Here is a 60,948-nt window from a genome sequence, read left to right as displayed (position 1 = left end):
CAAAATGGAGAAAAAATTACTGCCCTGATTTAAATCATACAAAAGTTAAAAGCATATGAATAAGGGGTTTGCAGCCAAAATCACATATTTGACTGCAAAACCCCACATAAACCACGGAGCGAGCATACACACACACACACACACATTGCCAGGATGAATTCATTAGAAAAAGAAAGGGGCTGTTTACTTATTTACCTGGAGCATTTTTTCTGTGAATTTGATGCTGTATTTCCTCAATAAAGACTGAAAAGATGACACTTCTTGTGACCTTTATTAAAGAGTGATTTGCCAGTCTCACAGTTCAATCCTGTGCTTGTTTACTTGGAAGTAAGCCCCATTATAGTCAGTTGGTCTTACTCCCCAAAATATGGAAGCATAGGGTAGCTCAACCTCCCATGATATCTAATGACCTAATGACCACAAAATTATTATTAATTAAATTTACATTCCATCTTTCATCTGAAGATCACAGGGTAGTTTACAGTATAAAAACAAAATACCTAACACAGGCACTACCTCCTAGAGCTATGAAGTTCATAAAAGTGCCGATTATGTTTGCTATGAACCACAACAGGTAAATATTTTTAATGACAGCTAGAGAAAAAATGAACCCCTCTTCATTAAATGCAGCTTCAAAAGTGGACATCTCTAGCCAGTTTTTCTAAATCTGCCCGTAATGAGTGGTCAAATCGGTCCCAGAACCTTCTATTTTACCATAAGATTATTATTAAGATTATTATCAGATTATTATTAAGATTATTATCAGATTATTAAGATTATTATCAGATTATTAAGATTATCAGAGTATTAAGATTATCAGAGTATTAAAATTATCAGATTATTATTATCATCAGATTATTATCTGAAGGCAGCCTTGTTTAGGGATGTTTTTAATGTTTAATGCTATACTGTGTTTTTAATGTTCGGTTGGGAGGCGCCCAGAGTGGCTGGGGAAACCCAGCCAGATGGGTGGGGTTTAAATAACAAATTATTATTATTATATTATCATTTGCATTATTCGCTATTGCTTCACAGCCTTAAAACACGGGAAGAGCAACAGTGGACCACAGTGCAGGGTTGTGGCAAGACACCATTCTTGGTCAGCAACACAGCTCTCTTCCCCCACTCCCACCCCCAAAATTTGCAATTATGATTATTCCCTATTAAATTTGTATACCGTCTTTCCTCCTAAATTCACAACCTAGATATGCGTGGGGTGGAAGAAGCGGGTAATAACTAGCGGGTCACGTTTGGCCTTTTTGAACCAAACTTCAGGCGCAATTCAAATTGCGCGCGAGCGGCGCACGGCGCCCTGCAAAGCACCGCGGGCTGCAAGGGCTGCAAGCGCGCGCACGAGGCGCCCGAGCCCCGGGGTTGCCATGGAGACGACGGAGGGGGGCGGCGCTTGCGGTTTTTAATTACTGGCTTATATATATATATATTTATTTTTGCCCTGCAATCCTCCCCGTGACGTCGGTCCGGGGCCTCCGCCTTCCCCGGAAGAGAAAGCTTTTTGCAAAGACCTGATCCGAAGGGATTCGGGTGGGAAGACGAGCCGCGCCAGAAAAGAAGGAAGGAAAGAAAGAAGGAGGGAAGGAAAGAAAAGAAAGAAGGGACTCCAGGTCCAAGGAAAGCGGGGCTGGTCCAGCAATTCTCGTTGCTCGAGGGAAGTGAGTATCGCTCGCCAACCGGCTGCCCGGGGAAGGGAGCTCCTTGAAAATTAAATGCAAAAAATAAGTAAAAATGCCTTAAAATGAAATACAATTAAATGCGCCTTGGAAATCCTATGAAACACGCTTGAGGGGCACCTGAAATTGGTCCCATAGTTTCACAAGACATAATTCCTTTCGGCACAGTTGCTTTTTTAATGGATCTCATTATATACCTGTGTAAATATAGGAGGCACATTATTATTATTATTGTTGTTGTTGTTGTTATTATTATTATTATGTTGCTTTCCTCACGAAGACGACCCAAAGCAACCTATGAAAACAGTATAAAAGCACTGAAATCAATTATAAGAAACGCAACCACTAGGATTGCCATACATCCAGAATTTCCAGGATCTCATTAGGTACCTGTGTAAATATAGAAGGTATTAGTATTGTTTTGTTGTTGTTGTTGTTGTTATATTTTGTCCCCATTTGGCTCAGCGCCCCATGCAGGTGAATCGCCTGCAGTGCCCTAATTCCAGCACAGGTACAGTATTTAGGAACTGGCTGGGCATTCATTCCTGATCCGCTGGTAGCATTATAAGGGCAGCACCGCTCCATTGAATTCAACAGGGCTTATCTCCCGAGTAACTGCACTGCAGGGGGTTGGGCTAGATGACCCTCGGGGTCCCTTTCAGCTCTACAATTCTACGATTCTGTGAATTGTGGCCACAGCCAATCCACTCCACTATATTTCGCTCTTAAGCAACACCCTGGTCTGTGAGAGAATAGTAAACACAACTTACTGCTGCTCTGTTCCTCTGCATATTTGTTCAGGGAGTAGATTCCCCTGAATTGAGTGGAACTTATAAGTAGTAAATATGTTTAGGATTGTGTAGTAAACCCGTCATTTTTGGCTGTTAATAGTGGCGCTTTACTGGTCTGGCTTAGTTTGTTTTTAACTGCTAAAACGGTGACAACTCCAGTTTCCTTAAGGTCAGTGCCGGATTTACGTATAAGCTAAACAAGTTATGGCTTAGGGCCCCACTCTCTTGGAGGCCCCCCAAAAATTTAAAGGGGAAAAAACTTGGATACTTCTTCTTAATTGTATTTCAGTTCAACAATTACTTTGATAAAATACAGATTTTGTTATGTGCAAATGGCTTTAGATACCTGTTAGGTCCATAAATTACCATATAGCATATATTCAACACAAAAATCAGTGACAGTTTGGTCAAACTCATGCTGGTAGAGTTCGAGAACACTGTCCAACCGTCTTGTCCTCTGTTGTCCCCTTTTCCTTGTGCCCTCCATCTTTCCCAACATCAGGGTCTTTTCCAGGGAGTCTTCTCTTCTCATGAGGTGGCCAAAGTATTGGAACCTCAGCTTCAGGATCTGTCCTTCCAGTGAGCACTCAGGGCTGATTTCCTCCAGAATGGATAGGTTTGATCTTCTTGCAGTCCATGGGAGCAGGAACTGGCAAGCTACTCCAGAATCCCTGCCAAGAAAACTCAATGGACAAAAACAACAATCTGGACATATAAAGGGCCCCATTACCTTCAGTAGACAGGTGGTGCTGTGGTCTAAACCACTGAGCCTAGGACTTGCCGATCAGAAGGTCGGCGGTTCAAATCCCTGCGACGGGGTGAGCTCCCATTGTTCGGTCCCAGCTCCTGCCAACCTGGCAGTTTGAAAGCACGTTGACGTGCAAATAGATGAATAATTACCACTCTGGCGGGAAGGTAAATGGCGTTTCCGTGCGCTGCTCTGGTTCGCCAGAAGCGGTTTAGTCATGCTGGCCACATGGCCCGGAAGCTGTACGCCGGCTCCCTCGGCCAGTAAAGCGAGATGAGCGCCGCAACCCCAGAGTCGCCCACGACTGGACTTAACAGTCAGGGGTCCCTTTACCTTTACCTTCAGTAGCTTAGGGCCTCATCAAACCTAAATCCAGCCCTGCTTAAAGTGATTGATATTGGGCCTCTACCTTATTCAGAGTCCTGAATTGTGCCTCAGCTGGTTACACCTGAAATGTCTCACCTGAACTATAAGGTACAGTGGTGCCTCGCAAGACGAAAAGAATCCGTTCCGCGAGTCTCTTCGTCTTGCGGGTTTTTTCGTCTTGCGAAGCAAGCCCATTAGAGGTTTAGCGGCTTAGGGCTACAGTATTAGCGGCTTAGCCGGCTTAAAGATCAGCTGATAAGCGGCTTAATGATCAGCTGATAAGCGGCTTAAAGATCAGCTGTTAAGCGGCTTAAAGATCAGCTGATAAGCGGCTTAGCATCAGCTGTTAAGCGGCTTAAAGATCAGCCGATAAGCGGCTTAGCATCAGCTGTTAAGCGGCTTAAAGATCAGCTGATAAGCGGCTTAGCCATCAGCTGTTAAGCGGCTTAGCCATCAGCTGTTAAGCGGCTTAAAGATCAGCTGATAAGCGGCTTAGCCATCAGCTGATAAGCGGTTTAGCGGCTTGGGAAAAAGGGGGGGGGGAGGAAAAAAACCCCGCAGGAACTCGCAAGACATTTTCGTCTTGCGAAGCAAGCACATAGGAAATTCGTTTTGCGAAGCACCTCCAAAACGGAAAACCCTTTCGTCTAGCGGGTTTTCCGTCTTGCGAGGCATTCGTCTTGCGGGGCACCACTGTATTCGTTTATAAATGTGTGCCCACCTAGGCAGTGCTGGAAGCACAATCTGAGATCATTGTTCTCCTCGCAGGAATGGATGGGTCAAAGTCACCTGCCTGTACCACACAGGTCAGCTTTGTTTGCCAGCGCTGCAGCCAGCCCCTTAAACTGGACACGTCTTTCAAGGTCCTTGATAAAGTCACCATCCAAGAACTGACAGGTAAGAAAAGGAACCGTGAAGAAAGACAGCGGGGAATACAGGCCACAGATGCCAACCAAGCTGAGCTTTATTTTAAGGCAAGCGTTGCCAAACTAAGGCCCGGGGGCCGGATCTGGCCCAATCACCTTCGCAATCCGGCCCGCGGATGGTCCAGGAATCAGCGTGTTTTTACATGAGTAGAATGTGTGCTTTTATTTAAAATGCATCTCTGGGTTGTGTGTGGGGCTTAGGAATTCGTTCATTTCCCCCCCCCTCCAAAATATAGTCTGGCCCCCCACAAGGTCTGAGGGACAGTGGACCGGCCCCCTGCTGAAAAAAATTGCTGACCCCCGGCTCTAGTTCATGGGTGGGCAAACTAAGGCCCGGGGGCCGGATCTGGCCCAATCGTCTTCTAAATCCGGCCCTGGACGGTCCAGGAATCAGCGTGTTTTAACATGAGTAGAATGTGTGCTTTTATTTAAAATGTATCTCTGGGTTATTTGTGGGGCATAGGAATTTGTTCATTTTTTTTCTTTTCAAAATATAGTCTGGCCCCCCCACCAAGGTCTGAGGGACAGTGGACCAACCCCCCTGCTGAAAAAGTTTGCTGACCCCTGTTTTAAGGCATGCTTTCTGTGCCTGAGCTGCAGGCACTGATGTGGAACGCAACATTTCCCAGTGCTTTATTTCTCTGCATAAATTTTTCTGTTTCGGACACCACAGTATAAGGCGAGCTTAGTGCAGGCTTACTAAACGCAAGTAAAATAAACCTGCTGAACTGAATCACTCTGTAGGGCATCAAAAATTTTTTTTAATGCAAACTGATTTTTCAAATACTATTTTGCATAAGATTTCCCCCTGGAAAATCCCCATCACTGACTGCAGAACCTGTTGTCATTAGTTCGGTCTTGGGAGATTTGGCAGGTGAATGCAGGACTCGGGGCTTGCAACTACTGGATCACCCTTCCAGTTGGCGTCCTTCAGGCTTTCTCTTTGTGAATCTTTTGCCAGAAATGGAAGAAGCTTTGGTTTCATTAGGCATCTACTACATAGTATCTAGGTTTATTCCTCCTCATTTTAATTCAGAACATTTTTTTACTCTTGCTGTTGCTAGCTTTGTGGTTTGTTTCTTCTAAAGGTTGTCTGCATTTTGCTATTGGGAGATATATAAAATACCTGCACTTTTATTTATTATTCCACATGTTATGACTGTTTGTTTGCTTTTCTAGGTATTTTTAGTAGAAGAGTGGAATATAAATATATATTATTGTTTTATTTTTTAAAAAAAATATTTTATTAAGGATTTTCTTGTTTTACAGAAGTGTAGTGCCTCGTATTTTTTTTTTATGTAACATTTTTACAAATCCGTTTCATTTGTTGAGGCATTAGGGGGAGAAGAAAAAAAAAGAAAAAAGAAAGGGGGGGTGGAGAGAGGGAAGATGGATGGGGGTGGGGTCGGGTGGCGGTGTTTAATGTATGTAGAGTTTGGTGTCAGCGTTGCTTGTGTTGTTCACTTGTGTTCCTTAGCCAATCACAAATATATATTATTGTTATCATTGTCAAGAATTTGGAAGTAACTGCATGTGTAATGTAGAGATGGGAAGGCCTGGAAAAAGCCCTGAAAAATTGGGGGGGGGACAGCCCCCCCCCATTTCCCCCCAAAGCTGTTTTCCCCGGAAAAATTGGGAAAAAACAGTTTGATATAGTTTCAATATTCCACACACCTTTCTTTTTCTTCATTTTTTCCAGAAAAAAACGGCTTTGGGGGAAAATGGGGAAAAACTGTTTCCCCCCCATTTCCCACCCCCCATCTCTAGTATAGTGTACTCTTCTCTTGCTTCTAAACCCTCACAGCTTGTTCCCATATACCTGGTGTGGGGAACTTTTGTCCCTCCAGGTGTTAGTGAACTACAACTCCCATCAGCCCAAGGAAGTTTGGTCAATGGCCAGGAATGAGGGGAGTTGTAGTTTAGCAACATCTGGAGGGCCAGAGGTTCATTGCGCCTCACATACACAGGAGCCCCACACATTAGGAAAGGTTTACCCTTGGCAATTATTTCATTTGTTTTCCGTCTAGCTCCTCTACTTACTACTGCGCCGGCAAAACTTGGAGACACCCATGAGGAAGAGACTGGACTTACAGAGGTAAGGAATTTGGGTCTGACTCCCTTATAAAGAAGCTACGCAGTTTGCCACCAGCTCCTAATAAATTATCTGCCAAGAAGGAAACATCCCTTATCAGACCTGCTTCTTCTTTCTTTAAAAAAATAATTTTTATTGATTTTCTTTTCTCATAACAAATATTCAGTATTTAACATCATTTTCTAGTTTTCCCCTCCCTGTTGACTTCCCCCAACTCCCATTTCTGGTTTATTACACCAAATGTTACATTCTGCTGTGGATACATAATGTTCTGTTATTACTAATTATATTTATTGTTCTCTGTAAATAAAGGTTTTTTTTGTTTGTTTGCTTTTACCAGGCATGGCAAACTTTATTTGACATAACCACAAAAGTCACATTACAATGATTAGAGCACAATTTTTATTAATTTAAAAAGACTACCAGCTTTTAGTACAGTTCCATGCAGTAGCTTCAATACACCCGTGCAGCAACAATGTTATAAAGAATGAAGTTTAGTCAGTTAAAGGGAAAGATTGCAGGGGGGGCGTTGTGGGTTTTTTTGCAAGATTAAGAAAACAAGATGAACTAGGGAATGTATCAAGTCATCTAAATCAGTTCTCCAGAGCTTTTGCTTTAGTTTAAACAAAACATATGCAACCCTACATTGTGGCATTATGTTAGGGGAAATAGGGGAAAACACTATGGAAAACACTCGTTGCAAATTCTGACTGGAACTCTGTAAATAAAGTTGCAAATGTTTATTCATCACACCTGCTTCTTCGCTTGCCTTGTGATGCAGCCACATCATGTAAGTGGGTAGGCCAGTAAAACGGTTGATGGGCTGGTGCGATTCATGCAGGCATCTTGCAGCGCTTCTGGCCGTGGCTGGAAGAATGTGCCACGGGCATATTGACTAGCTTTCTAGTGGGCACTAGATGTGGATGATGCTCTCTGTTGGGTGTGGACTGACGCTGACTTTCTTTCTCAGGAATTTGTCGAAAACCGCCAGGATGGCGTGTCCCGAAGATTCATCCCCCCAGCCAGGTATTGACTAGGAGTTCGGTTCGCGCCCTGAAAATGCCCTCTTTCAGAGGTTGCAAATGCCCCAACAGTGCAGCCTTGTTGGGACTACTGCATTTTCAAACCCTCTGGGGTCCTCATGTGTATATGTATACCGTATTTTTTGCTCTATAATACTCACTTTTTCCCTCCTAAAAAGTAAGGGGAAACTAGGTGCGTCTTGTGGTCTGGTGTGTCTTATAGAGCGAAAAATACGGTATGTACACATACAGCTCTGAAGCAGGATAATAAAAATAAAAATTTTATTTATACCCCGCCCTCCCCAGCTAGAGCCGGGCTCAGGGCGGCTAACACCAGTAAAATTACAATAAAAACATAATGGGGTGGGGGGGGACGACCAATTTAAAATACAGGTTAAAATGCAATTTAAAATGCAGCCTCATTTTAAAAGTAGCCTATAGATCAAAACCATAAGGGGAGGGAAACATAAGGGTCAGACTGAGTCCAAACCAAAGGCCAGGCGGAACATCTCTGTCTTGCAGGTCCTGTGGAAAGATGTCAAGTCCCGCAGGGCCCTAGGTTCTGTGCCCTGCTTGTAGGCTTTAAAAGCAGGGTTAGAAGCTCAGATATATAAGCTAGGCGCCAAATGGCTCCTTCAACCAAGGTTGCAGTCGCCAAAACAGAATGTCTAGTTGCCATTTGGGGGTAAGAAGTCTTTATTTTTCAAGTGATGGACCGACTGTGATTGATCCTCAGTTAAACACCTAGCTAGTTCAGATGACAACCATGAGCTAGGTTAAGAGCTTTGAGAACTTAAAGAAGAAAAATCACTTGATCCAGGGACAGTGGATCCTATTCTGACCTCTTTTCCTTAATGGTGACTGCTGCTGCTCAGGCTGCACAGAAAACGCATTTTGGTTCCAGAAATTCGTTCTGATTGTGCAGATAAAATATAACCGATAGAATTATGCAGGGTGGGGTATTAATGATCCCCAGATGGTGGAGATGTCAGGCACTATCCTGGTGCTCACGCATCTTCACTTGGTCATGAGTGGCCGATAGCCAGGTGCAAAATGTGCCTGGTGAATTTTGAACACTTTTTGAAAGGAAAGTGCTTTTCAGTCCCTGTTACCCTCCTGCACTTAAATACAGTGGACCCTTGGGTTACGTTACCTTCGGATAACGTAATCCTTGGGTTGCAAACGTGGCAAACACAGAAGTGAAAAGTTCTGGGTTTCTCCGCATGCGCAGAAGTGCTCAATCGCACCGTGCACGTGCGCAGAAGGGCGCCTCTGGGTACAAATTTTTCAGGGTGTGCACGGACCCCCGGAATAAATTAAATTCATTTCCAGAGGGCCCACTGTACTGGCCGTCATTTTCAGTTGTATCTCTCTGTATGCTCCAATACTTTTATCAGCCTCAAATTGCCCTGTTATAAGCTGAGATGGAACTCTGGAACTTGAGTTGAGCTTATAAGGTTGGAAGGATTCAAAGAGCAAGTTGACCTCTGGTTGCTTCCCCCTCTGCTCATACTGTGAGCCAGTTCCATCCTACTATCAACTGCTTCCAAGGAAAGAAGTTCTGACCATGAATTTCCACAAGATGAGAGCAAGTACACTGTCAAACTTGCTTACAAAGCATTTACTCCAGGCTTGTGTAAAATGGTCAAGCGGCACAAGGAAAACAGTCTCCTTATGAAATAAATAAATTAAAAAATTGTCCAGTAGCACCTTAGAGACCAACTAAGATTGTTTTGGGTATAAGCTTTCGTGTGCATGCAAGAAGTATGCTTTTGAAGACGTGTGCATGCACACGAAAGCTTATACTTAGAACAATCTTGTTGTTTAGTCATTTAGTCGTGTCCGACTCTTCGTGACCCCATGGACCAGAGCACGCCAGGCACTCCTGTCTTCCACTGCCTCCCGCAGTTTGGTCAAACTCATGTTCGTAGCTTCGAGAACACTGTCCAACCATCTCATCCTCTGTCATCCCCTTCTCCTTGTGCCCTCCATCTTTCCCAACATCAGGGTCTTTTCCAGGGAGTCTTCTCTCTCATTAGGTGGCCAAAGTACTGGAGCCTCAGCTTCAGGATCTGTCCTTCCAGTGAGCACTCAGGGCTGATTTCCTTCAGAATGGATCGGTTTGATCTTCTTGCAGTCCATGGGACTCTCAAGAGTCTCCTCCAGCACCATAATTCAAAAGCATCAATTCTTTGGCGATCAGCCTTCTTTATGGTCCAGCTCTCACTTCCATACATCACTACTGGGAAAACCATGGCTTTAACTATACAGAACTTTGTTGGCAAGGTGATGTCTCTGCCTTTTAAGAACAATCTTAGTTGGTCTCTAAGGTGCTACTGGACCATTTTTTAATTTTTTAATTTATTTTGACTGCGTCAGACCAACACAGCTACCTACCTGAATCTAGTCTCCTAATGGACAGATTTGGGGCAGAAATCTGCAGTTCCCTCAAGATGATCCCAAGCAGAGTTAGAAACTGAGATATGAAAGCTAGGAGCAAAATAGCAGCTTAAACCTAGATTATGGGCGCAACAACAGAATGTCTAGGCATGCTTTTTTTATAACAAGAATACAAAGCTGAAAATGAATGAACTGCAGCTAAAATATTATGTTCATTTTCCACATGGTCTAGTCCTTCCCCTGCCCACCCCCCTAATATTCTTAAGAGGGTCCCTTCTCCAGTCTTCAGAGAGTAGCTGGAAGTGGGGAGGCAGAAAAAGGTCCTCCTTTCCTTCCACTCTGCAGTTTTAATCTGAAATCTTAAGCACAGTACTGTGCCCAGAGCTCAGAAAATGCTCGCGCTAATGAAATTTCCTGTCGCAAAATGCGTCCAGAACAATGGGAGTTTCAAACACTGATCCCAAGGGATTTCTGGGGGTTGGGCAGACCCAAAGACTTGCAGGGTTGAGAGGTGGGGATAAAATATATATTGGACAGTCTTCTCTCTAATAGTTTGAGGCCCCAAACTAAAGATTGTTATGTGCTTAAACGTTGAGCAAACAGTTCCTCAGCATTCGCTCACTCATTGAACACAGAAGCAAGACCTGTTTGTTTAAAAATTACAGAGGAACATGGGCTCAAGGGTGAATTACAGTAACTAAGCACCTCTTGAGTTTTGGGTAAACATCTGTGGGAATGCACGTCGTAGCGAAACCACCCTGTTTCTTCCAGGATGATGTCAACAGAAAGTGCCAACAGCTTCACACTCATTGGGGAGGCCTCTGATGGAGGCACGATGGAAAACCTCAGCAGAAGGCTCAAGGCAAGTTGTCCCTTACCCTTGTGTGTGCTATACATCTTTAGGGAAACCCTGGAGATATTTGGGCATATTGAAGTACATAATTCAGCTACCGCTAATTCAGTTCTCTTCACCAAGCCCAAGCTGCGGTGGATCCTCATTTGCGAATCTTCCTCCCAAGAGATACTGTGGTACCTCGGTTTACGAACTTAATCCATTCCGGAAGTCCGTTCTTAAACCAAAACCGTTCTTAAACCGAGGCGCGCTTTCCCTAATGAGGCCTCCCGCCACCGGTGCCCTTCCACCGTTCGGATTCCGTTCTTAAACCGAGGCAAAGTTCTCAAACCAAGACACTATTTCCGGTTTTGCAGAGTTTGTAAACCAAATCGTTCTTAAACCGGACTGTTCTTAAACTGAGGTACCACTGTATATGGCTTCTCTCCATTGGTCCTGGCTTCTAGATGGGCTTCGAAGACTCATCTCTTTCAAATTGCTTTCAACTGAGATGCCATTTTTCAGTACATGACCCAACCGTCTTCTTTTGTCAAAAAGTATAAAGTGGCTTTTGATCAATTTCTAGCTTTAGGTCTCTCCAGGTTATATTACTCCTAGTCTTGTGACCAGCTTCTCTCTCTCTCTCTGTCTGTCTCTGTCTCTGTCTCTCAATAATGCCATAGCCTAAATGTAATCAAATGTAGCCCAAATACTTGTGTGTCTGACCCTCCTCCACAAAAACAGCTGCTTACTTGGCCGTTTTTGTATGTTGTGAAGGCTGAAATTCAATTCAGTGGAGCGGGGTCAAGATATTAACTGATATGCATGAAATTTCAGATATAGCTATATAATCCCTAGTGTATTAAAATAAGACCTTTGGAGCAGGCATGTCTTTAAAAAAAATGTTTTTTATGAACCGCCCTCGTGTGTATATATAACGCAACATACCAGCTTTGCTTGATGGGTTTCCCTCCCACATTTTCTTGTTAAAAGTGATCTCCTCTTTTCTAGGTTACAGGGGACCTGTTTGACATCATGTCTGGCCAGACAGATGTGGATCACCCTCTTTGTGAAGAATGCACTGATACCCTTCTGGACCAGTTGGACACGCAGCTCAACATCACAGAGAATGAATGTCAGAACTACAAGTGAGTGAGAATGAGAGTTCAGGGATGCTGCAAGACAGCCACTCTATACAATGTTCCTTGCAGCAGAGGAACTTTGCTTCTGTTCCCCCAAGTCATTTCCACTGAAGGAGACAGTACAGTGGTACCTTGGTTCCCAAGTGACTTGGCTCCTGAATGCCACAAACCTGGAAGTGACCGTTCTGATTTGCAAACGTTTTTCAGAAGCCGAACGTCCAACGCGGCTTCCGATTGAGTGCAGGAAGCTCCTGCAGCCAGTCAGAAGCCGCGCCTTGGTTTTGGAACCGTTTTGGGAGTCGAACGGACCTGAAGGAGCATCTCCATCCCCATCGTTCAGCCCGGACACTGAGATCCAGCGCCGAGGGCCTTCTGGTGGTTCCCTCATTGCGAGAAGTGAGCTTACAGGGAACCAGGCAAAGGGCCTTCTCGGTAGTGGCGCCCGCCCTGTGGAACGCCCTCCCATCAGATGTCAAGGAAATAAGCAGCTATCCTATTTTTAAAAGACATCTGTTGTTGTTGTTTTTTAAAATAATATTTATTGATTTTCCAACCATTTAAACACAATAAAACAGAAAAACAAAAAAGGAAAAGAAAAAAGAAAAAGAAAAGAAAGAACATAAGATTAACAATACAAGACGCAAACCATTTAAAACACAAAACAGTTTCGATATCTTAACTTTCATTCCCTTATTTCCACGACCTCCTCACACCTCCCTTTTTGTATTCCACTTCTATTAATTGTTTCAGCAATTCCTTTCCATCTTCCTCTGTTTTCTCTTCTATAATTATCTTAACATATTCTAATCTTATATTTCCCTTTAATACTCTATTAATCTATTTATACCTAATTCCTTATAGCATTTCTACTGAAGCCGTATAACTTCATTCCAACATTTTTCTAACATTCATTATTTTAACAATATTTCTATAAATAGTCTTAAACTTTTTCCAGTCTTCTTCCACCGACTCTTCTCCCTGGTCTCGGATTTCTGCCAGTCGTTTCCGCCAATTCCATATAGTCCATCAACTTCATCTATTTTTAAAAGACATCTGAAGGCAGCCCTGTTTAGGGAAGTTTTTAATATTTAATGCTGTATTGTTTTTAACACTCAATTGGGAGCTGCCCAGAGTGGCTGGGGAAACTCAGCCAGATGGGTTGGGTATAAATAATAAATAATAATTATTATTATTATTATTATTATTATTATTATTATTATTATTATTATTATTTTTGAGAACCAAGGTACCACTGTATGTGCATTTCACAGCCCTGTCTTGTGAGTCTCGGCTTCCGTTTTAAAAGGAATCAGATAAACATCCATGATGACCGTGGAGATAACGACACGGAACTGGTTCTGCCTTGGTTTTGTGGGAGTTGGGAGTTGAAGAAGAAAGAGGGAGGATAAGTCTGTGGGTTGGTCAAGTTGTGTTGTGAGGGAGTGAGAGGAATTGTTAGGTGGAGTCAGATAGATAGTTGGAATAAACAGTTTGGAGTTGCTAGGAACGCACAGGACAGTTAAGGAACTAAGATTAAGAAACTGCTAAGAAAAATTAACTGACACCTTAAGCTTGTACATGCCTATAAAATAAACTTGATTATTTGTTACTGTTAACAACTGTCTGGACTCCATGTGGACTCATGAGAAACGGGTTGGTGGCAGCGAAGAAAGCAATCACAGTGGTGGCACAGGGTCAATAGACCATCAAACGTCCACAAAAGTGTGGCGATCACACAGGGTCCCCGGACGTTTGACGGTCTATTGACCCTGTGCCACCACTGTGATTACTTTCTTCGCTGCCACCAACCTGTTTCTCATGGATACACACAGAGTCCAGACAGTTGTTAACATTAACAAATAATCAAGTTTATTTATAGGCATGAACAAGCTTATGGTTTCAGTTAATTTTTCTTGGCAGTTTCTTAATCTTAGTTCCTTAACTGTCATATACGTTCCTAACAACTTTAAACTGATTATTCCAACTATCTATCTGACTCCACCTAACAATTCCTCTCACTCTCTCACCACACAACTCGACCAACCCACAGACTTATCCTCCCACTTCCTTCTTCAACTCCCCACTGCAGTTCTCTGCCTAGTTCCTTGTTGTTGTTGTTTAGTCGTTTAGTCGTGTCCGACTCTTCGTGACCCCATGGACCAGAGCACGCCAGGCACTTCTGTCTTCCACTGCCTCCCGCAGTCTGCTCAAACTCATGCTGGTAGCTTCAAGAACACTATCCAACCATCTCATCCTCTGTCATCCCCTTCTCCTTGTGCCCTCCATCTTTCCCAACATCAGGGTCTTTTCCAGGGAGTCTTCTCTTCTCATGAGGTGGCCAAAGTATTGGAGCCTCAGCTTCACGATCTGTCCTTCTAGTGAGCACTCAGGGCTGATTTCCTTCAGAATGGATAGGTTTGATCTTCTTGCAGTCCATGGGACTCTCCAGAGTCTCCTCCAGCACCATAATTCAAAAGCATCAATTCTTCGGCGATCAGCCTTCTTTGTGGTCCAGCTCTCACTTCCATACATCACTACTGGGAAAACCATAGCTTTTACTATACGGACCTTTGTTGGCAAGGTGATGTCTCTACTTGCCTCCCCCTAAATCGCTTCTGCCTTGGGGTTGTCTGCAGGAGATGCCTGGAAATCCTGGAGCAGATGAACGAAGACGATAAGGAGAAGTTGCAGCTGGAGCTGAAGGAGTTTGCTCTTGAGGAGGAGAGGCTGATAGAGGAGCTGGAAGGGGTGGAGCAAAAGCGGAAAACAATGGCTGAAGACTTTGAGAAGGTCAGGGCTGAGGCGGAGAGGCTGGATCACGAGGAAGCTGAGTGAGTATTCAGCTCTTGCAACCGTTAAGGCTTGCCTCTTCCTGGCTAAACCTGTTGTTGAGCCCCACATCTATGTCCACCTCTTTCCATTGTTTCCCATCCCCACTTCCGTCCAGACCACGTATGCAAGAAGTATCTCCCCTCTTCTTGAATATCTTTTGTGGGAGCCCTTTCTCTGCATCTCTGCTAAACTCCCTCTTTCCCCCCTTCCTTATCTCTTTACTTCAGGCCTTATGCTGGCTCTATTGCATTCCATATGAGTTTTAGCCTCTTACCCATCTGGCGACTCCATTTTGAGGCTTTGCTATAGGTTCGGGTCGCGGGTGGCGCTGTGGTCTAAACCGCTGAGCCTCTTGGGCTTGCCGATCAGAAGGTCGGCGGTTCGAATCCCCGCGACGGGGTGAGCTCCCGTTGCTCTGTCCCTGCTCCTGCCAACCTAGCAGTTCGAAAGCACGTCAAAGTGCAAGTAGATAAATAGGTACCTCTCCAGTGGGAAGGTAAACAGTGTTTCCGTGCGCTGCTCTGGTTTCGCCAGAAGCAGCTTACTTGCACTTTGATGTGCTTTTGAACTGCTAGGTTGGGAGTAGCAGGGACCGAGCAACGGGAGCTCACCCTGCCATCAATATATCATTTTCACATAATTTTCTTTCAACGTGAAGCACAATTCTGCACTACTTCACTTATCCTTCTTTTCATTCTGCTGCTCATAATTCGAACCCTGCCCACCTTTTCATTTAACTGTAACAGCTTGTCAAAAATCTTTGTTTTTTTGGGGGGGTGGGTGGGCAGGAGTTTTGCAATGCACTGGACCAGAAATCCCCTCCCTCCAGCCACATGCAATCCCTGCCTTTTAACCTATGGTTACCAGATGTCCCTGCTTCCCGGGGACAGTCCCCGGTTTTACAACTCTGTCCCCGGACAAAATCCGTCCCCAGAATGTCCCCAGATTTCATTTAATGTCCCCGGATTTATATTTTAAGTGTTGTAGATTTATTAGTAGGGAATGAATGTTGTGTGATTGGTTCAACAGCACAAGACGCATCATATGGGGACTTCTGGCAAGGCAAAATGGCGGGCACCACGGCAGCGAGCAGCTCCTGAAGCCACCCAGAGCCAACTGCGCTACCAGGCTGGCTCCAGGCTGCTGAGGCTGCCACTGCCAAGGGGGAACCGGGGACACCTGGCACGTCAACTGGGGGAACCGCTGACACACACACCCCCCGCGCGCCCGCGCGCAACCCAAATCGAGCTGGGAATAAGAGCGCCCAGCCACCCGGCCAACTGCCCACAGAAGAGAAGATATTACCGTATTTTTCGCTCCATAAGACACACTTTTTCCCTCCTAAAAAGTAAGGAGAAATGTGTGTGTGTTTTATGGAACGGATGTAGGCGGGAGGCTCTGCTTAGCGCTCCCTTTAAAGATCCGTGTGGAGCCTCTTGGGGGCTTTTCCCCAAGGAGAGAGAAGGGCAGCCCATCAGTCCCTTCTCCCTCGGGGAAAAGCCCCCAAGAGGCTTTCCGTGCGGCTCTTTAAAGGGAGCGTGGCTCTTGCTGGCTTTTCCAGGAGGTGGGGGAAGGGACAGAGAGCAGCCCGTCAGTCCCCCCACCTCCCGGAAAAGCCCCGAAGAGCCGCGCTCCCTTTAAAGAGACGTGTGGAGCTCTTGGGGTATTTTCCCCAGAAGGGAGAAGGGCACCTGGTCAGTGACGGGCTGCCCTTCTTCCTCCTCGGGGAAAAGCCTGCAAGCGCCACACACACACGCTCCACGCGGCTCGTGAAAGGGAGCGCTGAGCAGAGCCTGGGATGCATATAGGCTTTGCTCTGCGCTCCCTTTAAAGAATATTTTTTTCCTTGCATTCCCCCTCTAAAAACTAGGTGCGTCTTATGGGGCGAAAAATATGGCACTTCTTTTTAAAAAAAACAAAATAAAAACTTTTTAAAATAATTTTTTCTTCTCATTTCAAAAAAAAAAAAAGAAGTGTCCCCGGATTCTTTGGAAAAAATCTGATACAGTGGTGCCCCGCAAGACGAATGCCTCGCAAGACGGAAAACCCACTAGACGAAAGGGTTTTCCGTTTTGGAGGTGCTTCGCAAAACGAATTTCTTATGTGCTTGCTTCGCAAGACGAAAATGTCTTGCGAGTTCCTGCGGGGGTTTTTCCCTCCCCCCCCCCCTTTTTCCCAAGCCGCTAAACCGCTTATCAGCTGATCGGCTAAGCCGCTTAACAGCTGATCGCTAAGGCGCTTATCAGCTGATCCGCTAAGCCGCTAATACTGTAGCGCTAATCCGCTAAACTGCTAATGGGCTTGCTTCGCAAGACAAAAAAACCCGCAAGACGAAGAGACTCGCGGAATGGATTCTTTTCGTCTTGCGAGGCACCACTGTAACCTTATTTTAATCTCATCTCATTCCGATTAAACCTTATTCTCCCCTCCCTCCTGAGAACAGAGATCTTGTTTTCCTGCATGCCGCTGGTCCAATTTCATTTCGCACCATATTTAGGGGAGGGGCGCTGTGTCCTGGTTCACAGGTGAGTGTAACCTTGTCTCCCTAATGCCCCCCCCCCCCGCAGGTACCAGAAAGAGTACAGCGAATTCAAGCGGCAACAGCTGGAGTTGGATGACGAACTGAAAAGTGTGGATAATCAAATGCGCTATGCCCAGATGCAGTTGGACAAGCTGAAGAAAACCAACGTCTTTAATGCCACCTTCCATATCTGGTAAGGTCAGGAGGCTGGTTAGACTGGGGGAATGCGATGGAGCAGCCGTAGCAGAATTCGGGTGGGGAGAGAAGGCCTTATTTGGCCATGCAGGATCCAGAAGGTTTTCTGGTTAGCGTTAGAGAGAGAGAGAGAGAGCGACAGGTCTTAAAACTCCTTGCAGATGCCGGGCAAGATGCTTCCATCCACGGTCGCAGTTAACCAGGCTGTCTGTTTTGGTGGGTTTTTTTGCTTTCTGAGTAGCTGCTGCTGGCAGATATCAATAGCTATAGTGAATGAGAGAGGCTTGGCGGGGGACTCATTGTTTCTGGATATATTTATTTACTTTTGGTAAAGTTTTCTTTTATTTCATTTTATAAAACGTATATAAAACGGAGAGGACAGTGATAGCAAAGTCTGTAGAATTTGCAGTGTTAAAACGGAAAGGGCTCAAACCCATCGCAAGAGGTGTTGAAATTTTGGGAGGTTGGATAGTTACAATGGAACGGTCCCGTTGGCGGGGTGCGCGTTTTTATTCTTATTTGTTTGCATTTGTTACTTTGTCAAAATAAAATATATAAAAAATAAAATCGAAACAATATATTATAAAAATATACAACAACTGACGGAAATTAAGAGGTGAAAAACAAAGCTAGAATAGGCACGTAGAATGGGTACAGTTGCATATGGGTCAAAACAACAAGGCCCCAATAAAGACTGCCAGCATTATCAAAAGTAGTAGTACCGTGGTACCTCGGGTTAAGTACTTAATTCGTTCCGGAGGTCCGTTCTTAACTTGAAACTGTTCTTAACCTGAGGTACCACTTTAGCTAATAGGGCCTCCCTCTGCCGCCGCGCCGCCGGAGCACGATTTCTGTTCTCATCCTGAAGCAAAGTTCTTAACCCCAGGTACTATTTTTGGGTTAGCGGAGTCTGTAACCTGAAGCATATGTAACCTGAAGCGTATGTAACCTGAGGTACCACTGTAGTTGTTATTATTAATTAAACTTGTATACGGCCCTATATCTGCAGTCTCAGGGCAGTTCACAACACAAAATGACAATATAAAAACACAGAATACATAATACAAATAAAAACAAGAAAAACCCAATAATCGCCCCCTCCCCAACACATTTTAAAAGGGCATCGGATGTCAGTCGGCCAAAGGCCTGGTTAAAGAAGAACATTTTTGCGTGGCGTCTGAAGCTGTATAATAAAGTTGACATCTGAAGGCAGCCCTGTTTAGGGAAGTTTTTTATTGTTTAATGCTGTATTGTGTTTTTAATATTCGGTTGGGAGCTGCCCAGAGTGGCTGGGGAAACCCAGCCAGATGGTTGGGTATAAATAATGAATTATTATTATATTATTGTAAGTTGCCAGCTGAACCTCCCTGAGGAGAATATTCCACAACCTTATTTAGTTACAGATTTGCCAGGCTTGTGATGAAATTCATCTCGAAAATGATGGTTCTACTGTATATATAATCAGAGAATTCCAAATAATGTAAAAAGTGTCTGGAGGTTGTGGTCCTTGTCAGAATCTCAAATTATTCATATTTTTATCAATTATATCCATATTCCAGAGTGTGTGGTTCCAAGTGCCCAATTCAGTATTTGGAGCAGTTACTATTTCTGCTGCCAATATCGTGTATACAGTCCTTTGACGTTGGTGTCATTAAAAATATTCAGTAACCTTAATTTTGCCCAACCAAGAAGAGTTTCTCCAGTACAGTGGTACCTTGAATTACATACGCTTCAGGTTACAGACTCTGCTAACCCAGAAATAGTACCTCGGGTTCAGAACTTTGCTTCAGGATGAGAACAGAAAACGTGCGGCAGCAGCGGGAGGCCCCATTAGCTAAAGTGGTGCTTCAGGTTAAGAACAGTTTCAGGTTTTAAAGACAATTATGAAAAATGCTGGACTGAAGTGAAAAAAGATTTAGAAATCTGGTCAAATTTGAAGCTTTCACTGCTAGGCCGTATTGCTGCGATAAAAATGAATGTATTGCCTAGAATGTTGTTTCTGTTTCAAACATTGCAAATTTTGGATAAAATGGATTGCTTCAAGAAGTGGCAGAGAGATATTTCTAGATTTGTCTGGCAGGGCAAGAAGCCCAGAATAAAATTTAAAATACTAACGGATGCAAAGGAAAGAGGTGGATTTGCCCTGCCAGACTTTAAACTTTATTATGAATCAGCAGCTTTTCGCTGGTTGAAAGAATGGCTGCTTCTTGAAAACACAGACATTTTGGATTTAGAAGGCTTTAATAATGTATTTGGATGGCATGCATATTTGTGGTACGATAAGGTCAAAGCACACAAAGCATTTAAGAATCATATTGTCAGGAAAGCACTGTTTAATGTCTGGATAAGATATAAGGACCTACTTGAAAATAAAACCCCAAGGTGGTTGTCACCGATGGAAGCGAAGGCTCAGAAAAAGCTCAATATGTAGGCCAAATGGCCGAAATATTGGGAAATTTTGGAACAAGAGGGAGACAAATTGAAATTGCAGAGTTTTGAAAAACTAAAAAATAAAGTGCGAGATTGGCTTCATTATTACCAGATAATGGAGGCATATAATTTGGACAAGAAAATTGGCTTCCAGGTGGAAAAATCAAAATTAGAAACAGAACTGTTAGATCCCAAAACCAAGATTTTGTCAAAGATGTATAACTTGCTGTTGAAATGGAATACTCAGGATGAAACAGTGAAATCTGCTATGATTAAATGGGCACAAGATGTTGGACATAACATAATGATGGCTGACTGGGAACAGTTATGGACCACAGGTATGAAGTTTACGGCATGTAATGCCTTAAGAGAGAATATTATGAAAAGGATATACAGGTGGTACATGACACCAGTCAAGCTTGCAAAAATCTATCATTTGCCCGATAATGTTGGAAATGTAAAGAAACTGAAGGTACATTCTTTCACCTTTGGTGGACGTGCCCAATGATTAAGGCTTTCTGGGAGATGATCTATAATGAAATGAAAAAGGTATTTAAATATACCTTTCTGAAGAAACCAGAGGCCTTTCTCCTGGGCATGGTTGGCCAATTGGTGTTAAAGAAGGATAGAACTTTCTTTATGTATGCTACAACAGCAGCAAGAATACTTATTGCAAAGTATTGGAAGACACAAGATTTACCCACCCTGGAAGAATGGCAGATGAAGGTGATGGACTATATGGAACTGGCGGAAATGACTGGCAGAATCCGAGACCAGGGAGAAGAGTCGGTGGAAGAAGACTGGAAGAAATTTAAAGACTATTTACAGAAATACTGCAAAATTAATGAATGTTAGAATGATGTCGGAATGAAGTTAAGTGGTTTTAGCAGCAATGTTACAAAGGAGTATGTAAAAATGGATTGTTAACAGGTGAGAATCTAAAGTTATAATATATTAAGATAAAGGATTAAGATAAAAACAAAGAGGGAAAGGATTTGCTGAATTAACTAACTGAACTGGAATACAAAAAAGGGAGGTGTGAGGAGGTCAGGGAAACAAGTAAATGAAAGACAAGACATGGAAAGATTGATTTGTTTTTAATTGTTTTTAATTTTCTGTATTTTGTATTTTTTCCTTTTTTTATTTTTGTAATCTTTTCTGAAACTTTAATAAATATCATTAAAAAAAAAAAAAGAACAGTTTCAGGTTAAGAACAGACCTCCGGAACGAATTAAGTACAGTGGTACCTCAGGTTAAGAATCTGTAACCCGAGGTACCACTGCACCGTATTTTTCGCTCTATAAGACGCACCAGACCATAAGACGCACCTAGTTTTTGGAGGAGGAAAACAAGAAAAAAAATATTCTGAATCCGAGAAGCCAGAACAGCAAGAGGGATCGCTGTTTTCACTGCGCAAAGCCTCTTCAGGGCAGGGGGAACGTTCTTCCAGCTGCCCTGAGGAGGCTTCGCGCGGCTGTCCCAGAAGCCAGAACAGCAAGAGGGATCGCTGCGCAACGAAAGCAACGATCCCTCTTGCTTTTCTGGCTTCTGGGATAGCTGCGCAGCCTGCATTCGCTCCATAAGACGCACACAAATTTCCCCGTACATTTTAGGAGGGAAAAAGTGTGTCTTATAGAGCGAAAAATACAGTATTCTGCAGGTGGAATAGACTGTTCCACCAATGTTAAGGGTCCTGGTTATGGGGGGTGGGGTTAGGTTCTACTGGGTTCCTAGATAACTGGGTGCGCCTGAAAAGCTGCCTGGGAAATAACTGCACTCACACTAAGCCAGCGATGGCCAAACTTGGCCCTCCAGCTGTTTTGGGACTACAACTCCCATCATCCCTTGCTAACAGGACCAGTGGTCAGGATTGATGGGAACTGTAATCCCCAAACAGCTGGAGGGCCAAGTTTGGCCATCACTGCACTAAGCCTTTTCTTGGCCCTCCGAGGGCTTGACTGATGAACTCTCCCTCTTGCTTGTAGGCACAGTGGACAGTTTGGCACCATAAACAACTTCCGCCTCGGCCGGCTTCCAAGTGTCCCTGTGGAGTGGAATGAGATCAACGCAGCCTGGGGGCAGACTGTGCTGCTTCTCCATGCCCTTGCCAACAAGATGGGCCTGACTTTTCAAAGGTGGGAGCAGAAATACTGGCATCCTCCCCGTCCCCCACACTCTTCTTGGCCATTGAGCCTATAGGAGCAATCAGTCTAATAAACCTATTAAAGGTAAAGGGACCCCTGAACATTAGGTCCAGTCGTGACTGACTCTGGGGTTGCGGCGCTCATCTCACTTTATTGGCCGAGGGAGCCGGCATACAGCTTCCAGGTCACGTGGCCAGCATGACTAAGCCGCTTCTGGTGAACCAGAGCAGCGCACGGAAACGCTGTTTACCTTCCCGCTGGAGCGGTACCTATTTATCTACTTGCACTTTGACGTTCTTTCGAACTGCTAGGTTGGCAGGAGCAGGGACCCAGCAATGGGAGCTCACCCCATTGCGGGGATTTGAAACGCCGACCTTCTGATCGGCAAGTCCTAGGCTCTGTGGTTTAACCCACAGCGCCACCCACGTCCCGTCCAATATACCTATTACTTAGATGAGTAATACCGCACCTTGGAATCAAAAGGATTCTCAATGCAACTTTCCTTTTTTCCTTGCAGGTACCGCCTTATCCCATACGGGAACCACTCTTATTTAGAGTCTCTCACAGACAAATCCAAGGTAAGAGGTTGGGCTCCATACAGTCTTAAAGCACATCAGTGTTTTGGTCTTCTAGAGTGTCCTGTCAGTTAAGGCTCAGGATACACCGGTCAGAAACCCAGAGGCCTCTAGAAATCCAGCGAAAGCATTTCAGGGAGCATTGGTGGAAACAAGGCGTTAACAGGGGGAAATGGTGCTGAATTTGAAAATCAAGGTTTCCGAATTTTATATCCCGTGGTTTAGCCGTCAATAAGGTGGATGTTGAAAATTGGGCCAAAATTCTATTTTCACACAAAATTACTTGGTTGATAGGTTTTCCAAGTGCAGTTTGTTTTCGTTAAAAATAAATCACATTGAGAAGATTCAAAGGGCTTGAGGAAAGGTAACTAGTTTGGTTTATTGTGTTGGTAAAGGTAAAGGGACCCCTGACCATTAGGTCCAGTCGTGGACGACTCTGGGGTTGCGGCGCTCATCTCGCTTTATTGGCCGAGGGAGCCGGCGTACAGCTTCTGGGTCATGTGGCCAGCATGACTAAGCCGCTTCTGGCGAACCAGAGCAGCGCACAGAAACGGCGTTTACCTTCCCGCCGGAGCGGTACCTATTTATCTACTTGCACTCTGATGTGCTTTTGAACTGCTAGGTGGGCAGGAGTTTGTAGTGATCTCTAAATCACAAGTTTGTAGACACACAGCTATTTTCATGGATGACTCCTCTATTTTCAGCTTGGGAGTACACCTGACTCTGTTTCTTTTACATTTCTTTCTTCTCATTGTTTCTGTGGAGGATTTCTATGCAATTGCATCAAACCTCAGAAGCACAGATTTCAATTTTCAATTTAATTCTTTAATCTATACAATCAACTTAATTCAACTCTAGTGAGCTTCCAGGAAAAGGGAGCTTTTTTTGGGGGGGTGCACCTCTATGCACCATAACACATGGCTGAAATAATGAGCAAGGGTCCCCTAAGCAAAACTTAATGCGACTTACTTTGATATAGGATTGGGTTGAAATAATTGAAAAGAAACTCGTACATCTAATTTTCCCAAATTCAGTATGTGGCTCCCTTGAGGGAGCAGGCCCTGCTCTTTATCTGCATTTGAGAATGTCAGAGAAGCTCTTTGCGATTCTGGAATATTTTTCTCTAAAATAATATTACTGAATATGAAACTCGTAAAAGGTTCCCCACTAGAGTAAAGCACTTCTCTCGCTTGTTGGTTCTTGTTGCCCTAAAACTTGGTTAAGGAAACAATCGTGGCAGAATGACACTGAGACTGGCTACATTCCCGTCGGGTAAAAGTAAAGGGACCCCTGACCATTAGGTCCAGTCGTGACCGACTCTGGGGTTGTGGCGCTCATCTCGCTCTATGGGCCGAGGGAGCCGGCGTACAGCTTCTGGGTCATGTGGCCAGCATGACTAAGCCGCTTCTGGCGAACCAGAGCAGCGCATGGAAAGTCCGTTTACCTTCCTGCTGGAGCGGTACCTATTTATCTACTTGCACTTTGACGTGCTTTCGAACTGCTAGGTTGGCAGGAGCAGGGACCGAGCAACGGGAGCTCACCCCGTCGTGGGGATTCGAATCACTGGCCTTCTGATCGGCAAGTCCAAGGCTCTGTGGTTTAGACCACAGCGCCACCTGCGTCCCCGTCCCGTGGGGTATATGGTGCAATTGAACCAAGGATGGTGTGCCCCCAATTTCCTGGAAAAACAAAGCCACCCCCTAAAGGTCTTGGGGCAGCTGCGGAGTAATTCCCTTTGTTTCTGGTGCAAGCGTTTGTGTCTTCAAGGAGCTGCCCCTTTACTGTTCAGGAGGATTGCGGTTTTTCTGGGACAACAAGTTTGACCATGCCATGGTGGCATTCCTGGATTGTGTGCAACAGTTCAAAGAGGAAGTGGAAAAGGGCGAGACCCGCTTCTGTTTGCCTTACAGGTAATAAAAAAATCACTGCATCAGAAAAATGGATAGAAAGACATGGGTTTCTCTGACAATAGTTATCTACTGAAACTGACTAGTGAGAGATCTGGGACAAAATGAATGTATGTATGCATTCATGCTAGCACAATTAACTTAAGGATTTCACTGACACAGGCTGTTTAGTGATTAGCATTTGGCATAGGGCATTAAAAATGGAATGTGGCAACAATTGTCCATGAACGTGTTGGTGGACAACAGAGCCACCACGTTTAGAGGCATCAGAGCTGTGAGTTGCCCTAGCTTGGGGATGGAGAACCTCCCAGTGTTGCTGGGCTCCCAACTCCCATCAGCTCCACAGCCAGTAATGGGCAATGGTCAGGAATTCTGGGAAATGTAGTCTGACAAATATCTGGAGGGCCTTGCGTATTCAATGTAGCCATTGCTAGAAACAGCGCTGGAGCAGATGGTCCTTTAGCGTCCTCTAGTGTGATAATTTGTTTGGTCTTAAAAGGATGCTGACCGTATTTTTTGCAAGGCAATTTGGGCAAAGTCTAGCAGCAGCCCACCTGGAGCATTTTTTTGCTCTGTTAGGTTTGGCTTTTGCTTGTTTTGTTCACAACCTTTCTGGGACTTGCCAGGCCAGTAATTTTGCACAGCCTCAAGTTATGACTAAACCAGCTTGCAGTATAGAAGTAGTAAAACATTTTTGTCTTGTCTCATCAACTTGCAATGGCTGTTCACTTATGAAGGCCTGTGAAGCTGGGTTCCTGTGTTGTTAAAAAGAGGCGTTATGGCAGGGGCAATGTCTTCTAACCACTGTTGTATGCTGCAACCATACTCCATTCTGCCTACTTAACCCTGCTTTAGAGCTCCCCACTTTGTTCTCATAGCCACTTTCACCACCTGCAACATCCTTAGAGTATTGTCTACCAGGCTGTGGGAATCCTCTAAAACCAAACGCATCTCTGTTTAGATTGACAAGGGCAGGTGTCCTGCTGCGTTGCCCACTTTTGCATTCTAGCCAAGCCTGCTTGGGTGACCTTTATTTGAAATAAAAAGGAAGGTTTTAAGTGCTGTGGTAAAAAAGGGGAGGGCAGGGCTGTTGTTTCAGCAGGAGCCTTGACATCACCCGTGCATTTTACAATTAGTAAATTAACAGTATTGCAGAAAAGCAGGGGGCTTGCTCTGTTGACAAACTCGAGGTTTGTGATGGTGCCAGCTGCCAGGAGTTTCAGTTTTGGAGCCTGACAAGAATCTGTTTCTCCACTGCAGAATGGATGTGGAGAAGGGCAAGATTGAAGACACAGGTGGAAGCGGCGGGTCCTACTCCATAAAGACTCAGTTTAACTCGGAGGAGCAGTGGACAAAAGCACTCAAGTTCATGCTGACAAACCTGAAGTGGGGTCTAGCCTGGGTCTCTTCCCAGTTCTACAACAAATGACTCTTGTAAGAGAGGAGGACTCCATCCCGTAATGTGTCTGTAGTTTGTTTCAAAGATACCCAAAACAGGACTTGGCCTGTGATATCAGTACATCATCACCTTACAAGACCAAAAAACTGCAAAGCACTTTTGTCTTAAAATGTCATTGTCGGGTAATATGAAGCAAAACGTTTCGACAGCATGGTTGGATTTCTGTCGCGGCACAGCTTGCTGCTGCTTTTGGGGAAAGAAGCAAACCGGGTCCTGGATAGTTAGGGGGGACCCACGTACGGCAGTAAAAAGAGACCTGCTTGAGGAGCTCTTAACAGCTTTCAGACTGGAGGAGTGACTCTACTAAGCTATAACGTTATTAGAATTGCAGTTTGGTTGCTACACTAAGATGCCCTAGGAAATGCAAGAATAAATAAAAGCCGTTTGTATTCCGGAAGAACACAGCATCCTTATTTATCATGAGCTGCCATAGATGCATTTAATGTTTCTTCTTCCCTTGTGAATGAGTTCATCCACTTACACTGAGACTTCTGCCTTCCAGGGAGGCCTGGAAGAAGAAACATTCTTCTCCTGTTGCGGAAGCACACACATCTCCGTGTCTGCCCTCAGGAGTCATGCTTCTTCACCAGTGTTGTAACTGTGCAAGGCATCAATGGTTGTAGGCCCAAGGCCCCTTTTAAGTGTCCTCTTTAAGTGCCCGCCCCAGGCCTTCTCAAAAGGTTACGGTAACAGGACAAAAGCCTGTGAGGTAAGCATTAACATTTAAATATAACTGGTTGCCTTGTTTCTTTGGAGCACAACCATCTCTTTGAGAGCCCCAAATGAAGTGTGGCAGCATGCTGTTTGGAGGGCAGGCGATGAAGGTGGAAGAAACTAGTCGTCGCCCACGCTGTGCTTCAGAATTGCGTAGACTGCCTCAATAATGTCTTGCCGACCGATGCCTGTGGTGTCGCTGAGGTATTCCGTAACCTTTCAAAAGAAATAGGGCGAGGTTAAGACAGCGCATGGATACCTGGCAAGGAAGTTGGCAAGGGTCAGGGGTGTATGGAAAAGAGTGGAATCCACTCCATCACCCCTGGGTTCCCACACCTTGTAGCCCCGTGGTTGTTTTGTGGCTAAGCCAGAAAAGTGTAAGTACCTGATTCAAGCCCTCGGGATTCAGGAGGAAAGTGCTTGCCCCAATGACTCCGACAGCCAATAGCATGAGATCTTCTTTCACTGGCAGAAACTTTGCCCTATCCAGTTGAAGCAAGAAGGTAAGACAAGGTGTGGCATTGCACGCCACTAATAGCAGCAAGACTCGTCGGGCTGGAGAAGCTGCGTTGTACTGCCACTCCACCAGCCCCAGCCTGAGACCTTTTTTTGGGCTGCCCTCGGCAACATTTGACGCCCCTCCCCGCAGAGGCACTGGGCTTTGGGAAGGAGGTGTGAGGGCTCTTGACAAGAGTCTTAGAGTCCTCCGGCCTCCTTCCCCAAGTCCAGCATCTCGCCCGGCTTTGGGAAGGCAGCGTGAGGGCTGGTGAGGGGCATAACGTTTTGGCCTCACTCTCCTACCCTGTGTGACAAGGCAGTGTGTGGCCCATGGGTTCCCTGTCAAAGCACTCTTGTGGCCCACTTGGTATGAAAAGTTAGACCACCCTGTTCTAGGTTATTGGGAATGTCAGAAATCCACACCAAAGTCTAAAAGGAGGAATTATTTCCTTACAAAGAAACATGGCACCAGAAGATTTTTTTTAGGTGGGGGGGGAGCTAGTAAAGGGACCCCTGACCATTAGGTCCAGTTGTGACCGACTCTGGAGTTGTGGCACTCATCTCGCTTTATTGGCCGAGGGAGCCAGCGTTTGTCCGCAAACAGCTTCTGGGTCATGACTAAGCCACTTCTGGCGAACCAGAGCAGCGCATGGAAACACCATTTACCTTCCCGCCGGAGCGGTACCTATTTATCTACTTGCACTTTGACGTGCTTTTGAACTGCTAGGTTGGCAGGAGCAGGGACCGAGCAACAGGAGCTCACCCCGTTGTGGGGATTCGAACTGCCAACCTTCTGATCGGCAAGTCCTAGGCTCTGTGGTTTAGCCCACAGCGCCACCCATGTCCCGGGGGGGGGGGGGAGCTACCGCCATCTAAAAAGGTGAATGTGTGTCTATCCACAAGCTAAAAACACACACAAAGAAGTCGCTTTATGGTATCCTTGCATGTGACTGAGCCAGTGGCAATATTACCACATCCTGTCTGCACATAATGCGAGAACAGTAAACCTCTTTGGTGTTTTCATTCCTTCCTAAAAAAATATAAAAGTTCACAGACGCTCTGCCACTGGAGATAAGTCCACCAGTGTTGGAGGGGGCGGGAGAGAATCTCTTTTTAGATTTTAAGAAGTAAATAGATCAGGACATGGTAGGCAATGCTGCAGGGCCGGGGGAGGCAGGCAGCAGGGGGAAGAGAAAGGGCAAATTTCTATTGCTTTTCATACATTTCTTTTGTTAACTGAGTAAATGAGTTGTCTTTTGCTTGAGTAGTATAGCAGGGATGTGCTTACAGAAGTCTAAAACGGAGTTTTTCAAAAGGTCACGGAACGGTATAGAAGGATGTATCGTTTCAGTGGTTTTCAACCAGTGTGCTGTGGCACCCTGGGGTGCCTTGAACGATGGTCAAGGGTGCCACGGGCAACACTAGCCTCTGTCCTCATTTCCTTCCCTCCCTCCTCTGATGCCCTCTCACATCTCTTGCTTCCAAAAGGCTTGCACAGTTGTTTCTTGCAGCAGCCCTGGCTACAAGATCCACAGGTGAATGGTGCCTCTGGGGCTGGTCAGGGAGTGCTGGGTGCCAGGAGCTGAGGCGGCCTCGGAGTAAGCAAGCAAGCGGGCAAGGGAGCCCAGCCAACGAGTCTGCCAGCCCTTGCTATTGGGAATGGACAGACAAGTCTCAGGCCCCTGTGGGGCAGTGTGAGGAGGCACCTCCCTTTGGGGCAGCTCAGAGACCATGGGTGGCAGCCCAGGGGCTGCCCAGAGGACTCCCGAGGAGAGGAGGCTAAGGGAACACTCCACAAGGGAGGGTGTTCGAAAAAGGCTGAGAGGGTGGCAGCTCTGCAGGCAAGGAGTGACATAACTGGGCTCCTGAGCCCCACAGGGGTGCCGCAGAAAGAATGTAGTTGGCCAAGGGAGCTGTGGATTCAAAAAGATTGAAAACCTCTGTCCTAGGCAATATTCAGTATATGCCCACAACACTTATGCAGCCACATCCCATAAACCACACCAGCAGAGTGGGTGTATTTTCTCGGCCGCAATGTAATGTGTTACAGGTGCTATGAAAATGCATTATTCTTGCAACAAAAGTGTTTCTGTTGAGGAAAAACACTTACATCCAACGAGACATTTTTAGAACCAATTGCGTAGAAAAGGCCCTAAAAATGTAGCTCTTTTTATATAAAGGGAGACAATAAAAGATCCAGAGTGCAGTGTATCTTGCAACAGAGGATCATCACATGCCGTTTTCAGACTAATTCCTTGTATGAAGTAGTTTGAAACTCGCTCTGGAATAACTCTTTTGAAAGGTTTCTGTAAAAAAATATGATACAATTCTCCAGTCATTCTAAGGGACTTGTGTAATGCTGGGGCTCTAGCTGCTATTGCCTGATGGTCCATTTCAACCACGTTGATACTTTTTATTGTGCAAGCCGCCCTTAATGGTGATGCAGATTTTTTCCTTTTTTTTAAGCCACAGCTGTACCGAGTGGTGTTCTGTGTTTCCCTTTAACCTTTGTGCGTGTGGCACTTTCACAAGGCTTTTTTCTACTTCTGGAGCTGTAAGAATAGAACATTGCTCATCCGCTGTCTACAGCTGAACTATGTCTCCTTTCAGCAACATATCCAAATAGGACATTTTTAGCCTGGGTTAGAAAATACCAGCCTTCCCATCCCTGCTAATTCCCACACTGTATTTGAAGGATACCTTACAATAGACATCGAGAGCTGTGCATGCTGTGCTGTTGCCAAATTTTGTGAAGTCAGGCTCCATCCCATGTGCGTTGCTTACAAACAGGCCTCTGTTAAGGTGTGCTGCCTGGAAAAGTGACTCAGACTTTCTTGGTCTCTAAAGCGCTCTCTGCTCTTTGTGCTGCTTCAACAGACACAGTGGAGTCTGGAAGTGCCTTGGGCCAGTCACCAGCCATTGGTGCAGCCAAGGGGGGCAGCTGTCCCCCCATCAATAAAAATCTGAGGTTCTGCCCCCCCCCCCCCACAAAAGCTCCCCCCTTACCAGAATGAATTCATTTCTAGCTTGTCACTTCCCAGAACTTACAGCTGGAGCTCATTCGGAGAGGAGTTTTTAATCGAGGTCTTCAGCAAGGTGTCATAAACGCTGCTCCGCAAGAGGTACGTTAAAGCCAGCAAATGTCTGCACATTTTAAGCAGCTGTTTTGTGGGCAGCATGTAGCCATTGTACCCTAATCATGAGGAATAACAGAAGGCAGCAGAAGCTGCAGTTAGGTTTCTGTCTGGAACCAGAATCTACAAACATATGTCTTGACTGTCCCTTTGGGCAATTTAGGGTAGATGAGTGGACCTCCCTTCTAGTTCACCACACCCTTCTTCCTTATGTGGCCAAACTATTGTATGATTTGTTGCCTCGGTTTCAGCGCCTTAATTTTTGTACACTTTCCCCAAAAACTTAAAGCCAAAAGGTACTGCTCTCTCTGGAATAGCTTACAATGGAAAGGTAGCAAGGGGAACAAACTGAAGGTGTGTTCAGGCTAGATCTAGCAACAAATTCACAAGGTACAGTTATTCTGTTGCAGCAAAAAAATTGTCTTTTCCCCTCCTTCTGATTAACAGCATCTCCTTTAAAGCAGAGATGCTCGGAATGGGACTTGCTGCAGAATGGGAACACTGCAAGTTGATCCAAGTATTCATTTCCCTGAAACAGGGAGCCCAATATGCCAGAAGAAGCTAAAGCGAATAGATTTCGAGACATACCCTTATTCTTCCACTGCTCTGTACACCAGAAAAAATGCCCTGTTAAGGGTTCCCTAGAGCTGCTTGCTGCTCAAAGAAGACGAGTGGGGGCTGTGACTTATTTTTACCTCCTTAGCTAAAGCTTGCCCAATGTTATGTCTTGTTCTTGACCCTTACCTAAAACCTCCAGCAGCATTTCAACATAAGCAAAAGGGGCTGGAAAATTGATTTGGAAATGCAGAGCCTTCAAAATGGCCAGTTCAGATTCCAGTAGTTCTTCTGTGGTATAGGAGAAGCCCAAAGACTTCAGAAACCTCAGAACCACGTTGTTATTCACTATCTGTACGAAGACAGAAATGTGACCATTACTCTCAAAATGCCAACTTTGTTTTGCTTCTGTCTACCACGATTGGGTGCTAAAGGAGTTCTGTTGTCTATTTATTGCAACACACACTTTGAATTAAATTGACATTTCAAGCTATGGGGGCTGCAAAGGGAGCTACAGAGGGGCGGGGGAGGCAGGAGACCTTGTTCTATGAGCAGAACTTTGGTTGCAGTTCTTAAAACAAGACCCCATGTTTTAAAAATACATGCAACTCTCTATAAACATGTAAAGAAAACCTTCCCCAAACTCTGTTCATATTGGTTTTTTCCAATAATATAAAAGGTGTCCCGCCCACTTCAGCTACAAGTTGATAATTGTGAAAGCCTCATAATGCTATATAGCTATTAGCCATTTTTAATATAGCTACTTGCAGACGCTGGTGGTGCTGTGGGTTAAACCACAGAGCCTAGGACTTGCCAATCAGAAGGTCGGCGGTTCGAATCCCCACGACGGGGTGAGCTCCAGTTGCTCGGTCCCTGCTCCTGCCCACCTAGCAGTTCGAAAGCGCGTCAAAGTGCAAGTAGATAAATAGGTACCGCTCCGGCGGGAAGGTAAACAGTGTTTCCATGTGCAGCTGTGGTTCACAAGAAGCGGCTTAGTCATGCTGGCCACATGACCTAGAAGCTGAACACCAGCTCCCTCGGCCAATAAAGTGAGATGAGCGCCGCAATCCCAGAGTCGGTCACGACTGGACCTAATGGTCAAGGGTCCCTTCACCTTTACCTTTACTTGCAGAGTACATCTGGCTTTGCAAGCAATAGCCCCCATTTTCATTTATTGGGCAGACGTTACTGTAACATTGCTCCAAAAAAATAATATAAAAAATACTGGTCTTAACATTCCCTCCCACAGATAATGGCTCTGGGATGGTGCATAAAGAGAGCAAAGATTATGTCAAAATATGTAAGGGCACTTCTTGAATCTTCTTACACTATAATGGAAGGAGAGCTTGCTGGCAAGTTGGATGCAAGAGACCAGACGCAGGACATATGTGCCCTCAATCTGCTGTTTCACTGATACCCACTTGCTGTCTTCCTCCTTTGCTCTCGTGAGATGAGAAGCCTCTTTAATGAGTGTAAGCATGAACCTAAGAAAGTACAAGGATAAAAAATATGGTTATACAAAGATGAAGCAAGGCTGGCAGTACCTGTAAACCTTGCTCTCTACAGCACCCTAGAATCAAAAGTGCTTGCTTAGATCTGTCACGGAGTTAAAGCAGCTTGAGGAGTCCTGAAAGGGAAATTGCAAGGTGCTTGCTTGATGCAGATACCTGGCAGTGACAGACTATGTGTGAAACGGTGTGAAAAGCCCTCTGCAGTGGTGTCTCGGGTTACATACGCTTCAGGTTACACACTCCGCTAACCCAGAAATAGTACCTTGGGTTAAGAACTTTGCTTCAGGATGAGAACACAAATCGTGCTCCGGCGCCGCCGTGGCAGTGAGAGGCCCCATTAGCTAAAGTGGTGCTTCAGGTTAAGAACAGTTTCAGGTTAAGAACGGACCTCCGGAATGAATTAAGTATGTAACCAGAGGTACCACTGTACTCTTGCTCTACTGTCCCAGGAGCGGTGAACTGCCCTACAAACACGTCCTCTAAACAGAAAGTGTTTGCCCACCAGGATGGGCCCCTTGGCAGTCACTACAAGCAGAAAAAAACAGTGCAGAGGTTTGGTGGGCCTGATGTGACTAGCCAGCAGCACAACGAGGAAGGAAGTTGTGACATATTGCAGTTGCCTTCCCCTTAAACTCTTGCATTTATGATTAATGGAAGGTGTTTCTTACATTATTATTTGCAAGCAGAGTCTGTACAGCCTGCTTGGCCTTGCTGTGCCTGGGCAAAAGGAGTGTGGCTGGGCAGGGGTGTAAAGCCTTGGGCAGAGTCCTGAGAAAAAAGGGGGAGTATTTGGACCCTGGGCTTGAGGCTCCTCACTCCTAGAATCATAGAGTTGGAAGAGACTACAAGGGCCATCGAGTCCAACCCCCTGCCAAGCAGGAAACACCATCAGAGCACTCCTGACATATGGTTGTCAAGCCTCTGCTTAAAGACCTCCAAAGAAGGAGACTTCACCACACTCCTTGGCAGCAAATTCCACTGTCGAACAGCTCTCACTGTCAGGAAGTTCTTCCTAATGTTTAGGTGGAATCTTCCTTCTTGTAGTTTGGATCCATTGCTCCGTGTCCGCTTCTCTGGAGCAGCAGAAAACAACCTTTCTCCCTCCTCTATGTGACATCCTTTTATATATTTGAACATGGCTATCATATCACCCCTTAACCTCCTCTTCTCCAGGCTAAACATGCCCAGCTCCCTTAGCCGTTCCTCATAAGGCATCGTTTCCAGGCCTTTGACCATTTTGGTTGCCCTCCTCTGGACACGTTCCAGTTTGTCAGTGTCCTTCTTGAACTGTGGTGACCAGAACTGGACACAGTACTCCAGGTGAGGTCTGACCAGAGCAGAATACAGTGGCACTATTACTTCCCTTGATCTAGATGCTATACTCCTATTGATGCAGCCCAGAATTGCATTGGCTTTTTTAGCTGCCGCGTCACACTGTTGGCTCATGTCAAGTTTGTGGTCAACCAAGACTCCTAGATCCTTTTCACATGTACTGCTCTCAAGCCAGGTGTCACCCATCTTGTATTTGTGCCTCTCATTTTTTTTGCCCAAGTGGTCTAAATTAATACCTGTGGTAGCCATATTTTTAAAAAAATATATAAGGGGAGCATGTAAAGGTCAAGTTATCACTCGGAGATGATAACATGGTTGTCCTAAAGCTACACCTCAAAGGTGAAGAATATGTAAAATGTTATCTTCTCTCAAGGTGGGCAGAACAAATCACTACCTTTCAAATATTTCTATGGCTTGGTATCTTGCAGATTCAGTCAGGCTCCATTTTTCGGATAGAAGAAACACAAATTCTGTCAAAAAAATAAATAAAGGGTGAGAGGTGGGGAATCCTCAGAATCATAGCTGCAGGGTCTTTTGGCATGTCAGCCTACTGAATTTGCCAAGCTCAGTTCTCACCCACGATCTGTGTCTCTTTAAAGCAACCTGCCTCTTCGCTCAGCTCGCTCAGGTACTGCTCATTCTCCCTGGCCATGTGGAGCAAAGCATCTTGGATAACTCCTCCGGCCACTGCTCCAAAGACAGGCTCCGAAGAATGGTACCTGGACGCCACCTTTGTGGGTGAGCCCATTGGAAGAGTTCTGTCAAGGAGGAAAGAGCAGTTCAACACCCACCATTTTAATTTGTATAATTTCCTTACTTTCTCTAGAATTGTTGTATTTCCCCTCTCCCTTCTCTGCCCATGCCTTTTTATTGCCTCTCTCGAAATGAAGGGTTCTGGAACTTCATGTTGCAATCTACTAGTTAAATACTTAGGACTGAAAACAATATAGGGCAAGCAGCTACATTTTGCTATGAAACCAGGAGAGGAAATCTTGAATTGTCTTCCACACTAAAAACACAATCCTATGCATATTTACTCAGATGTTACGGCCCACTGTTCAGTGGGACCTAATGCTATACGCATGTTGGCTGAAGTTTGCCAATGTGGTGCTTATGGGCACAATGGCACCCAGAAGGCCTTCCCCCTGATGCCCACAAAACCTCTGACCCACCCATCACAGTTTCCCTTCATCAGGTGCTGACTTTGGTGGGTACCGTTTCTCCTCTGGAAAGCTGAAGGAAGAAGTTGGAAGAGAAGTGCCTTTTCCCCACTTCCTCTTTCAGCTCTATGTGATTTTCAGCGCTCAGATCTGCACCCGAGTAGCAGAGCAGAAAGTGAAGCAACTAAGAGGTGAAAGGGAATGATCTGGGAGTTTCACCACCACCTAGCCATAAAATACATGTTTCTGTTGACTGAACCATAAAAAAACCTGCTTTCTAGCACTCTCATGGTCCAAGACACAAACATAGGAATATCCTGCTTGAACAGGTTAATGGCCCACCCCTCCACACAAGATCCGGAGGGTGGCAGCATGAGAACGGGGCCTTTTTGCGGTGGCTCCCCAATTTGTGGAATACTCTCTTCAGGTATTATATACTTTTAGGCAGTGATTTTTTTCTTTAAAAAAAAGTTTAGGGGTACTCTCATTTTGACTCAAGAAAATCACCATTTTATAGTTCATGCATCCCCCCCCAAAAAGCACTGCATTTAGGCATTAAGCGAAAACATTCCTCTATAACCAGGTCTTTAACTATTTGTAGCCACAAAATACATCGGGACATTTGTAATGTATTTTGTTTTCCTCTTGGTTTTAATGTATCTACGTGCAGGGTTTTGTTTTGTTTTTCTGTCTGTTTGCAAAACAGGCTTTGGGTTACCTCAGGCAAGACAAAAGCGACTAACAAAATCAACAAAATCAATGAACGAACCGGATGGTGTGCGAGTGTGTGTGTGAGAAAGGTGGCTTACGTAAAAAAAATGCGAATTCTAGAGGATCTGTTTTAATCCTACTGACACAAGTCCACTGAGCCACCACCCCAAAGGCTGGCTGGCCAGCAGGGACTCCCTTCCAAATGAACACGACTAGATATAGGACTGGGGGGGTTGGTTGCCACCACGCGCCGCCCAGCTGCCATCTCCAGAGACCCAATGTGGCGTAGGCTTTAGTGTTGGACTATGGCCTGGGAGACAAGGGTTCGAATCCACACTCACTGGGTGACCTTGAGCCAGTCACCATTCATGGGTGTAACCAGGGGGGACAGAGGGGCAGCTGTCGCCCCCAATCAATAAAAACCTGAGGTTCTGCCCCCTCTAACAAAAGCCTGGCCCACAACAAAAGCATGCCCCACCCCTAACAAAGACCCTGGCTATGCCGATGTCACCGTCTCTTAGCCTAATCTATTATGTTATTATTCCTTAAATTTAAATTAAATAAATAAATTAAATAACATAAATTAAATAACATAAATATTATGTTATTGTTCCTTAAATTTAAATTAAATAAATAAATTAAATAACATAAATTAAATAACATAAATATTATGTTATTGTTCCTTAAATTTGTAAACTGCCCCATACCCGGAAGTCTCAGGGTGGCTTGCAACATAAAATTCACTATGCATATATATATACACACACACACACACACACACACACACACACACAAACTATATATAGTAATAATTTTTTTAAAAAACCCAATAATCCCCCTTTTCTCCTCCTCCTCAAGGTTGTTGTGAGGATGAAACGGGGAGGAGGAGAACCATGTACGCCACCTTGAGCTTCCTAGGAAGATAAAGGTGGCATATAAATGCAATAATAAATAATAGCAATAATAATAATAATAATAAAAATAATATAGTACTGGACTAATGTAATTATATACATAATCTCTCCTATTTCGTTTCTCAGGAATAGGTTCCCTCCCCCGCAACACCACACAGTTGCTCCTCCGAAATTAACCGTCCCCAGACACGCACACCAATACACACGCGCGCGCACACACGCGTGTCCAAAGCCGCCCAGAGCCCGCGCCCGCCCTCGTCAAAGATGGCGGGAGCGGGACCGCCGCTCAGTTCCCCGCTTAAGATGGCCGCCGCTTTCCTCGTAGCGCGCCGTGGGCCCTCAACAAAGATGGCCGCCCCGCCTCAGCCGTCCCCGTGAGGGCGCGCCCAGCAGGCCCTTCCCATTGATCCGGAGCGGGTGGGGAAGATGTCGTCGCCGCCGCCGCCGTCTCCGTCGGGGCCTGGAGGAGCGGGACCCCCGCGCGGCCCAACCTCGAGCGTCCGGCGGCAGTGGGAGTTGCACCGCGCCGGGGCCCCTGGCGGGTTGGCCTCGAGCCCCGCGGTGGACGCGGCCCGGCGCGGCCTGAGGGCCCGCAACGCCCTCACGGCGCTCGGCATCGGCGCGGTGGTCGTAGGAATTTGTATCCCTCTCTGGACGGAAGGGGAGCGGGAGGGTGGGCGGCCTTGCGAGTCGGGCGGGGCGGGGGGGGGGGGTGAGCAACTCTGCACATGCTCAGGTGCGCTCTTGTCATCCCGCCCGTCTGGATACGGGTTCCTGTGGAGAGAGAGAAAAGGCGAGTCGCTCGCCTGGCGCCTTCATTGCATCTTTTAAATGAAAGGGGGTGTTGATTGCCAGTCCCTTTTTTATGGGGACCCCCTAAACATTTTGTGAATCTTTGTGTTGGGTTATTTGTGGGGCATAGGAATTTGTTCTTTTTTTTCAAAATATAGTCCGGCCCCCCACAAGGTCTGAGGGACCTGCTGAAAAAAATTGCTGACCCCTGGCTTGGAGCATCCCAGCCAAACCTGAAGAAGTTGTTGTTAGTTTGCGTGGGTTCTGCATTGAGCCTTGGGCGATGATAGGGGGTGTAAGGTAAAGGTAAAGGGACCCCTGACCATTAGGGCCAGTCGTGGCCGACTCTGGGGTTGCGGCGCTCATCTCGCTTTATTGGCCGAGGGAGCCTGCGTACAGCTTCTGGTTCATGTGGCCAGCATGACTAAGCCGCTTCTGGCGAACCAGAGCAGCGCACGGAAACGCCGTTTACCTTCCCGCCAGAGTGGTACCTATTTATCTACTTGCACTTTGATGTGCTTTCGAAATGCTAGGTTGGCAGGAGCAGGGACCGAGCAACGGGAGCTCACCCCGTCGCGGGGATTCGAACAGCCGACCTTCTGATCGGCAGGTCCTAGGCTCTGTGGTTTAACCCACAGCGCCACCCACGTCCCTGATAGGGGGTGTATCAGTTTGCTTTATAGAATCATAAAAATGAAAAGTTGGAATGGGACCCCCCCCCAAGGGTCATTTAGTCAAAGCCCCTGCGATGCAGGAATCTCAACAAGCCATCCCCTATCCAATTTGGAACCATACGGGACCCTGCTTAGCTATACAAATGTCCTAAAAAGGCTTTTTAGACAAAAAACACACAAGTTACTCTATTTATGTATTGAATTTGTATACCGCCCTTCATCCGAAGAGGTCGGGGTGATTCGCGGCATAAAAATACAAAATAAAAGCAAGGAAGAGTTCCTTCTGACTCTAAAATTCTGTGATTCTATAAAACAAACCAGTACACCCAGGGTTCAATGCAGAACTCACACAAATCATCATCATACCGTTGGAAGAAAGTGCAGGGAGGAGAAGAGAGAACACAGGGCATGGTGGAGACATTTGGCCCTGCGTTCCCCCTCTCGGGTCCAGGTGAGGGTCTTTCCTCGAAATCTGGGTGGCTCTCCATTTGGGGCAGAGAAGGGTTGAGATCTGAGGGGGCTGTGTTTGGGCTGAAAGACTCATTTGGAAGGCAGGACGATTTGGCCCCAGAGAACCCTCTGATGTGGGGTGTGCATGTGTGCAGCTTGACTTCTGACCCCAATTTCCAACCTGGTGCAAACCTCCACAATTGCTTCCGATGCAGAAGAGACTGAGCATTTTGGAAAGGCCATGCCTCCTCCTAGTAGGCCAATTCCCACCTCCCCCAAGCAAGGTGTAGGTTGCTTGCTTTCCTTCTGGCAGGTTGAGAGTAGTTCCCTACCAGGACAGACTTTGCTTGCGTGCTCAAGACATCAATTCCATAAAACATATTTTGTTGCACTGTGCAAAATATGAGCAAGCCAGGGCTGAACTGATATTACCCTTGCTGGTACCTTTCCCGGGAAAATCAGAGGCTCACTATGTCAGGTTCCTATTGGAAGACTGGACAAACGCTAGAACATTAGCAGTGGCAAAGTTTATATTGGTGGTTGCAAGAACCAGTGATCCCTATCTTTTGAACAAAATGCTTGTTTAACCTGGAGGTAGGCTGTATGAATTGTGCATTGCTTTGTAACGATTTGTTGGGTCTCTGGACCGTAATAAAGATTGATTTGATGCTTTCCTTCAGCCTCCCTTCCAGCCAAGGCTGCCTTATGCACCGGCAACCTTCTTGGTAGCAGAAGCAGATTTTGCTGCATACTGCAAAACTCCTCTCTTCCTCAATATCTTGGGGGACCCCCCCTCCCAAACCCATTTTCCCTGCCAGCATGTTTGCATAAAGGAGACTAGTTTTAGTGCTAGTGGAAGTGACTCACTCCAACCATTTTGGATCCGTTCTTTCCTCATTGAGACCAGCGCCGCCCTGTGCTGTGAAAGCACGTCTTCTGACTTGTAAGGTTTGGCTCAGTTGAAGGGCAAATGCCCTTTCTCTTTCCTCGCCCTTGGTATCGGCTTCAGGGCTGGAAGGGAGCTGGGTGTCCCAAGAGCAGGGTGGCAGTGTGCAGCGACTTACCTGGCTGTCACAAACAGTATTTGTAAATTGTTTTCCTGAGCTGTCTGCGCACAGATGCCTACACCATTCATTCCATCTCCCAAGAACGCTTCTTGGATGAGCTAGAACGGGATGCCGAAGTCATGCAGGCCCGAAGAGCAAAGGCTTCAGCGGAATGAGGATGACGGAGTACTTCTACTTTGAGAAGCACAGGGACAGGATGCCATCTGTGCTGCCAGCTGAGGATGCGTTGGCACAGTGAGCGGGGGCATCGAAGCCCCCCTGCTGCTCATAGAGAACTGGCTTCGTCATCTGTTTATAAACTCTTTGCCATGCGTAATATGTCAAAGCCTAACAATTTCAGATACTGTATTTAATGTGAAAGAACAATAAATCTGTTATGTGGATTATGCTTATAAGCAGCTGCTTATTTCTTCTTTTCAGGGTAGCACAGTCAGGACTATGTACTGTTACATAGGATGAAATAAGCAGTTTAAAAGATTTGATAGGTGAGTACAGTGGTACCTCGGGTTAAGTACTTAATCCGTTCTGGAGGTCCGTTCTTAACCTGAAACTGTTCTTAACCTGAAGCACCACTTTAGCTAATGGGGCCTCCTGCTACCGCCAGTCTGCCAGAGCACGATTTCTGTTCTCATCCTGAAGCAAAGTTCTTAACCCGAGGTTCTATTTCTGGGTTAGCAGAGTCTGTAACCTGAAGTGTATGTAACCTGAAGTGTATGTAACCCAAGGTACCACTGTATTGTGCTGGTCACATGTCAGTTTCAGCTAGTTTTGTAGGTCCGCAACAAAACCACTGACGTTCAGAAGTGAAAATAGTTCAGGTCTTAATAGGACCTGCAGGCTCTTATTCAAAGCATGGTTGCAGGGGTGGGTTCCAGAGACTTGGAAAAGTGACCTTGACACAGTGCTACATTTTACGGACATTAAGTGAACCTTTCCTGCTTATGAAATTTAAAAAAGTATGGTCCTCAGGAAAGATCTCTGTACCTCCTCCCAGCATGTATGCTGAGAGTTCGCTTTCCAATAGAATAATCAGCTTGGCTTGTCCCATCAACCAAGAACAACTGTTATGAACTCTGACCAGCTCTGTTCCAGGGCATCGTATTCTGTGTGTGCTGCTTTCACAGCTGTGTTGTTGCTGTTATTGTCTCTCCTAAGTAGTATTTGGGGCTAGTAAATCATTAAAGCAGTGGCTGGCTTGGAGCCAGACAAGGCAATTGTCAGATGCACAATTCTCTTAAGAGGCTTAAGGGAGGGAAGGGAATTTTCCATTTAGCTGAAGCTGGACTGTATTGTCTGCAGTCCAGGCTTCCACAACGCAAGATTTAAGAGTCTTGCTCCCTCCACATAAAAGATGCAACAGTAATTTCAGCACTGGAACAGTTTAGAACAGGATAGAGCAAAGGTATCTTAACCTACTAACATTGTTATGTTAACTTATGAACACTAGCTTCCCAAGACAACTGAACTCATTGATACAAAACGAATATCAGTCTTTTCTGGGTGCATTTATGAAGTGCCAAACCTCCGTTGCCCCACCACTAACCTCTGCTCAATCTGTTTGTTCTCCCTATCACTTGTTGGTTTTGTTAATGGAAGCCTCTACAATATTAATAAAATGTGGCCATGAAATTAAGTGCTGCCTTCTCCCACTGCTCTTTGGAGGGAGCTCATCTCGTTCCATTAATTTCTTGGTTTCTTTTTAAAATACCGATAATTGAATTCAGGGTGTGCAACTAAATGCACATAATGGAATTCAGGGATCAGAAATCCCTTGTTTAAGAGAACAGTTAGCGCAATTAAAAGTTCACCTGTGCACCAACAAATCTGGCATTTGCAAATTAAGCCACCTGCTGTAACTTTAAATGTAAGCTGTAAGCATGTTCTGCCCAGAAGAATGGTATATGTGGCTACTCGGAAATAATCCCCTTGATACCTTCATCCAGTGTCCGTCACCACTTGCGGCAGCAAATTAGAAAAACCAGTGCTATGTGAAGTCCTCCCTTTTGCCTGTCCTTAATGTCTCACCATTCAGCTCTTCAGATGACCACCAGTTTTAGCATTATGAGCATGGGTAGGCAACCTAAGGCCTGGGGGCCAGATCTGGCCCAATCCGGCCTTCTAAATCCGGCCCGTGGACAGTCTGGGAACCAGCATGTTTTTACATGAGTAGAATGTGTCCTTTTATTTAAAATGCATCTCTGGGTTATTTGTGGGGCATAGGAATTTGTTGTTCTTTCAAAATAAAGTCCGGCCCCCCACAAGGTCTGAGGGACAGTGGACTGGCCCCCTGCTAAAAAAGTTTGCTGACCCCTGATTATGAGAAACCTCTGCATTTTCTCCCAGTTGTATAATTTTATGAACTACTGTGACTCCTTACCTGCCTTTATTTCCTGAACTAAAACCCAAATTTTGTCACCTTCCCTTATGGAGCTCCCTGATAATTTTGGTTGCACTTTTCTGCACTGGCTACCAGAAAGGTACACAGTATTGCAAATGTGGCTGCACCTTGTGTTTGTATAAAGGAATTAACAGTTTTGGCTTTAGAGTCTTTTCCTAGTGATCCACACTATGGAATTTGCCTTTTTCACAGCTGCTGCACCCTGGTTTTGTTTTCATTGAGCTAACCTCCCTGACCCCAGGATTCCTTTCCTGGTCAGTCATTGTCAGCAGAAACATCATGTGTATATGTGAAATTATGATAATTATTTTTTGCTGCGGTGTGCAGCAGTTTATATTGGACTTCGTTTGTCAATTTGTTGCCCATTCACTCAGTTTGAAGATTTTCTTTTGGAGTGCCTTGCAATCCATTTCGTTTTTCGCCACCCTGAATAATTTGGGGCCGTTCACAGGGCTGCCATATGTCATAGCCGGGATGTCCTTTGAAATGGTATTTGGGCAGAATTTTCTGAAAGTGGCTGAAATGTCCGGGGAAACCTGGGCATAGGGCAGCCCGTATCGGAAGTGATGGGGTTTTTTTTTGGCAATTTCCCTAAGAAATAGGTTAAAACTACTTGTTTTCTGGAGATTTTGCAAAAAAAACCCTGAGGCATTCTTGAAGATAGCAGCTCTGCAGTTGATGCCTGGTAAAGATATGAAGATATACCAAGGTTCTATTTTGGAGGTGATGCAGAATTCTTTCTTGCGATCTTTATTACCTGTCCTTCAAGGTACACCTGTGTTTTGTTTTAAGAGCATAAACTGAGCTAATCTCCATTTAATAAACTTGTGCTCATTTTGAACTTGCCTATTGGCTGAAGCTTACTTGCATGAATAACTCACCCCACCTGCCAAAAAAACAAAAGATGTTTCCAAGAACAATTGCGAACTTCATTCCAAAAGTCTTGGGTAAACTTAAGTTACAGCTACCCTACATGCTTATGGGATTAATACTGCAGATTTACATACCTACTTTTTCTTCCAGTGGAGTTAAGCAGATGTTTAAAGAGAATCCACCTGTATTTTAAGTGGAGGGATTTGTATTCAACCACACAAATGTCTTATTCTTCTCAGTGTCCATTATATAAAACATTTACCGTAGCTTGGAGAATTAACCCTTACTGTGGCTCCTTTAAGAAAAGCAGTCAACAGCTTTACATCTCCAGTATATGCCTTCTGTTTTCTTGGATGGGAGTTCCAATCCACCACAGATTTTGCATTTGTGGGTCCGGTGAGGCTGAGGATGACTACTAAATTTCTCTTTATATTAGCACCCTTTCAGTCCCACCCCCCCCGTCAGTAGAGCGTGCAACTCTTAGCCCCAGGGTTCAAGCCCTGTGTTGGGCAAAAGATTCCTGTATTGCACGGGGGTGGCCTAGATGACTGTCGTGGTCCTTTCCAACTCTACAGTTTTACAATTCCCTGTACACAGTGTGCAGCCAAAGACTTGTGCCCAACCACCAGAGCAGCAAAACGTGCTGGGGCAGCTATGGGCAGTGTTCAACTTAAGTGCCGCTCAGAGAACACCTGTTGAAATTAGCAGGTCGACCACCAGCCTACCATGGTGATCTCTGCCGTTATGAATCCGTTAAAACTTTCCTGTACCCCAGATTGTGAGAGGGTTGTTTGCAGGAGCTCATTCCCACCTCCTCCACCCCTCATGTATTCCGAATGTGATGTCTCCAGAACTCATTTTTGGTTTGTGGGGTGGTGCATGACATCTGTAGAATATGCCCCTCTCAGACAGAAGGACAGTACAGTATTGACAACACAATTGTGTGCTCCGAGTGTAATTGGGGGTGGGAAGGATCAGGGAACTTGGAAAACTCCCAGCTGCATGCATATTGGCTTACTGACTTTGGTTCTACTTCAGTTTACTTTCCTGGCAGGGTGTGTGTTGTCTGTCCTTCAAGGGGAGAGCAGTCCTGAGTGCTGAGTATAGCAGGCAAAATTTCCTCACGTCCCGGGTGTTACTTGGTGGGAGTTTGAGGCTGTTTTTATTTATTAATCACCGAAAAACACAGATGCATTATCTGTTTCGCTTCCAAAATGAAAGTGTGTGTGTGTGTGTGATACAAAAAAACAAAACATACACAAAACAGAAAGCATCAGTGTTTCATTCCAAAGTGCAGGTTCCCATGCAAGGAAAAGGATGAGCCCAAGCAGTTCATTGCCCCAATCAGGGTCAGGGTTTTGGTTTGGTTTTGGTTTTTTTTTTTTTGTAAAAAAGTGCAAAGACACGCCATGAACTAGTGACACGTAGTGCCACTGCTGTTGGAGGCAGGAGCTGAGCGGGGGCTAAGGCTAAGGGAAGCAAGAAAGAGAGGCGCCCCCCCCAATCCCTTTAACACTGAGGCACAAATTCTGCAAGTTTCCTCTCGTAAGGCAGCTCCTTAAAGTTTTCTAAGCGCTTTGGCCTTGGGGTGGCTTTGTGAATTGAGCCATGCAAGGCACAGAGGATCAAGCGACGCTTGCTTAAGTTAGACCCGGCCTTGGGCGCGCACACACCCTACGCCGTCCATGTGTGCAGACCCCATCCCATAGCACATACGGAACAGGCGACATCCTGATTCCGTTTACAGTGATGCTCCTTTGCGAGGCAGAAGCAGCGGGAAAGGCTTGCCAGCTCAGGCTTCCCCACAAAAATGCATCCCCAAACAACCGGGGCTTGGCTTCTCTCTGCAGACACAAAGTCTTGTGTGGAGGAAAAGTCTGTAGTGTTGGGCTGCTCGCTTGGCTTCTGTACGTTGCTCAGAGGCAGCTTGTCTGTTCGTTCCGCCAGGGGAACTTTCCTACGTCGATGGCTGCTGGCCTTGACGTTGGAGTGTAAGGCAAAGGCTGCACAGGACCCTTCGCCACCTGCTCCCGTCCTCTTGATGGTGGGCAGCAGGCTGAGGTAGTCCAAAATGTGTCCACGGCTGCTACTGTAGGAACAAAAGGAAATAGGTGAAAAAGAGACAGGGAGATGTACCGTATTTTTTGCTCTATAGGACGTACCGGACCATAGGAGGGGGAGAATTTTTCTTGTTCTCCCCCTCTAAAACAAGGTGCATTCTGTGCGTTCAAGGTGCGTTCACCCGAAGCCTCCGGAGCCCAGCAGGAACTCCAGAGGCTTTGGGTTCCTTTCGACCTGCTCTTTGGGGCTGGCGGGGGGAAGCACTGCTTCGCCCACCGCCAGCCTCAAAGACCAGGTTGGGGAGCAGCGCAAAGGCAGCACACCACCTTCCCGCTGCCCCCCCGAGCTTGTGGGGCTGGCGGTGGGGGGAAGCGTTGCAGCCTGCAGAGGCTTTGTGCAGCTAACCCCAAGCTAGAAGAGCGAGATGGAGCGCTCCGTCTCGCTGTTCTGGCTTGGGAACAGCCCTGCAGAGGCTTTGTGCGCAGCCATCCCCAAGCTAGAACAGGGAGACGGAGGGCTCCGCAGCGCTCCGTCTCCCTGTTCCGGCTTTGGGCTTAGCCACGCAGCCTGCATTCGCTCTAGAGGACGCACACACATTTCCCCTTAATTTTTGGAGGGAAAAAAGTGCATCCTATAGAGCGAAAAATACGGTAGTTCAGTGGTAAACATGTCCTTTGGATGTACAAGGCCTTGGCTTCAATCCCTAGTATCTCCAGTTAAAAGCGGAGCTTGGATAGCAGGGCTGGGAACCACCAAGCATTTTTAAGAACATTTCTCTTCCCCCAAAGGCACCCGGAAGCTGTAGTTTGCTAACAGTGCTGGGAATTGCGGCTGGGTGCAATGGGTAAACTCCAGCTCCCAGGGTTCTTCTTTGGGGTGTGCCTTAAATCTACGGTGTGTATGCAGACTGTCAATATCATTGCTGTGTATAATCCTTCTAACTTCAAGGTTTAGGAACTGAACACAGATACGGCCACCAAGCTGCTGTTACAAAGGAGCACAAACACACAGCGACAGTTTTTAAGTCCTTGAACAATGGGCATTCAGACTATATAAAGCTCGAATCTCACTTCATGCCGAGATACCACCAGTAGTGATGTATGGAAGTGAGAGCTGGACCCTAAAGAAGGCTGATCACCGAAGAATTGATGCTTTTGAATTATGGTGCTGAAGGAGACTCGTGAGAGTCCCATGGACTGCAAGAAGATCAAACCTCTCCATTCTGAAGGAAATCAGCCCTGAATGCTCACTGGAAGGACGGATCCTGAAGCTGAGACTCCAATACTTTGGCCACCTCATGAGAAGAGAAGACTCCCTGGAAAAGACCCTGATGTTGGGAAAGATGGAGGGCACAAGGAGAAGGGGATGGCAGAGGACGAGATGCTTGGACAGTGTTCTCGAAGCTACCAGCATGAATTTGACCAAACTGCGGGAGGCAGTGGAAGACAGGAGTACCTGGCATGCTCTGGTCCATGGGGTCACGACGAGTCGGACACGACTAAACAACAACTACCACCAACACCACACACACTGGGGGTTTCTGCCTTAAGACAGGGGGAGTAAAATGAACCTTTGCCATAGAACACACCTTGATGTGGGACTTGTTCCCTCCAGAGGGTTTGTTTAACCCTCTTCACTTTTGAATAAATATTTAAAGATGTGTGTGCACGCCCATGTGTCTGTCTGTCTATCTAAATCCTCTGGAGCGTGGCCCGAGGTCCAGTACTCTCTCACCCTCCACCCCAGGGTTATGACTCACCATGCATCCAATATCACTGGCGAACGTCACACCTTTGCTCTGTCGCTGCTCCTGGGAAGTGTTGGTGCTCCCACCGCTTACAGAATTCCTCCTCATGATCCCTGCGGGGGCAACAAGAGCGAGGGAAAGGGACTATTACAAAGAGGTTTGAGCTCATTCATGATACCATTAGTATGGAAGGGGGCGGGTGGAAGGGATAAGGAAAATGCAGAGTTGCGCAAGATCAACACTTATCACTATCTATGCACGTGGTTCTTGGTGAAGAAGGGGATTGGCAGGTCCCTGCCCCAAGAAGCCTACATTCTCAACATGGGCACAACTGAAGAAAATGGGGATAGGGTAAAAAGCAGAAAAAAGATTTAAACTACTTGTATTTTGGCAAAGTTACAACGCAGGGGAGTGTAGTGAAAAGCCCAGTGACAAATCGCATAGTTCAGTGGAGAGGAAAGGTAATTTGTGGGAAGCGAGAATTGATAAATAATGGCATACATTTCAGCCTCCTTGTCAAGAGATGTACGGGGCTTGTTCACAATGCCAGCAGTGCAAAACGCTTTCCTACCAAGCACAGAGGCAGCTGGGACTGTTTGCTGCTGTGTAGCAGGGCCAAACTCTGACTCCTTTCGGTCTAAGCCTGTACTCCCACTGTGACTTAGGTTACCATGGGTAGGCAACCTAAGGCCCAGGGGCCGGATTCGGACCAATCGCCTTCTAAATCCAGCCCGCGGACAGTCCGGAAATCGGCGTGTTTTTACATGAGTAGAATGTGTCCTTTTATTTAAAATGCATCTCTGGGTTATTTGTGGGGCATAGGAAATCATTTATTTCCCCCCCAAAAAATATAGTCTGGCCCCTCACAAGGTCTGAGGGACAGTGGACTGGCCCCCTGCTGAAAAAGTTTGCTCTAACCCTAGTCCTGGAAGACCCTGCTTCTCCTCATCCCCCTTGATTGCTCAAACCCCCTGCTTCTAGCACCTCCCAGGTTGTCCCTTCTGCTGACTGCTCTTCAGTGTCCCACCACGGGATCTGAGACCGAAGTCGTCGTCTTCTGTGCCCTTCCTCTGGGGGCTCTTGGGTGTGTGGTTCGCACCACTCTTCTAATCCAGCCAGTCCCTGACAGTGGGTGAAGATCTCTACTGGGAACAAGTGGGGTACCGAATCATCCTCAACCCGATGGTTGAAATGGGCATCAAAGGCTGTTGTGGGGGAAAGGGGCCTGCTCTGAATCGCGCCAAGTTGCGTGCAGTGCCCAAGGGACCCCAGCGGGCAGCCCCCGCCATTTCCTCCCCAGGAATGGGAGGAGACCAGCAGTGCCTCCTATTTGCTGATAGGCTGTTGCGAAGGCAACAGATCTTGCCTTCAAGGGGGCACCTAGCAGAGGAACTGGGCGATGCGTTCTTCGGAGGCCGGATTTGCTGCCTAACAGATCCTGCTGCCTGAGGCAGTCGCCTCATGTTGCCTCTTGGCTGGGCCGGCTCTGAAAGCTGCCTTAATAAAATAGTCTGGACTAATGAATCAAATCTTGGGAGAAAAGCGATGATAAACCTAGACAGCATCTTAAAAAGCAGAGACATCACCTTGCCGACAAAGGTCCGTATAGTTAAAGCTATGGTTTTCCCAGTAGTGATGTATGGAAGTGAGAGCTGGACCATAACGAAGGCTGATCGCCGAAGAATTGATGCTTTTGAATTATGGTGCTGGAGGAGACTCTTGAGAGTCCCATGGACTGCAAGAAGATCAAACTGATCCATTCTGAAGGAAATCAGCCCTGAGTGCTCACTGGAAGGACAGATCCTGAGGCCAAGGCTCCAGTACTTTGGCCACCTCATGAGAAGAGAAGGCTCCCTGGAAAAGACCCTGATGTTGGGAAAGATGGAGGGCACATGGAGAAGGGGACGACAGAGGACGAGATGGCTGGACAGTGTTCTCGAAGCTACCAGCATGAGTTTGAACAAACTGCTGGAGGCAGTGGAAGACAGGAGTGCCTGGTGTGCTCTGGTCCATGGGGTCACGACGAGTTGGACACGACTAAATAACTAAACAACAACAATGAATCAGAGAAAACCGGGAAAGCACACACCAGCTTCAGAACAGAGAGCCACATAGCCGCCTCCTCCAGTTGGCACTTGCCAATGTGGCCCAGCGGCGCGGAGGCAGCTTACCCTGAGGTTGCGCCAAGTCCACCCGCTGCAGGCTGCTGCGGCGCGCAAAGGGGTTTCCTTTGGAGAAGCGGCGCTGGCGGCTGGATAGCATGTCGGCGGGGGACACGATCCCGGCGGGCGGCACCTTGCCCAGGCGGGCGTACAGCGCCTCAATCTCCTTCTTCTGCCGGGCCTGGAGAACTTCAACCTCAGAGAGGTGCCTGAGAAGGAAAGAGCGGGCGTTGGGTCAGGGAGGGCTGGGGTGGCGGGGAGAAAGGGACCTCCATCCCCCAACGAACCCCACACTCACTTCTGGCGCAAGGCCTGCAGCTCGTCCCAGACCTCGTCGTCCTCAGGGCTGTCCGAGTCGTCGCTGCTCGGGTACGAGAGGCTGTGAGCGCAGCTCATCCAGACGGGGGGGCTGGGCTGAGCCTCCCCTTCTCCTTCCGCTTCCGCCACAGGGGTGGTGCCCTCCTCAGCGTCCTGCACCGGCGTCCCGCCCGGAGACCCGCTGTCCGACTCCGTGGTGCTGGAAGAGCTGGTGCTGTCGCCCCTTGGGGGGTTCTCGGGGAGCACATCCCGGGTGGGGGTCACTTGGAAACGGCCCAGGATCTGGGGCTTGGGCTCTGTCAGCGGGGGGAAAGCGGGCGGGCTGGTTAACAATAACAATAAGGGACACGGGTGGCGCTGTGGGTTAAACCACAGAGCCTAGGACTTGCCGATCAGAAGGTTGGCGGTTCGAATCCCCGCGACGGGGTGAGCGCCTGTTGCTCGGTCCCTGCTCCTGCCAACCTAGCAGTTCAAAAGCACGTCAAGGTGCAAGTAGATAAATAGGTACTGCTCCGGTGGGAAGGTAAACGGCGTTTCCGTGCGCTGCTCTGGTTCGCCAGAATCGGCTTAGTCATGCTGGCCACATGACCCGGAAGCTGTACGCCGGCTCCCTTGGCCAATAAAGCGAGATGAGCGCTGCAACCCCAGAGTCGGCCACGACTGGACCTAATGGTCAGGGGTCCCTTTACCTTTACCTTAGGTTAACAATGAGGATGGGGAGAAGCCTCAGGCGTCCCCCAATATAAAGGGGTTCTTGGAAAAAGAACAACCGGTGCTTAAATTCTTTCATAATGTTTGTACTAATTGTGTGTCTCCTTCTTCCTCGAGAGGTGCGGAGGGTGGCAACATGAGAACGGGCCTTCTCTGCAGTGGCTCCCCATCTGTGGAATGCTCTCCCCAGGGAAGTTCGCCTGGCACCTTCATTATACACCTTTAAGTGCCAGGCAAAAACGTTCCTTTTTAACCAGGCCTTTGGTTGATCTGTTTGACATCCTATGCCCTCTTATAATGTGTTTTTTTTTGGGGGGGGTGGCTATTGGTTTTTTGTTTTTATTTTTATTATGTATTTTGTGCTTTTATTTCTTGATTTTATTTTGTTAACTGCCCTGAGAATAGAGAAGCGGAAACCTCTTTTCCCTTTTAATCTTTTCTTACTTTGTTTTTCCCCCTCCCCCTCTTTGTTTTCTTTATGATTGTGAATTCTTGATAGCTCTCTATTGCTTCTTACATATACGTTTTGATTTCTGAAGGTTTATATTCAGGATAAATGAAGATATATGCAGAAAGGTCATGGATAGAAAAGGAAGGGAATCTGTGTGACAGAGAAACCAGAGTGGATTTTCCTCAGCTTGTTGAAGCGGGAAAACTGTCCCAGGTGAGAGATGGGAAGACTCACTTCTTTGTATGTGGTTTTGAAGATCAAGGTAAAATAGAGGGATATATATATTTAATTTTGTGTTTTATTGTGATTCTTGCTATTATTGTTTTGTTATTACTGTTATTTACTTTTCCTCTTTTCTTTGTATTGTTTTGTATTATTGCTTTTTAGATTAGTTTGGCTTTTAATGTTTCATATGCTGAAAACTCTTATTAACAAAGGTGAGACTTATGAAGCTTAATAACGTAAAAGCCCTGAAGCCATTAATCTGAGCGCTCAGACCTCTTATTCCAAGGGAGTGTGGCTGCAGTTGCTAAGCGGGAATCATAGAATCAGAAGGGACCCTGGGTGTCATCCAGCCCAACCTCCCTGCAATGCAGGGATCTCAACACGCCGTCCCCCATCCCATTTGAAACCACGGCGGACCCTGCTTAGCTTTGCAAAGGTGAAAAGGCCGCCACAGTGAGAGGTCTCTCCATTCCTAGTTTGTGTTTTCTTGAGCACAGAGAATACGCTTCCAGGACTGGAGGTGGAACTCTGCGCTGAAGGCAGCTGCTTTCCCAAGCCCCGCCGCTGCCCCAAACAGTTGCGCGCCCTATTGCCACAGCCGCAAAGATTTATCTCCGGCCCCCAAACACTCCACACCTTCATTGATGGGCGAGAGCCGAGGTGGCGGCAGCTTGGAGGTGGAAGAATCTGGCGCACTGAGCAGTGACCCAGACCAGGAGGACGCAGGAGGCACCTGTAGAGAGAGAGAGAAAGTTTTGTATATGTGAGGGGTCAGTACCGAACCTCCCCATTTCCACCCCATTCGCTGGACCTAATGTTAGTTCCCTGCCTCCTGGACACCCACATTTAGCACCCACACCCTGGGACAACTAATCCGCTTAGGGTGATACCTGGTTTTCAACTTCACGATATATCGTCAGCTAAATATTGTGATATACCGATATAGCGCGACGTTTGAAATAACGATGGTACTATGTATAGGGGAACAGTAGGGCTGGGTGATGGCTGGTTTTCAGCTTCACGATATATCGTCAGCTAAATATTGTGATATACCGCTATATCACAATGTTTGAAATAACGGTGGAACTACATAAAGGAGCTGGGTGATGGCTGGTTTTCAACTTCATGATATATAACCAGCAAAATATTGCGATATACTGCTGTATCACGACTGAAATAACGATGGAACTACGTCAGCAGAGGCACAAGCTGGCTTCACAGTTTCCCCGGCATCGTGTTCCAGTTTGCGAAATTTTTTCAGAAGCCAAACATGCTCCATTTTGAGAGTTAGGCTTCCGTTTTGAGTGCCACACTTCCAATTTGGGTGTTATGCTGAGGTCTGTCTGTTTTTGCTATTTATTTTGCGTTTCTGCGGCTCTTTTTTGTGACTGTGTGGAACCTAGTTCGGCTACTGATTGATTGTTTGACTGCAGTACATTGTTTACCTTCCCGCTGGAGTGGTACCTATTTATCTACTTGCACTTTGACGTGCTTTCGAACTGCTAGGTTGGCAGGAGCTGGGACCGAGCAACAGGAGCTCACCCCGTCGCGGGGATTCGAACCACCGACCTTCTGATCGGCAAGTCCTAGGCTCTGTGGTTTAACCCACAGCGCCACCCGCGTCCCTGGGGGATATATTACGGTGTTGTAAACCATGCTGCTTCCTGAGATAGTTCCATTTCTTTATTTCCCACCACTGCATGCGCACACGGTCATGCACAAGTGTGGGGGGCGGGAGGACGCATGCACGCACATCTGCACACTCACCATGCCATCGTCAGGCCTGCTGGTGGTTGGCGTACTCAGGGACGGCAGAGAGCCTGGAGGTGCTGGCATCCCCAATGCGCCATTGACTAGCTGGGCCGGCTTGGCAGGAGGAACCATGACCTCAGGGTAGACGAATCGCGCGGGAGCTGGGCTAGGTGGGCAGAGCACCGGTGACTGCGAGACCGGTGAGGTGTAGAGAGGTCCTGCCTGGGCGGAAGCCGCGGTCACGGCAGGAAGAAGGGACTGAGCCACGCTCATCACCGCCAGGGAGAAGACGTTGGCGAGAGAGAGCAGCGGGGACGTGGAGGGGGTCCAGAGCGGGGCGGCGGGAGGCTGTACGGCGGGGACGACTGGCGGGGCGGGCGGTGGGGGGAGGGACAGTGTGGGGAGGAGGGGGCTCAGCGGGGTGATGGGCTGGGGGACAGGGAAGAGGTACGGAGGCGTGGCAGGAGCTGGCGGCAGCATGTGGTACGGCGGCCAGGTCTGTGCCGGCACACAGGGGACACCTGTAAGGAGGAAGGCAGATTTGGCAGGTGAGCAGGAGATGCAAGGAAACAGCATCTTTGAAGAACACAAAGCCCTTGTTGGCAGGGCAGCCGAGCGAGATGCCTTTGTTTTTATTTACAGTGGTACCTCAGGTTAAGAACTTAATTCGTTCTGGAGGTCCGTTCTTAACCTGAAACTGTCCCCCCCCCCCAAAAGGTACCACTGTATTTATAAATCATCATCATCATCATCATCATTTTATGTTTCTTTCTACCCTGCCTTTTCCCTGATGGTGGGACTCAAGGCAGCTTACGGATAAAAGCAAGAATCTCCAAAAACGCAGGGGGAAGAAAACAATCATTAAGAAATACAGTCATACCTTGGATCTCAAACACCTTGGCTCCCGTAAAAAATCGGCTCCCGAATGACCGAAACCCGGAAGTGAGTGTTCCAGCTTTCAAACTATTTTCTGTAGCCAAATGTCCGGCGAGGATTCCACAGCTTCTGATTGGCTGCAAGAGCTTCCTGCAGCCAATCAGAAGCCATGCTTTGGTTTCCGAATATTTTGGGAGTCGAACGGACTTCCGGAATGGATTCCATTTGACTTCCAAGGTACGACTGTAGTTAAAACAGTAATGGAACTAAAACTATATACAGAAAGGAGATGGATGGACTGCTTAATTATTAAAATTCTCTTAATAAAATTATGGATGATATACAGCTGTCTCCTACAGAAGACTGGATATTTCGCCAGAATCGGCCTACATGTTTCTCCAAACCCATAAAACCTTTTTAAAAACCCACACACTCCTATATGAAAGCGTGTCCGATTCGGTGTATTTGTTCAGGATTCACACCCACACCCATCTACACTCCAAACCCTCTGTTTGCAGGGTGAAGAGTCGGTGGAAGAAGATTGGAAGAAATTTAAAGACTATTTACAGAAATATTGTAAAATTAATGAATGTTAGAATGATGTCAGAATGAAATTAAGTGGTTCTAGCGGCAATGTCATAAAGGTGTATGAAAAAATGGCTGGTTAATAGGTGAGAATTTAAAGCTATAATATATTAAGTTAAAGGACTAAGACAAAAACGAAGAGGGAAAGGAATTGCTGAATTAACCAATTGAACCGGAATACAAAAAAGGGAGGTGTGAGGAGGTCAGGAAAGCAAGGAAATGAAATGTAAGATACGGAAGGATAAATTTGTTTCTAAGTGTTTTTTCTATATATTTTTTTCTATACTTTGCATTTTGTATGTTTTTTCGCTTTTTCTTTTTTTCTATATTTTCCATTGTCTTTTATGTAATTTTTTGTTTTTGAAATCTCAATAAATATCATTTTAAAAAAACAACAACAACAACAAAAAAACAAACCCTCTGTTTGCAACGGGCCATCCCATTTCCTTGCTAAATACTTAGATATCCAACCCGTGTTCCACAGTTCAAAGGAACTGGACTGATGTCGCATGGGAAAGCAGGAGCGATTTGGCTCCCAGGCTGACACTTGCCTGGGCATTTCTATGAATGCAGGAAGCTGGAAACAGATTGGTTTTACCTGTGGGTACTGCTGAAAGCAAAGGCAGCCCAAAGTTCTGGGTACTTGGAGGGGGAGCCCTGGAGCTGAAGGACTCGTTCTCAGAGACGGGGTCTACCAGAGAAGGTTGGACGGGGGACGTGACCGACTGCCCAGGACTGGAGCAACCAAAATCTGAAAGAAGGAGCAAAGAGGTTGAGGGAACGTTCTCTCACATGTGGTGGACTCATAAAAGGGTACAGTGGTACCTCGGGTTAAGAACTTAATTCGTTCTGGAGGTTCTTAACCTGAAACTGTTCTTAACCTGAAGCACCACTTTAGCTAATGGGGCCTCCTGCTGCCTCTGCGTCATTTCTGTTCTCATCCTGAAGCAAAGTTCTTAACCCAAGGTACTATTTCTGGGTTAGCGGAGTCTGTAACCTGAAGCATCTGTAACCCGAGGTACCATTGTATTGGGAATGATCTATAATGAATTTTTAAAAAATGTTTGAAAGTGCTTTCCCAAAAACCCCCCGAGTCCTTTCTGTTGGGGATAATTCAGACTGAAATTCCCAGGTGTCAAAAAAGGTTAATTTTGTATGCTAGCACTGTGGCCCGTGTTTTGTTAGCCCCAAAATGGAAAATCAGCGAGGTCCCAACCAAAGAAGAATAGCAGCTCAAGTAGACAGAATATGCACAGCTTGCAGATTTAACATATAGAATAAGAGAACAAGAAAAACATATGTTTAGAGAAGATTGGAGAATGTTTATTGAACGTTTATTGAAGGCTTGCGGATAGCTTCCTGAAGCCTGGAGAGCAAGAGGGGTCGGTGCGCACCGACCCCTCTCGCTCTCCAGGCTTCAGCGAAAGCCTGCATTCGCTCCATAGGACGCACACACATTTCCCCTTCATTTTTGGAGGGGAAAAAGTGTGTCCTGCAGAGCGAAAAATACGGTAACTTGAGAGATCAGCCCTGGTTAAGAAAAGGGCACAGGCGTGCTAATCTGGGGTACAAAAGGTGTTGGGTTACATACCGCTAAGAGATGAGGATGAAGAGATTGAGCGCGAGAGGCCTTGTGGAGGCAGCTCACCCTACAATGACACAGAATTAAAAAATAAAATGTTTTCGTTGGGCCCAGGAGAAATCCAAAACATCATATGGATGAAAGAAAAGGCACATAGGGCTAGTTTGCCGGCAGGGATTACTCTGAAATTAGGCCTGAAATGTGTAAAGTAATAAAACAAGCATACTTCGGACCATGTACAGAGCGCCTTTACCTTTTCACAAACCAACCACCATAAATTTGGGATTAAACGGAAGGTATTTCTGCTCAAGGTGTGGCATTCAGGAGGGCTTGGACCCTCGTCCAACCCGCCCTGTCTCTGCGGAAAGAGCCACCTTGGGAAAATAGGCCCTCACATTCTGAGAGAGGAGGAAACAAGGAAAAAGCCGCCAGAAGCTGTGGGAAGGTTGATGATGTCGGAAGGGATCTTTATTCAATTTGACAGGGAATAATAAATAATAATAATAGGGGGACGCGGGTGGCGCTGTGGGTTAAAACCACAGAGCCTAGGACTTGCCAATCAGGTCAGCGGTTCAATTCCCCACGACGGGGTGAGCTCCCGTTGCTCGGTCCCTGCTCCTGCCAACCTAGCAGTTCAAAAGCACATCAAAGTGCAAGTAGATAAATAGGTACCGCTCTGGCGGGAAGGTAAACGGCATTTCTGTGCGCTGCTCTGGTTCGTCAGAAGCGGCTTAGTCATGCTGGCCACATGACCCGGAAGCTGTACACCGGCTCCCTCGGCCAATAAAGCGAGATGAGCGCCGCAACCCCAGAGTCGGTCACGACTGGACCTAATGGTCAGGGGTCCCTTTACCTTTACCTAATAAATAATAATAATAAATTTTTATTTATACCCTGCCCTTCCCGGTTCAAAAACCGGGCTCAGGGCGGCTAACAACAAATTTAAAACACTTAATTATAAATGCAGCATAAAATACAGTATAAAAACATGAATAACAATAAAATTCAAAATGGGCAAGTGGGAAAGACACCTGTAGGTCCATTTTAAACAACTCACAAAGCACATCTGTGCGTCTAAACGGTTTGCTGGACCTCATTCTGGCTTCATGAAACCAGAGGGAGAGATCAGGGCTGAAACATCCAGGAGGCTACCTAAATTCCCCTGGCTTCCATAGGTCTGGCACTCACCGAGAGTCCATCAGCAGCCAAAATTGGGGACAGGCTCCCTGTTTCAGGGCTGCCCAGAGCCCCCAGGTCTTTGCTCAGGAGGGTCCCCACACGCTGGATAATATCACGGATTCTCCGGATGAACCCCTCCTGTTCAGATTTCAGGATGAATTCTTTGGCAACCTGAAGAAGACGGAGACACAATGGGGGAGAGGAGTCAAGAGTCAGGATTGAGAACGTCAAAATCTTACTGCAGCGTGAAATCCCTGCGTCCTCACCATGACAGCTGCAATCTCCTCTGGGCTGTCTCCATCCAAGTCAAATTTGAAGGTCACCATCTTGTTGTTGTACGTTTGCAGCTGGCACTCAACCACCCGGTCATTCTGGACTGGCATCTGCACACATGGAAGGTTGCAAATTAAACAACAACACTACCACATGGAAACTCTTGAGACTATCCAAGCAACTAGAACAGGGGTCAGCAAACTTAGCGTGCCACGGGCCGGTGTCTCCAGCGCCGATCACGCGGCGGGCCAGAGGGAGGGGAGCGCGTGCCCATACGCGTGTGCACATGCTATTTCTGGCACACTTCTGGGTTGGAGGAGCACCGGAAATAGCTTGTGTGCATGTGGACCGGCCTCCTCCGACCTGGATGTGCACCGGAAATAATGCTTGCGCCACGCAGAGCAGCGCTGGGCCAGATAAACGAGTCCCTTGGGCCTTATCTGGTCCGTGGGCCTTAGTTTGGGGACCCCTGACCTAGAACCTTGCAGGGGAAAGGACGAAATGGTGAGTGCCCCTTTCCTCAAGTCCACTGGATGAACAGACTGAAATATGACATTTCTGACCAGTTCTGGCTTTCATTTGCAGATGAATTATGCCTGCCGGGTGGCCAGTTATGTTTCGGAGGCAGCAAATACTTCCGAAGCCCAGTAGCTGAAAACCACAGGAAAGGCATGTGCTCTTGTGCTGAGGTCCTGCGTGAGGGTTTTCCCACGAACCTCTGGGTGGCCACTGTGAGTACAGGATACAAATTGGCTGGGCCATTGGCCTGATCCAGAAGACTCTCCTTACGTAGGAACGAAAGCACTTGTCTGAACTGCCACTTGATTTTAAGAGTCTAAAAGCAAATACACTAGATTTGAAGAAGCCACATAAGAAAAGACTTATTGGATCAGGCCAATACCCCATTTAATTCAGCTTCCTGTTCCCACAGTGGTGGCGCTGGAAACAGTGGCATCGCAACGGGGGTGAAGGGGGGCAGTGCGCCCCAGGTGACTGTTGGGATACTCCTGGGGAGACGGGGGCATCGGGCAGGCCCCCAGCTGGTTCCAGTCACCGGCCGGCAGCCAGACGATCACCGGTCTCCCTTGGAACAGCATCAATTAGCGACACGAGCCTCAGATATGTTTAGAGACCCGTGCATGCTCTATCAGCAGAGTGAATAAATCTTCTCACAGCAGAAGTGGCGGACAGAGAGATGTGTAAGCATATTTACAGCGTTTATTCAGCATAGTTCAGGAACAAAGGAAACATGTCTGCTTCCCTTCGTGTCCAGCAAAACAGCAGCAATGCAAAAGCAATATACAAACGGAAGTGCCCAGCAAGTGCTGGGAGTAAACAGGCATGTGACACACAACAGTCATGCCTGTTCCCTTTTAAGGTGGAACGGAACTATATCCTAACATCCTCCCCCCTTCCATGTAACCTGTAGTACCTGTGGTTCAACCCAACTGCAACCTCTGTACATAAACCTTAAGTTGTTCTCTGTTAACAGCCTTAGACAACAGATCTGCAGGAATTTCGTTTCCTGGCATGTAGTACACCTGAATGAGTCCTTTCTGAATACACTCTCTTGCATGATGTAAGTTTATGCCATGTCTGGGGGGGGGGGGGCGGTGACAAGAAGGTGTCCTGCGGGGGCTCGCCCCACAGTGGCGGCGCAAGCAGCCATTGCGCTGCTGCAGCCGCATGTGGAGAATCCTACGTTTGCGGCTGCAGCAGTGAGCAGAGGATCTGGACGCTGGCGGCAAACCACTATGTACAGCGCATGTGCGGTGTCACACACATGCGCTGTATGTAACGCCGCTGCACATGCGCTGTACATAGCGGTTTGCCGCTGGAGCCACTCGAGCGTCGTACAAACAGCAGTGGGATCCCTCCGTCGTGGCTACAGCCGCATGTAGAGGATCATCCGTTCGCGGCTGCAGCCACAAGCAGAGGATCCCGGCACCGTACGTATGGCGCTAGAGCGCCGGCAAACCGCTATATACAGCTCATGTGCGACGTCGCTACATACAGCAAATGCGTCGTACATAGCAACGCCACATATGCGCCCTATGTAGCGACACCCCGCCCCAGGTGTCACAACGCTTTCGTTCGCCCCTGGCTGGGAAGCTGGGAGAGCAATGAACTGGTGCCCACACAGCAGTTTGTACTCAAAGCTAGCCCAATAATTTGCCTTTTGGTTTGAAGATACCGCAGCACTCACTGAACGATTAGAATCACACTCAAGTGACACAGCTCATTTAAAATCAAGGTCAACAGGGTTTCCTCCTGACGTCACGATTAATGGTGGTAGCTCTCCGCTGCCCTCTGGGGCAGTGGGGAGGTTTAGGCAGGGGAAAGTCAGGATTTATGAGGTAAAATTCCTGGCAATTGCTCCTCAGGGGGTTCTGGGGAGCTCACTGCATCCCACTGTGCCGCTTAAGCTCGTGTCTGCCAACTTGAAAGACAAGAGTGGGTGCGACCTGGGAATGTGTCTCTGCCATGGACAGGCCTCTGTCTCTGGCATGATTGGTGACTGGTTCCTCATTAATTTGGAATATTGGCATTAATCAGGAGGTGCTCCTGAAAAGATATATGATAATGGGCTGCAATTAATCAGCTGCCGAAATGACTGGGTTTGGCTCTTTGAAGGTATTTGAATTCTGAAGCTTGGAAATAATAATAGTAATAATAATAATAATAATAATTTATTATTTATACCCCGCCCATCTGGCGGGGTTTCCCTCACAACGGCCGGAAAGGAAGGGGGAGGACAAGGCGCTTTGTGTTTTCATATGGTTTTCAAAGGGTTCCTTTTTTCTGTTGTCCCCCCTGCAAAATGAAAACATTAATGGTAGCCTTTCCTTCGAACACCAGTAATTCATGTGAGCTCCGACTGTCTCACTCTGGGGGGGAAAATACAGGGTTGAATCCATGCTTAGTCATGTCAAGAGCAGGCCCACTGCAATCCATGGGGCTTGAATTCCAGTGGGTCTACTCAAAGCACAACTAAGTCTGGATCCAGCCCACTGTCAGTCGGTCGGGAAACCTAACCAGCTGAGAACCACAGGATATATATTAGCACAATGGAGATGGGAGTTCAGAACCACACACAAATATCCCACCGATCAGGACACATAGCACCCAAGCCTGTCGCAATGCGGGCAGCGCTCACGTTTGTGATGCGTAGGCGAGATCGGGCACGGCGGCGCAGCAGTCTTCCAGACCCCTTCTTGGCCAGGGGCTTCGCTCGGCGCTCGCTCGCAGAGATACCCTCGTAACCATCGCTCAAGCCAGACGCCACATCGGACGTGTAGCTGCGTCGTGGGAAACCAAAACAGGAAGTGAAACATGAGCAAATGTGACTGATCTGGGCACACGCGATGAAATGCGCCTCGGCTTACTGCCCCTCTGAATCCCTCGGGTGAATCTGTGGCAAGGGCATGTGTGGGAATCCTTCACCAGTTATGAGGAGAAGGAGGCACCATCATCCCAAAGGCAGCTTGCCTCCCTGCGGCTATGGCCTCTGTGATGGAGCCACCTAGATTCAACTCCCTCAAAATCATGCGCCCGGGCCCATGGCCCCTCTGCCCTCCTCACACTATGCTTCTGACACCACCCCACAAGCTTAACAGCAAGGCTTGGGATGAGGAATGTGAGAGAAGCAGGTACAGTGGTACCTTGGGTTACAAACACCTCGGGTTACAAACACTTCGGGTTACAGACGCCGCTAACCTGGAAGTAGTACCTCGGGTTAAGAACTATACCTCAGGATGAGAACAGAAATTGTGTGCCGGCGGTGCAGCGGAAGCAGGAGGCCCATTAACTAAAGTGGTACCTCGGGTTAAGAACGGTTTCAGGTTAAGAATGGTTTCAGGTTCAGTTATCTCCTGCTTGGACTACTGCAATGCACTCTACGTGGGGCTACCTTTGAAGGTGACCCGGAAACTGCAATTAATCCAGAATGCGGCAGCTAGACTGGTGACTGGGAGTGGCCGCCAGGACCACATAACACCGGTCCTGAGAGATCTGCATTGGCTCCCAGTATGTTTCCGAGCACAATTCAAAGTGTTGGTGCTGACCTTTAAAGCCCTAAATGGTCTCGGTCCAGTATACCTGAAGGAGCGTCTCCACCCCCATCATTCAGTCCGGACACTGAGTTCCAGCTCCGAGAGCCTTCTGGCGGTTCCC

The 60,948-nt window shown here is 46.8% G+C and overlaps 4 protein-coding genes and 1 long non-coding RNA gene across 7 annotated transcripts in view; 3 read left to right on the top strand and 2 right to left on the bottom strand.

Moving 5' to 3' along the window:
• Window positions 1-1,410: 1,410 nt before the first annotated feature.
• Window positions 1,411-26,470, top strand: BECN1 (beclin 1). 3 transcript variants are annotated; one of them, XR_013978568.1, is made up of 12 exons: window positions 1,411-1,670; window positions 4,362-4,490; window positions 6,547-6,614; window positions 7,582-7,637; window positions 10,805-10,895; window positions 11,877-12,013; window positions 14,644-14,838; window positions 17,407-17,553; window positions 21,971-22,120; window positions 22,647-22,707; window positions 24,456-24,614; window positions 25,872-26,009. XR_013978568.1 is itself a non-coding variant. In XM_080976894.1 (12 exons), exons 2-12 carry the CDS (start codon window positions 4,364-4,366, stop codon window positions 25,931-25,933), a joined length of 1,215 nt encoding a protein of 404 aa, XP_080833020.1. In that variant the 5' UTR covers window positions 1,412-1,670; window positions 4,362-4,363; the 3' UTR covers window positions 25,934-26,470. The 3 variants fall into 3 exon arrangements, 2 of the variants coding, with proteins under 2 accessions (XP_080833020.1, XP_080833019.1); XM_080976894.1 differs by having other exon boundaries at window positions 1,412-1,670; window positions 24,494-24,614; window positions 25,872-26,470; XM_080976893.1 differs by having other exon boundaries at window positions 1,415-1,670; window positions 24,472-24,614; window positions 25,872-26,470.
• A 203-nt stretch (window positions 26,471-26,673) lies between these two features.
• CNTD1 (cyclin N-terminal domain containing 1) lies at window positions 26,674-36,856 on the bottom strand. The gene is made up of 8 exons (XM_080977037.1): window positions 36,700-36,856; window positions 34,391-34,572; window positions 34,209-34,284; window positions 32,299-32,455; window positions 31,161-31,323; window positions 30,331-30,475; window positions 27,170-27,266; window positions 26,674-27,000 (listed from the first exon to the last, which is right to left on the bottom strand). Exons 2-8 carry the CDS (start codon window positions 34,560-34,562, stop codon window positions 26,905-26,907), a joined length of 906 nt encoding a protein of 301 aa, XP_080833163.1. The 5' UTR covers window positions 34,563-34,572; window positions 36,700-36,856; the 3' UTR covers window positions 26,674-26,904.
• A 57-nt stretch (window positions 36,857-36,913) lies between these two features.
• COA3 (cytochrome c oxidase assembly factor 3) lies at window positions 36,914-39,977 on the top strand. Its single transcript, XM_080977176.1, has 2 exons — window positions 36,914-37,239; window positions 39,634-39,977. Exons 1-2 carry the CDS (start codon window positions 37,026-37,028, stop codon window positions 39,735-39,737), a joined length of 318 nt encoding a protein of 105 aa, XP_080833302.1. The 5' UTR covers window positions 36,914-37,025; the 3' UTR covers window positions 39,738-39,977.
• Window positions 37,320-39,183, top strand: LOC308460659. Its single transcript, XR_013978695.1, has 2 exons — window positions 37,320-37,784; window positions 38,387-39,183. It is a non-coding gene; the product is annotated as an uncharacterized lncRNA (long non-coding RNA).
• A 4,019-nt stretch (window positions 39,978-43,996) lies between the features above and the next one.
• The window catches only part of WNK4 (WNK lysine deficient protein kinase 4), a 54,328-nt gene continuing 37,376 nt past the window's right edge, over window positions 43,997-60,948 (bottom strand). The window contains exons 10-20 of the mRNA XM_080976503.1: window positions 59,933-60,074; window positions 56,769-56,885; window positions 56,512-56,673; window positions 55,333-55,390; window positions 54,340-54,492; window positions 52,296-52,801; window positions 51,165-51,261; window positions 49,122-49,437; window positions 48,833-49,032; window positions 46,674-46,774; window positions 43,997-44,942 (exon numbers count right to left, since the gene is read on the bottom strand). Of these exons, the coding sequence (XP_080832629.1) occupies window positions 44,940-44,942; window positions 46,674-46,774; window positions 48,833-49,032; window positions 49,122-49,437; window positions 51,165-51,261; window positions 52,296-52,801; window positions 54,340-54,492; window positions 55,333-55,390; window positions 56,512-56,673; window positions 56,769-56,885; window positions 59,933-60,074 (1,855 nt within the window). The 3' untranslated portion in view covers window positions 43,997-44,939. The remainder of the gene's footprint in view (window positions 44,943-46,673; window positions 46,775-48,832; window positions 49,033-49,121; window positions 49,438-51,164; window positions 51,262-52,295; window positions 52,802-54,339; window positions 54,493-55,332; window positions 55,391-56,511; window positions 56,674-56,768; window positions 56,886-59,932; window positions 60,075-60,948) is intronic.

This window comes from Podarcis pityusensis (assembly GCF_964106645.2).
Source record: "Podarcis pityusensis genome assembly, chromosome: 13".
Lineage (NCBI taxonomy): Eukaryota > Metazoa > Chordata > Lepidosauria > Squamata > Lacertidae > Podarcis > Podarcis pityusensis.
Note: the sequence above shows the minus strand (reverse complement) of the source record. Positions and strands in the feature narration are given on the sequence as shown.

Coding starts and splice junctions, on each gene's coding strand:
- BECN1 (XM_080976893.1), top strand. CDS start 4,364: ATGGATGGGTCAAAGTCACCTGCCTGTACCACACAGGTCAGCTTTGTT. Junction 10,896..11,876: donor ACCTCAGCAGAAGGCTCAAG/GCAAGTTGTCCC, acceptor CCTCTTTTCTAG/GTTACAGGGGACCTGTTTGA. Junction 22,121..22,646: donor ATGGGCCTGACTTTTCAAAG/GTGGGAGCAGAA, acceptor TTTTCCTTGCAG/GTACCGCCTTATCCCATACG.
- CNTD1 (XM_080977037.1), bottom strand. CDS start 34,562: ATGGGCTCACCCACAAAGGTGGCGTCCAGGTACCATTCTTCGGAGCCT. Junction 30,476..31,160: donor AATGCTGCTGGAGGTTTTAG/GTAAGGGTCAAG, acceptor CCTCATGATTAG/GGTACAATGGCTACATGCTG. Junction 27,001..27,169: donor ATCCCGAGGGCTTGAATCAG/GTACTTACACTT, acceptor TTCTTTTGAAAG/GTTACGGAATACCTCAGCGA.
- COA3 (XM_080977176.1), top strand. CDS start 37,026: ATGTCGTCGCCGCCGCCGCCGTCTCCGTCGGGGCCTGGAGGAGCGGGA. Junction 37,240..39,633: donor CGCGGTGGTCGTAGGAATTT/GTATCCCTCTCT, acceptor GTCTGCGCACAG/ATGCCTACACCATTCATTCC.